Consider the following 58,110-nt stretch of genomic DNA (forward strand, 5'->3'; position numbering starts at 1 on the left):
GAGGCTGAACTTCCTTTAGTTATGATCACAGAAACTTGTTCCAAATGAGTGCAGCTATTGCCATAGATGCGTCTTATTGCTAGTTAGCTAGCCTAGCTATCTTAGCTTATCTTACGTGAAAACAACATGTTTACTGTTTGGCGCTTTAGTCTCACCTGTTTTCAAAAGGGCAAAGCCCGTCTTTAACGTCTTGATATAAATACCGATGCCATAAAAGATTTGTGGTGTGATACCTTTTTAATTCTTAGTGATTTTTCGGGGAAAATCTATTTTTTTTCAGCTGTTGGAGTGAAACCAAGCCAGAAGCTCAGCCAGTCTGAGGAAACTTTCACTTGTACATGCACGGTGACAACACTGGGGGGCAGCACAGTGCAGGCTGCGTGCAGGCGGCGTGTGCGGCTCCTGTCTTTCTCCCCAGGCCTCACCTCAGACGGATAAACTCATTAAGCTCTGCTATTGTCCTGGAAAAACAGGATTCACAGAATAAAGGGAGATTTAGTTAACCGTTTATGTCTCTATCTTTCTGATAAAAAACGCATTTTAAATAAGTCTTTTTGTCACTGGACTTTCACCAAAGGAATTTAAGCACAAAATTTAACTAAAGCGATTGTTAAATGACATGTCTAAGATAAATCTTACATAGTATGTCAAAAATCCGTAAATGTGCCTTCACTGCGACAAGTGTAATGTGGGTCACATGCCGGCAGATGGCACTGTGAGGACAGTGGGAGGCTGTGAGACTTGACCTGGCGCGCAGGAGGAGGAGTTTAGGCGGAAAACAACGAGCAGAGAGAGAGAGAGAGAGAGAGAAGAGAGAGAGAGAGAGAGAGAGAGAGAGAAGAGAGAGAGGAGGGAGAGATATTACGGTGAACGCTGAGCGCTTGGCAATGGAGAGAGCAGGCTGTGTGGGGAGAGCGGTCTTTCCGGAGCCCAGAGAACATGGTGTCGATATCGAAAGACACAAGTTTACGCGCCAGTTCCGTTAGTATTGCTTTGAAACGCACGTAAACGTTAAAGTGGACGCCGCGGCTGAACGTCGGAAACAACGGCGCGCTTCTCTGGACACGATTATCAAGTAGGAAAAGAGAGAATAGGTGAGCAGGACATTTCTCTTCCCGACGTTTCAGTCTCTGAGGAGCCCAGTTAGCTAGCTCGGAGTCGAAACACTCTTAGAGACGCTGCAGCCGTTACCGCTGCTCACTGTTGTTGTGCTGTTATGTAACGAGTCGTCGGTTTAACTGCGTTTTTGTTCTCGAATGGCGTTTATTGTGTTTACTGCAGTGTCTGACTGGAGCTCAGTTTGTTTTGCACACCATGCCACCAGCCTGGATTATTTGACCGAGACAGAGCCTAACCTAATCGGCCCCTGTGCTGCTGGTTTGTTTAGCTAGCAACTTGACTTCACGGTAGGGAGCTTTGCTGTTTGCAGTGTGACCCTTCGCTTTGCACATGTGTTTAGATGTGACCAACGTGAGTCTGCCCGGTAGCAGCGTCCAGTCCTGAGAGCTTTACAGGAGTCCTGCAGGTCAGTGCTTAGCATGTTCAGGCTTGTCTCGGTGCACCTCGTGTTAGGCGTTAAACCAGAGTAGCTGACATTATCGATGTGTCTGTCCGGTGAGGCTCTACAGTGACAGGTAACCTTACATTATGGGGCCTGTGTGACAGTTTGTTAATAGGGGGAAACTTCCACTGTGTGTATACCTGCGACCTCAGTGACCCCTTCAGCATGTGGTCTCTTCAGCGTGGCAGCGCGGCAGAGCAACTAGGATCAACAGGCCGATTTTAGTGATAATGTTATAGGGGTGATGCCTGTTGCGTCGAGAGGTCTGAATTGTTTCGTTCAAAACCTTTACGACCTTCATGTAAATTTATATTAATGTTACACCGTTTGATACCGTTTTCTTAAATTCTAGCAGAGGCCCGTTTATACCACATGAAGTGCGGTAACACAGAATACTCAGATATGACTAGAAGACAAAAGGTCTTCAGCCACAATATTAAAACCCTTTGTTTTTTCACAGATATACAGTGAATTTTACCTAATCGATGCACACTTATTCCAGGTCCATGGGCCATATTCCATCTGTGTTGATGCACGGTTTCATTAAAGAGGTCATCACCCCTGGCCCTAGAATCCAGTTTACAGTCCTGGACTATTGTTGTAGTACTTGAGTCCCGTCTCGGTCTCAAGACTGTAAGTTTATGGTCTTTGTCTCAACATCATTTGCCCTGGGTGTCAGGGTAAGGTGGAGAAATTGTTCTCTAAACCAGTCAGTGCTTCCATTTGAGGTAAATGGAAACCAAGATTTTTCTGTCATTATAAAATATCAATAAATCAGTCTTTTTTCAAAATTTTAAATAAAATCTTGTGGTTGAGGATTTAATTGATCCTTTCCGTGATTGCTTAGCCATCTTTTGCTTTCAAAAATTAGTGTAATATTGGACGTATGCTGTGATGTTATAATAATTAATAATATTTTATGTTCTATTTTAGTTACTTGACCTAAATATAGAATAAAATATTGTAGTTATGAATAAATACATGCATCATCATTATCATGAAAGATAATTAATGTATAACGTACTATGAAAAAAATATCGTCCCCATTCTTTTTTTAGTATCCTGGGAAAAAAAAGGAAATCTGGTCTCAGTCTTGACTTTGGAATCGCCTCTAGTGGTCTCGATTCTGACAGTAGGTGGCCTGTAGGTTACATCAGCAGTTCATTTACTTACCTGTGCTTACAAAATCCTGGATCAGAAACTGGACTCATTTTCCAAAGGTGAAGACCTCTACTTTACTGCATTATTCATGTGCAACACAGCAAGATATGTAGTCTGTACACATGGACTCACTGCTCATTGATACTCTGGCTGCACAAAGAAATCAGGCTTGCTAAGCTGTGTTGGGGCAGAGCAATACTGTGTTACTAATTCTGATAAGGCTAGAATCAGGGAACATTGGTCATATGGTGGCCCCAGTTTCTAGTAAAAGATACTCTTAATTTCACAATTCACATATGAGCTGGTTGGTTGCAGATTTGAGTGGGAAGACCTTCTATGTTGTGGTTCTTTCAAATTATTTTACATTGCAGTTCACACAATACATAAGATTGTCTGCACAGTTTTTTCTCTTGATGTGATTTGTTCTTTAGGTGATTAAAGATTATATGTCAAATTAAGCGCATTTAATTTAATACCAATCAAACAAGTCTGCTTGATTTCTTTGCTTTTATCTGTGTAGGGAATTAACGTGCATGTTAGATTGATATGGCTACTGGATTCGCCATCTCAATATTATGCTGAAATTTTTTCACTGCCAACTCCAGGAAAAGCTAGATGCAGGAGTTGGGATGTAGAGAGACTCATGAATGAATGAATGAGTAGTGGAAGTGAACGTTGCTGGGCTCAGGACAGGAAGGTGATAGTGTGGTGTAAGGTGGGATGTTATGCTCCGTGAGGTGGCAATGATATTGGCTGCATGCTTCCTCAGAAGTAGTCTAGGTGTTACCATTTCTTGATTCTCTGTACCTCACTCCCTTCTTTATGTTAAGATCACAGATGTTCTTTAAAAGCAAACGTTCAGTGGGAAATCATAGTAAATTTTACCTTTATCCCAAATGTAGTCAAGTCAGACAAATCTGGTTTGATGTCTGATGTTTGCTTGTTTTAGTTTTACGCTGGAGCTGCGAGGCTTATGTAGCTAGTAAATATGGATGATTATACTCTACCAGTTTCATGGAGTCATGCAAACTGCAGGCCTAGATCATTATGCATTTAAATCAGATCATATTGAGTCCAGATAGACCTGTGTTTTTGCATTTCCCTACTTAACAGAACATTAAAAAAACGAAATATTGTGAAAATGTTTTTAATTGGAACGATTCTGATATGATGTCACATATTGGTATCACAGAAATGTTTAGATGTGGCCTATATTGCGAATGTTTGAGGACATGTTTGTTTTACTCCAGAAGAGCAGAACGTTTAGGTGACGCTAGACTAGAACGTCTGCATTTATTGATTTTATTTCATCTTTAACCATCCAAAAGTAAGTGTTTCATTTCTCTGTAATGCTAATCAAGGTGTATTTAATCCCAATGGACAAACATACAGACAAAATTCAGGCTACAAGACAGCTGCTAGGACTATTTTCTCTACTACTGTTTTTCTGTGTCTGTCACTGGTATCAGGACCAGGCAGTTTCATCTCCTTTTAAACTGTTCTGGTGAGGAAACTGTGATGACCAACTTTGCCTGGAACGTCACTGAGTCCTTAAGCTATTCTGGTGAGGAGACAGTGATGACCAATTTTGCCTTGCATGTCACTGAGTCCTTAGACCTCTGAAGCGCAGGGAGTGTAAGTGGAGGGAGGCAGGCTCTGTGAGATATGTTTGACTATACTGAAGAGAGTGTTTGACTGATGAGACCAGTAGCATCTGTGGCATGTCTGTGAGAGACAAAGGCATAGAGATTTAGTCGATATAGATCCCTGTGGAGTGAGAGAGTTTGTGTTTGTGTGTATGTGTGTTTGTGTGTGTGTGTGGCTGTCTCGTTCTGTGTCTGTGTGACATGTGGCAGTGAGGACGCTTCCAGCATAACAGAGCAGGCTGACTAGTAGCATACAAAAGAAACGGGGGGGGGGGTTCCTCATCTAATAAACCTCAGTCTGTATCAGTGTGCAGTTAATGAGCTGCAAGCATCAGTGTAAACTCCCCCACATCTATGGATGGATCATTCCATACCTTAGAGGGAAGAAGATAAGAGTCTACAGTAGAGTCAGGGAGGGATTTCTCTCTCTCTCTCTCTCTCTCTCTCTCTCTCTCTCTCGTGAATGCAATATGATTTTTATGCAAAATTTAAATTTTGGAAATGAAAGACTGCAGGCTTACTGATATTTTTACGTTTCAGCAGCTAAACAAAGGAATAAGAACACGAAAGCCGTTTGTTCGGTTTTCATTGTGAACATTGTATAGTGTAAATAGTAAAGGCCTGTCTTCCAGTCCAGCAAACTGGCCCTTCCTGTCGTAAGATCCACTGAAGTTTGAAATTTCTTGTCCTTAGATGATCAATATACAGGCATATATCATAAACAATGGTATCATTTCAGTGAATGTCACTTGTGTAATTTTAGTGAATGTTGTATAGTGTAAATAGTAAGGGTCTGTTTTCCTGACCAGGTTATTAAATAATTTCTGCTGGTGATTTGACATTGGCATTGCAGTGTAGTTCAAGACTAAGCTTAAGGTCCAGGAAACCCAGTATATACTTTGATGGACTGAGATTTGAAAGCTTGCTCTTAAATATAGAGCTGGGCAATGTGGTATTGTTTATTGTAATTATGAATTACCATAGTATTTTATAATAAAAGCAAATTGTGGATATAATCATGCTTAAAAACACTGACCAACTTCATTTGATTACAAAAAGAGTAACAAAAAGATTTGTCCTGTTTAACAAATTTAGTGCAGCACACTATGTGAATGTTTAGTAAATATGTTGAATATAAATATAAAAATTTTTATTAGTGTTTTTAAATGTGATACTTCTGACTGTTCCAACTAAATCAGATGTCAGAGAATAATAAATTATTGCGGCTTGTCGTGTATCATGAAGGTTTCCTGAAGTATCGTGATCTATTGCACAGCTCTACTCGGGTATCTTAATCGGGTATGTTAAGTAAACAGCTGAATAATTTTAGTGAATGTCATCTGTGTAAATTAGTAAGGGCCTTTTTCAAGACTCAGATTAAGCCTAAACCTAGAAAAGAAATTATTTCCTCATTATTCCTTATTATAATTTATTTAATATTTACAATTTATAGTCATAATTTGGACTGTGATTCAGTTTTAGATGTACTGCAACTTACTCCAGGAAAATGGCCCTGTAAGTCCTATAATGGACTGAAGTTTTTGTCCCAAGATATTTGTCAAGAAACAGGCATGTACAGTAGACAAATGCAGTGCAGTTTGGTGATTGGAAAGAGGATTAAAGGAAGATACAGGCTGTTGTAAGAAGATTTGCCACTAATGTAATAAATATGTCACTGAAGCCACCAATTAAAGAGATGATCAGTCAGACTCAGCAGATACTACTGCTTCCAGGAATCTAATAATTTATTTTTATTTTTTTTTCTTATTATTTTTTTCTTATTCTTTTTCAGGTTCCTCAGTATGAGTCGAGATGGATGGAGGAAGAAAGCAAGTGAAGGTGATGGTTGGGGAGGAAGGGTAAGGGAGAATCATTTCAGAGCGTAACTGAGTTTTCCTTTTTTGTTCAGTTCATCCTTGTTTATGCATGTTATGTTTTGCTGGAGTAGTCTAGACTTTTTTTATTTGTATTGCAGTGGTGAGTAATCGCAGTTCTCTTCCCTGGCAGCTCGCTGCCTTTCCTGTACTGTAATCTGTGGAGAGCAGCAAGTCTGTCTAGAAATTTTATTGATTAGAGTTGCTGTCTGTGCATGGTTCTTTTAGAGGCCAAAGCTTTGCTGCTGCAGCAGTGCGTAAATCTTTACTTCTCTAATGAAATGGCATATATTTTAGCTGGCATTTATTTGAAGCATCTTAGGAAGACAAAACCGTAAGGTTTTTGTATTTTCAGCAGTTTCTGAATGAATTGTATTTCTGATGTGGTTGAAAATATGAAATTAGTAAGTGCATACTACAAGCAGGTATATTTTAAACATGCCTTTCAGATTTGTTTTAAAATTGGCTACATTTAAATGTTGTCCATCTATTAATTGCTCGCGACCTCAATTATATCCACAGGAATTTCTGGATTTTGGTGTAGAGGTAGAAGCGGAGCATGCCTCTGTCTGTTGGGCTTTTCCCTCTTTTGTCTGTTTATTGGTTCAGACTCAACTCCTGAATCCCAGCGTTCTGTTCGTTGCCATGGAGACAGAGAGTCGCCGTGCCAGCAGGCTCGCACCTCCAGTCTCATTGAATGTCTGAGGCGTAATCAGGCGCTTGTCAGCCAGACACTGCCCAATTCGTTCTTTGTGTGTGTGCCTCTATGTTTCTACCAGCTTGTTTCAGGAGCTCTGACCTGCTCTATGATTTCTAGCTTTTATGTATGAAGGAGTGTTGGTTACTGTGTGTTGAGCTGTGTTTAAACTGTTGTTTTGCTTTTTTGTAAGTGCATGAATGAATGCTTGTGTGTTTTTGTGGGTGCAGGGGGGCTACATGGCTGCTAAGGTCTCTAAGCTGGAGAAGCAGTTTCAGAAGGATGCTCCCAGAGAAAAACAGAAACAGGGAGCATCATCCAGCATCTTCAGTGGAGTGTCTATCTATGTGAATGGATACACAGGTCAGAAAGAATTCTTTACTTCTTGTGTAGATAGTCCGTAGTGAGAATCGGCCGTTTCCGTTTTTATTAACATTTTCAGCTTTATTTGCTTTGTGTTTTATGTTGTACATTGTAATTTATTTATTTTTTTATTGGTTGCTTATCGGATTAATGGTGCACTTTTACATTGGAACATCTGTGGATTTTTTTTGTATTTCTTTATTTTAAAAAAAAATCTGTCTATTTTTAGATTTAAATTGAATTCTCTTTTGTTATAGATGTAAAATGAAGTATCATAAAGTTCCAATAAGAGAAAAAAACATAGAAAATCAAGCTCTTTTTTTAAGCGGGTATGATAACAGTGAAATGAGTAGTCTGTTTGCACATGTGCCTTGTCTATTCTCTGTGTAGACCCCAGTGCAGATGAATTACGCAGACTAATGATGCTACATGGTGGACAGTTCCATGTGTATTACTCACGTTCCAAAACTACACACATCATCGCCACCAACCTGCCCAACTGCAAAATACAGGAACTAAAAGGGGAGAAAGTAGTAAGACCAGAGTGGATTACTGACAGGTAAGTGTGTGCAAGAAAAGGTGCACTCAGGACACTTATAGACCCTGTATATGCATTTGAAATTGAACAGCGATGCTCAGAGGGACAAAAAAACGGCGGCCCTGCAGGACCATTTCTGTGAGGGGCATTAGACAGGAGATTTGTAATTGTCATTTATTCCAAGTATCAGGAAAGATTATGATGCTCAAGAGCTGTAAGTTTGATACCACTTCAAAACAGCATCCTGATTGATATTCATACTGTAAAAGAACAGAAGCAGAAAGGATAGTTCCTGCAATCATGCTAATGCCATTTGTAGGCTCAGTTTTAGATTTTACTGCTTTGAATGACCAGCTGTTCTCTGTTGGCAAGGATGTTGGATTTTGTAGCACATTTGTTGCCTGTATTGTGTTATAATTTTAGTATGTTTATTTTATGTAAGCTATTTGTCAATTCGGTTTTGTCCTACTGAAAGCAGGTTTAGTAGTTTGTATTTTACAAAAGCATAAATGGAATTGCAAAAAAATGTTAATTTGGTTTTCACCCAGGTGTGTCTTGAATTTTGGTTTTGGCAAAAAATTATGGTTTTGGTGTATCATGTCGTGTTCAGTGTTGTCCTCTAACTTTAAATGTGGTCACGTAAAAAAAATAGGTTGGATTTGTTGGGTATTTTATGGTGCAAGGGAGCAGCTGATGGATTAATGGAAGGAAGTTGGGCTAGTAACTTTTTTATAGCTATGTCTTTTGGTACCCCACCCAGACAGTGCTCAGATTTTTGGCGCACTGTCTAAAATACAGCCACATACTTTCTGATGCTTTTTCTTTCTTTTTTTTCAGCATCAAGGCAGGACGGCAACTTTCATACCTGCAATATCAGCTTTACGCGAAGCAGAAGGGCTTAAACTTTACCAATGTGCTTGCCTGGCCAGGCCAGGAAGCAGGTGGGCCTGGTCATGGCCAACCTGAACCCAAGCTGAACCTTCATCAACCAAGCAACCTCGAGCCCTTTCACTCTAACCCAACCATCATCATTAATCAGCCAGCACCCTCCAAACACACTGATAAAATGCATCATTGTGTGGACATTAAATTGTAAGTGGATTCCTTTGTGTAAACCCGTTGGCTACTTAAGTAGCCTTGTATCAGTACTCTTCGTCCATTTCATCAGCTCCACTATATAAGTCCATTTGTCGTTCTACAATGACAGACTCTGGACCATTTGTTTGTCTCCATAATTTGTTAGTGACCCTTCACTGTTTTTTTTTGTTTGTTTGTTTTTGTTTTTTCATTAAATGGTCAGGGCCCCCACAGGACTACCGTAAAGCAGTATTATTTGGGTGATGGGTCATGATGCAAAGGCGCTCTGTTAGTGCATGTTGCACTATGAGAATGATGCACCACACACATAATACCTGCTCCATGGTCCTGTGAATGCCCTGACCATTGAAGAACATACTGCTAAACTATGCAGGGTAACAGGTGGACTACAGTCTGAAATGGTAGAATCACAGAGTGCATCTACATAGTACTTGGACTAAAATGGACAGTGAGAGTAGATGCAAGGAAGTATATTCAATGAAGTGGATGTTTGATGTATAGTGTACTAATGTTTTGGCAGGCCCTTATGCCTTATACTTTACTATATAATATGTTTTGCCTCAAACAGGAATGGCTCATACACAGGTTTCTCGGCACACGAAGCCCCTAGTGTTAATGGGATTCATGAAGGGGGCACTGGTGATAATTCCCCTGTCATTTCCCTAAAAGGATCAAAGGACTATCTGCAAACCAATGGCCATGCTCATCTTCTGAATGGTGCCTTAAAACTGAAAGACTGTGTTCCTTGTTCAAAACGTGCACTTCAAGGAGCAGAGTCAAAGTGTATCCAGCCTCAACCCCCACAGTCAGAAGCTGAAGAAACTAGGGGACCGAGCTGCCTTTGTTCCGCTGGTCCTACATCAAATCCTGTAGCATCCACAGCCAGCACCTCATTGGTACTCAGTCCTCAAAGTGTCCATCATGAACAAAACTCTGAATCATCCATATTATTGGAAACCTCTTCAGCAGCTGTTACAGCTCTTCAGGAAAATGCAGGAAATTCAGAGAGGTCTCTCCTCCAAGATCAAGTTAGCAGAGTCAGACTGAATGGGAGTCACCATATTACTTCTAACTCCTCATTAAATGACTCCAACAGCCAGATGAGCAAGGGCTCAGAAACTGGGATAATCTCAGAGTTCTTTTCTCATTCACGGTTTCATCATATCTCCACATGGCGAAATGAGTTCTCTGAGTATGTTAACACCCTTCAGAGCCGCCGGCGGGCAGCACGGGGCACTGTCCTTTCTGGGAAGGAGAAGCTAAAGAAACTCAAAGCTAATCACTATCGAGGTAATATTACTTCTGTTAATTATGCCTTTTATGTGTTTTAATGGGGGTTTCTGTGTGGAGTTTGCAGTAAGTGCTAGTTAGTCATTTGGCTTATGATTTTTGTGAAATGAATAATTTTTTCTTTACAGGTTCCTCATCTATGCCTGCTCCTCGAGTACGTCAGTCTTGTATTCTGCATGTGGACATGGACTGCTTTTTTGTGTCGGTGGGGATCAGACACCGACCTGAACTTATAGGTGACTGTCACATTCACACATGCACAACTAGTTTGCAGTATGACCATGATATAATACACACATGCAAAATAAATCTCTTTACCTTTATTTAATTACAGTGTAATAGTACAGGAATGTACATTTTAACACCTTAAACACAGTGTGTTGATCATGAACATGCTGAGTGTTTAGTTTAACCTGTGACTACTTCTGCATTCAGTTAGCCCCAACTTATGCTTTTGTCATTTTAGGGAAACCGGTTGCTGTGACGAGTAATCGTGGCCGTGGGATTGTTGCTCAGCGGCCTGGTGCTAACCCTCAGCTGGAGATGCAGTACTTCCAGAAGAAGCGGAACCAGCACAGAGCAGGTGACTGCAAAATCAACCAGGCGGCCTAATGAGGCTTTATTTCTGTAAAAAAACAGTTATGTGATATATGTAGTCTGATCCAGTTCTGATCATTTCTTGTTTCTTGTTTTTTTTTTGTTTTGTAATCATGCGCTTTAATTTTAGAATTGTGCCATTTATGCCTGATTTTTTTTTTTTTTTTTTTTTTTTTTAAGTTCAGTATGAGAAGTTGTAACATCTGCAGCTTCAGCGTTTTAATGGTGTTTGAGCTAGCCATGTTTCATCTTAACACTGGCACAACAATTGTTAGCAAGCAGTTATGCTTTAAGTCTATTCTCTGCTGCTCACTACAAATGGCACATTGCCACAAGAAGCATTTTTAATAAATACACTACCGTCATGTTTTTCATTCAGAAGTTATGCCAGGAGATGGCATGTGTGTTAGTGAAACATAATATAATAATCTATTCATGACTATAAATGTTTATGAAATTAGGCCACAAAAGTAGCAAATTTACCCCAATAAGCACATGTTAAAAACAGTGTTTTTGCTGTAGCATATTAAAGTAAGGTATCCCAGATTAGGTAGGTCAGATTTAATCAGAGGCCATTATTAAATACACTGTAAAATGTAATTTTGGTCAGAGAAAACTAAAATAAACATATTCCAGAAAGTCACACATTCTAAAAAATGTACTGTAGTATTAATTGGAAGCTTGGAATACCTTACCTAAATTGTGCAGCTGATTTGCTACAAAAACCCAAAGATCTTATTGGATCAGATATCTGCCGATACTTGTAAATAAGTATAAATGTTGGATCTGGGGGCAAAAAAATCTGATCAGTTTGCCATTGCATTGTTGCTGAAGCATGTTGTATTTTCCATTCATACACGTAAATTTGTCTCACTGAAAGTACTAGTTACCACTGTGTTTGTGTTTGTGTATAAATAATGGCTCCTCAGGTACAGTGAGGTTACTATTCAAGTAGAAGTTTCCACAAAGGGCCTCATAATTCTTAATCATAAGAATGGCAATTAAGTCATAGCAGCACTTGCTTGTTTTGGACATCTTAAAATGACTGTTTTAGCAGAAATATTTTAATTCCAAAGTCATAGTTATGACCTCAGCACGGTGGGATGATTTGATTCCTCTCCTTAAAATACAGATATATGCAGGTTAAATACAGTGTTTTTTTTTTTTTTTTTTTTTTTTTTTTTTTTTTTTTTTTTTTCAGGTTTGCAGTATGCAGTACATTTCTTGGTTTATGTTGCATTTTGCTCTGAACATTTTGCTGTGTGCTCTCTTAGGGAGAACAGCCACTGATCTTGAGATGAGTTCTTCTCCAGAGGATGAGGAGGCCTGCAGTAATGGAGTGGAGCAGGCCCAGGCTGCTCTCTCCATGGCAGAGATCGCTTCCTGCAGCTATGAGGCCAGGTATTCAAAAATGTGGTTGAACAATCTTGAAGCTGTACACATGAGTGAGCAGTATGATAATAAAATACATTGGGTTCTGTGCTTCTTTAACTGCAAGTATCGTTAAAAAGACCAATTACAGAAAGTCTTTTACAAACACAGTTACAAAAACACAGTTACAAACCCCTCCCCGCCCTGCCTTCGGCAAAGCTGATCACACCTCTATTCTTCTCCTGCCCTCATAAAAACAACTTGAACAGGCAAACCAGTGCTCAGATCAGTCTATCAATGGAGTGAGGAGGCCATCTTCACACTTCAAGACTGCTTTGAATCCACAGACTGGATGATGTCTGTGCCAGCTGCATCATAGAACATCAGTGAATACACTGACTCCATCAGAAGCTACATCAGGAAATGCACTGAAGACATTGTACCTAAAATCAATGTCAGATCCTTTCCCAACCAGAAACCCTGGGTCAGTGCTGAGGTTCGAGCCAAACTAAGAGCTTGGGCTGCTGACTACAACCCTGGTGACACAAGAAGGCCAGATATGACCTTCAAAGGACCATCAAGCTGACCAAAAGGAGCTACAGGGACAGAGTGGAATCTAACTATCATGGCTCTGATATCAGACGTATGTGGAGTGGCCTGCGCACATTCACTGACTACAAAGTAGGTGTGATCTGTGATGGAGGCTCTTCCTCCTCACTTGCAGATGAACTCGATGCTCATTATGCTCGTTTTGAGGCAACTAACACCTCACCTGCTGAGAAAATCCCAGTAGATGAGGAGAGCTACACTCTAGCCATTCCCCTGTCTGATGTGGTAAGTTCCTTCAGGGCAGTTAACCCATGCAAGGCACCTGGTCCCAACATTGTCCACAGCCAGGTACTTAAAGCATGTGCCAACCAGCTGGCTGAAGTTTTCACTGACATCTTTAACCTCTCCTTAAGACTGTCAGTGATTCCCAAATGCTTTAAAGAAACCACAATTTTTCCAGTCCCCAAGAAATCGTCTGTCACCTGCTCGAATGTCTACCACCCTGTTGCACTGACATCTACAGTTATGAAGTGCTTCAAGCAGCTGGTCAAAGCTCACATCTGCTCAACACTTCCAGCCACCATGGACCCTCACCAATTTGCATATTGCTCCAGCAGATCCACAGACGACGCCATTGCACTAACGATACACACTGCTCTCACACACCTGGACAGAAAGAACACACGTGCGAATGCTGTTCATAGATTACAGCTCAGCATTCAACACAATCATCCCTGCCAAACTCATTACTAAGCTCACAGACTTGGGTTTGAACTCTCATCTGTGCAACTGGATACTGGACTTCCTGATGAGCAGATCCCAAGTGGTGAAAGTTGAGAACAGCTTCTCTTCCACACTGACTCTGAGCACAGGTGCTCCTCAGGGATGTGTGCTCAGTCCCCTCCTATACTCCCTGTATACACATGACTGTGTAGCCAAACGCACGCCTAACATCATCTTCAAGTTTGCTGATGACACCACCATCCTAGGCCTCATCACTGATGAAGATGAAACAGCTTACAGAGACAAGGTCAGCGCTCTGTCAGTGGTGCCATGACAACAATCTCTGTCTCAACATCAGCAAAACAAAGGAGATGATTGTGGATTACAGGAAACAGCAGAGGGGTGGTCGCTCTCCCCTATTCATCAATGGAGCCGAAGTGGAGAGAGTCAACAGTGTGAAGTTTCTCAGCATACACCTCACCGATGACCTCACCTGGACCCACCACACCAACACTATTGTGAGATCTGCCCATCAGCATCTCTTCTTCCTGTGTAGGCTCAGTGAGTTTGGTCTGTCTCCTCAGATCCTCACCAACTTCTACAGGTGCACCATAGAGAGCATCCTCTCGGGCTGCATCACTGTCTGGTACAGCAGCTGCACCACCTGCGACCGCAAGGCCCTTAGAGGAGTGGTGAGGATGGCAGAAGCCATCGTAGGCAACAAACTTACAGGACATGTACCAGTCCTGCTGCCTCAGGAAGATCAAAAAGATCCGGATGAGACAGAAGTCACCCAGCACATGGCCTGTTCACCATTCTGCCATCAGGCAACAGATTCCGCAGCATCCAGACTAGAACAACCCAATTAATGAACAGTTTCTATCCACAGGCTATCAGGCTTCTGAACAAGTTGTGAAGCTGTGGGTCCGTCCCCATTTACCATTTCACTCAGTCACTCTGTCAGTATTATCATATCATCTCTGCTATGGACAATAACACCTTAACACTAAGCTACTTTAAAGAACAACAACACAGTCACTCAGGTCCCTTTAAAATGTATACCATCTCTATGTCTTGTGTGTATTTTCTCTATTTTGTGTATATTTCACTATATTTTGCATATATTTCAAATTTAAATTTTTATATAATTTTTTTTATGTATTTATTTTTTATTTGAAGTCTTTTAACAACCACCACAGCATTATTGTTTGTAATGTATAATATCAGCATAAACTGTGAAGTAACAGGTAGCTTGGTTGTCAGCCCGTTATGGCATCTATTTCATTAATTCATATTTTTTACCACTTTCTTAAATAGTTCATTGTGCAGATGAATTAATAAAGAAATAAAAATCATTTTTTGAGAAAGTCAAGTATTGAAATGTTATAGAGAGCAGTTTATCATGAACTTTTAGTTAGTGTTGCATTAGAACTGCATAATGTACACTAAAACTGTTGGAAATACATGTGTGTAAGATATGCATGTGTCTTTGTTACAGGCAGGCTGGTGTGAGGAATGGCATGTTTTTTGGTCAGGCTAAACAATTGTGCCCTGAGCTGCAGTCAGTTCCCTATGACTTCCATGCATACAAAGAGGTGGCACTGGCCATGTATGAAACTCTAACCAGGTGCAGGCTGCTAGCCCAATCCATGTTAATCTCTATTCAGAAAAATGATAACTGTGTGCATGTCAGTTTACTAAATGCTCTTTGTTTTTTGCAGCTATACATATAACATCGAGGCTCTGAGTTGTGATGAGGCTTTAGTGGATGCTACGGCCCTCCTCGCAGAGCTGGGGGTAACACCTGATGAGCTGGCGAGTGCTATCCGTGCTGATGTTAGGGAAAAAACAGGCTGTTCTGCCTCCGTTGGAATGGGTAATTGACTTCGACCATTTACACTTGCGAGAATTAACCCCTTGAACCCCTTGAAAGGTGTATTACGTAGTAAAAAGTCTTAGGATGTATTACTCAGTAACTGTTTATGGTATTTGTTCACACTGCAGAAACAGTTGTTCTTAATAAGACTGTTAAATAATGCTGTGTCTTCTGTCTTTTTACTTTTTTCATTTGAAACATACTTAATACCTCTCATCAGGCTCCAACATCCTCTTGGCAAGAATGGCAACCCGCAAGGCAAAGCCTAATGGTCAATATTTTCTCAGACCAGAGGAAGTGGATGACTTCATCAGAGACCAATCTGTTACTAGTCTTCCAGGTAAGTATTAAAACAAGTGCATCCTGAACACCTAAAGCCTCTTTATAATGCACATGTGCTGTACATAGTAGGCATCTACTGAGTTTTATAAATCTGCGTGTATGTAGGTGTGGGACGCTCTATGAGCGGTAAGCTCGCCTCTCTAGGTGTGAGTACTTGTGGGGACCTACAGCAGGTATCCATGATGCGCCTTCAGAAAGAATTTGGGCCGCGGACAGGGCAGACACTCTTCCGCTTCTGCAGAGGGCTGGATGATAGACCTGTTCGCAGCGAGAAGGAGAGAAAGTCTGTGTCTGCAGAGATGAACTACAACATCCGCTTCACACAGGTTCGTGCCTCTCAGACATGTGATTCTGCCTACAAATTTCTCTTTTCAACCTTTTGCTGCTTCACATTCAGTACATTTAATGTATCCATGTACATTTTGGCACAAGCTTATGTTTGTTCTATGTCTTGGTCTTCAATTTCTTAAACATTTAGATGAAGTGACCCTTATTAGTCCCACAGTGGGGAAATTTCCTGAGCACACACACACTAGGGGGCAGTTACCACAATTGCCCTATCTGCAGCGCACAGGGTTGGGAATTGGGATTTGTTGTCCTCAGTCATGTACTGTCGGCTCAGGGGCTCGAACCGGCAACCTTCCAGTCACGGCAGGTTCCCTAACCTCCAGGCCGTGACTGCCACAGATGTACACAGTCTTTAATAGTTACTAATCCCATGCTCTGCTATTTGCCTGTTTTAGGTTGAGGAGGCAGAGACTTTTCTGACTAACCTTTCTATGGAGGTGCAAAAGAGGCTGCTGGGGTCAGGGCTTAGAGGTCGCCGCATAACGCTGAAAGTGATGATGCGCAAAGCAGGTGCTCCAGTGGAACCTGCCAAATATGGGGGACATGGCATCTGTGACAACCTAGCCAGGTAACACACATCTTCTGCACACTGAAAATTGGGGCCCCCCAAAAATCTGATAACTGGTTGTACTACCCTTGGCAGTGACGATGGCAATCAAATGTTTGTGATAACATGTGATGATTTTTGGCCAACAATTCTTTGTGGAATTGTTTTAATTTGGCTATATTGTTTTTGAGCATGAACTGCACATTAAAGGTCTTGCTACAGCATATCGACAGGATTAAGGGCAGGACTTTGACTTAACCACTCTTGTCTCTTGTTGTTAATTGTTTCTAATTTTGATTCTTTTGAGCCATTCATAGGTGGTTTTATGTGTGTACCTGGGATCATTGTCCTGCTACATAGGCCAAAAGTGCTTGAGCTGTTATCCTTCAGGATTTTCTGATAGGGAAAAGAATTTATGGTTCCATGAATTATGTTGTTGTTCAGGTCCTGCGGAAGCAAAACAGCCCAAACCATCATACTACAATGAACATGTTTGTTTGTTGGTATGATGTTCCTATGTTGGAATGTGGTGTTAGCTTTACACCAGATGTAACAGGACCCATGTCTTCCAGAAAGGTCCACCTTTGATTCATCAGTGTACAGAATATTATCCCAAAGGTCTTGGAGGTCATTTAGATATGTTTTGGCTAATGTGAGATGAGCCTTTGTGTTCTTTTTGGTCAGAGTCCCAGAGCCTTAGGAATGGCTACATAACCTTTTCCAGACTTTCACTGACTTCATTTCGTTTCTGTATTTGAATCTCTTTAGAACGTGGCATCATGTGCTGCTTTTCAAGACTTTCTAGCTGCTTCATATTGCCACACAGGTTCTGTTTAAATGTTATTTAAATTCAGTCTGACAGTAATCATGCCTGGGTGTGGCTAGTGAAAACTGAATTCAATTGAAGTTGGTTAACTGGTTGATTTGGTAGCTAAGGGGCATTTACTTTTTCATGCAGGGCTGTATAGCATTTTTCCTTCAATGTATGAAATTATTTTTAAAAAAACATTTTGTTTACTTGGATCAGCTTTGTCAAATATATTAAAAGTAGTTTGATCTGAAACATTCAAGTCTGACAAATATGCAAAAATCTAATAAATTCAGACAAGAGTAAACATTTTTCACAGCACCGTAGATGTGCACTGAGGTAAAAAGCATTACCTCTTGTAAGGGAAAGTTGGTTCCATTAAGTAACAGTAGTGTTTAGCTAGATAGCTTGTTTTGCTTGTCATTATTTGTACTCAGGCTGTTAAAACAGCACAGAGTAGAGGATTTCGGCTGGGTTTTAGAGGGGTTGTACCCTTGTTTTGCAGCAGATTTCACTGCAGTCCAACACCAAAAGTTTAACAAGTTGTCTTCAGATGTGTATTCATGCCATGCAATCATGTCTGGTCCCACGAGACTAGGATGCAGAAAGAGTTGTTGATTGTTGATCATTTGCCAACCTTGGTGTTCAGGCCATGCAGTTGCATTAGATGACATAATTAACAGAATGTTCATTGTCAGTGATGCATTGTCACATCTTCACAGTGCACATTGTGATACTGTGATGCAAAACTGTAACAGTGCGTTACACTCCTTTATTTTTCACAATATTGGCCTTTAAATGCTGGTATATTATTGTGAGCTGTGAATATTCTTTACAGTCCTAGACATTCCAGATGAACAATTTTTGGATACTTTGATTAATCAAAATATTCACATCCAGGTGCAAATATTTTTTGGCCAAATAATGCAGGCCACTCTTTGACTGTTTTATATGAATTGAATCAAGTGTAACTGAAATTAATCAAATATAACTGAATTAAAAATATACTCTCCCTACGGGGAGATTGTTTTCAATGGATAATTGAAATTTGAAGTTTCTCTAGTGTCTTTTATGGCAGTGCATATTGCACCAGGCAAGTGCTGAAATATAAACTCAGTATAATAAAATACAGTCTTCTGTGAAAATGCGTTGTGAATGTTTGTTTTTTTGCTACCATCCCTTCCTACAGATCTGTGTTGCTGGCTCAGCCCACAGACAGCGGCCAGCTCATAGCAGCAGAAGTCATTAAGCTGTTCCATGCCATGAAACTGACTGTCACAGACATGCGAGGGGTGGGATTGCAGGTGCATCTGCTGGAAAGCTCACAGTCAGACACTGGCCCATCTCGTTTTCGCTCTATCAGGGATTTGTTCATGAGTAGACAGCCCACACAAAACCACAGCAAAGAAGATCGGAGAAGAGGTCAGGGTGCTGTGTGGACCAGTCAGATTTGTGTATTTTCAGGCCTGACCTTAAATGCTCAGCAATGTTTTTTTCTTTTTCTTTCTTTTTTTGTCAGATGACTTTCCTAGCATGTCTTCCAAACAAGAGATTTCCTCTCCTTCAGTATTGCTTGCCACTTTTTCTGATTCAATGCCTGGTACAAGTAAAGGGGAGCTCTCCACCCCCAGCCATTCCCGATCACACCTCAACCTCAGCATAGAGGTACCGTCTCCTTCTCAGGTTAGAAAGCTTGTTTTGTTGTTGAAGTTTATCTTGTTAATTGTTTGAGTTGTGTAGTTCAGGCACCAGAGACTTTGTAGTAAAGTTTTGATCAACTCTGCGTTCTTTAGGTGGACCGCTCTGTTCTGGAGGCTTTACCAGTGGAGCTGAGAGAACAGGTGGAGCTGTCATGGAGCCACAGAGAGGAGAAACCAAGTACCTCGTCACATCCATCCACACCCCACCGAACCCCTTCATCTGCTCCCTCAGGGCCAGCAGGTACCCTGCTGGTACACCTTCCAGATCAGCCTGGACAAACTGGCAGCACAGGCATTGTACTGGAGCTACCTGACTTCTCCCAGGTTTGTTGGAGCCTTGTTGTACAGTCATATACAAATGCTAACCACCCCTGGTCAACATACATTTTGTTGATATTCTAAATTAAAATAACACATCCTACAGGGACACAAATGTAAATAAGTAAATAAGTAAATAATTTGAATGTGTTTGTTTAAAAAAATAACATTTAGATGGTTCATAAGCTTTACAAATACCACAATTTTGTTTTATTCTTTCTCCAATACATTCAACAAATAAACAGGAATACTATGCTAAAATGAGTGTGTTCTCCGTAGAGGATGTATGTATATTTATTTTTCATTTCAACAAAACATGGAATTTGACCAAGAGAGAACCCACATTAAAACAGGGAATCTTCTCTGGTGAAGCCACTTTTGTTTGCAATAAAAGAATTTTATTTTTTGACCTTTTTCTTGTCCAGGTTGACCCTGAAGTGTTCGCAGCACTCCCCAGGGAATTACAGGAGGAGCTACGCTCTGCGTACAGATGCAGGGAAAATACTCAGGCTCAGAGCAATACGGGTAAGTAAAAGGATGGACAAGGATAGCTATACTGATGACATTGCATTCTGTAAGTGCTGGAAAAATCTCACTTAATGTCCATCCTATTTTATGTTTGTAGAGGAGCAGAAAAACCCCCTGCTTCAGCTGAAGCAGCCTGTGATGGGCAGGGTGAAGCGGCACTACAAGAGGAGGAATGCTAGTCCAGTGAAAAAAGGCGCTAGTCCTTTAAAACGACTCCTCCCAGGAAACAGCCCTGCAAAATCCAGTCCCTCCAAAACCATCCCACTATCACTCAAATGTAAAGATGCCCCCCCAGGTTTGAAGGTAGGTCTGTTGTTTGCATTTTGCCCTTTTTTTGTACTACTTACAGCTCATGTAAGCTTCCGTGTCTAAATTTCCAAACCTGTTGAGTAATGGAGATTGCTGGATGCTTTTAGACATGTTGTCTTACATGTGTTGTTTTTTTTCCTTGATGTGAAAAAAATTGCCAACATGTTAGTTGGTCAGAGAAATACATTTTCACTGTTTGTAGACCTGACACCAGCTAGAGTAGTTAGTGTAGTTAACAATGAGGCCAGGCTACTTTTGTCTTCTCAAACAGGTCGTTCTCAAAGCGTCCTTGGCAACGCAGTCACATAAAGACATTCATTTTTTTAGAGTAGCAAACTGTAATACAGTATACGTACTTAGTTGCAAGTACAATTGAACTTGTCACTTGCCCTTGTCTTCCTATGATAAAACATAACACATACTGAAACAGTCATTTCAGTATTTGAGTAATGGAAAATTGGATAGTTAAGCAAATGCTTAAGTACCTTTGCTCTTCCCTAACTGATTGTTGGTGCATTCATCTGAGCTGACAGTGAGACTGAATAGTTCTATTTTTCATAATATTCATGTGAATTCCTGGTGACAGATTGAAAATGGGCCACCCTCTTCCTCTTTGAGCCATCAAATGCCAGAAGTGTTGTCCAAATTCACCCCTCGCTCTGCCCCAGCCCTAGCTGGAGCTTGTGAATTCAGTGACATCAGAGCCCTGCTGCGGGAATGGGTTACCACCATCTCAGGTAATTCTACGTAGCGGTTTAAACCTAGTCACTTCATGTGACTAGTATCTGGATGCGTCTTGGGTGTTCGCTTGCATGTTTATGTGGATTGGCAATACTCAAGACTAGTGATCCATACCACTGGACAGCTTGGGCCAAGTGTAATGTGGCTCTTGTAGTATGAGGAAATGAAGAACACTTGTTTGAACTGTGAGATGGTCTTGGTGCTATGTCTGCAGATCCTATGGAAGAGGACATTCTGCAGGTTGTGAAGTATTGCACAGAGCTAGTCGAGGACAAAGACCTGGAGAAACTCGACCTGGTTATCAAATACATGAAGAGGTAGAGTGCCTCCTGTTAAATAAATTATTATTTGTACTTGTAGTTTATACACACACACACACACACACACACACACACACACACACACACACACACACACACAGTGCTCACAAAAAGTTAGGGATATTTGGCTTTCGGGTTGACAACGACGTCTCATGCTGTTCACAAGTCAAATTATTGTCTGCTGAGGCATGGCATCCCACTCTTCTTGAAGGGCGGCCCTCAGGTCATTGAGGTTCTGGGGTACAGGGTTACGAGCCTCTACACGGCGACTCAATTGATCCCACAGGTTGTCTATGGGATTCAGGTCTGGAGAAAGTGCAGGCCACTCCGTTTGAGGTACTCCAGTCTCCAACAGCCATTCCCTAATGATGCAACCTCGATGAGCTGGAGCATTGTCGTCCATGAAGATGAAATTAGGCCTGTGTTATTCATGCAGAGGCACAATGACTGGATTAATGATGTTATTCAAGTAGTATGGGCTTGTCGCTGTACCATTCACAAAGTGTAGGGCAGTTCTGTGTTGACTAGACACACCTGCCCACACTGTAACACCACCATCACCACCTTGCCGTTAAGCTCCTTGTTAGAAAACAGCAAGTTGTGCAAAAAGTACTGAAACATTGAACAGCTGGATATGTACATTCAGAATTTCAGAAAAGGTCACATTAAGTTCACCTGTAAAGGTCATAGTGCATTTTAGGTTCATCCTGAAATTTCACCTGAAAGCCAAATATCCCTACCTTTTTGTGAGGGGTGTGTGTGCATGTGTGTATCTCTCTCTCTCTGTCTGTCTGTCTCTCTCTCTCTCTCTCTCTCTCTCTCTCTCTCTCTCTCTCTCTCTCTCTCTCTCTCTCTCTCATTCATTCATTCATTCATTCATTCATTCATTCATATATATATATATATATATATATATATATATATATATATATATATATATATATATATATATATATATATATATATATATATATATATAAATATAAATGAGAAAGTGCCTCCAAGTAGTATTCAATCCCCTGCAGATTTTGCACATTCAACAAGTTGCAACTAAGTTAGAGCCTTCAAACTTTGAGCAAGAGTAGCATTTATTAACAGATGCCCAAGTATTACAAACAAAAAATGTAAGTTGCTCAATTAAATTATAATACATTAATAATTAATGCAAAATTAAGATCAATTATGATTCAACCCCTAAGTTTAATATTTTGTGGAATAACCCTTGTTTGCAATTACAAGGATTAATCTTTTTTTTTTTTTTTTTTAATATATATATATATATAAATAATATAAGACCTGATCAGGCCGGCACAGGTCTCCGGAGTAATCTTGGCCCAGTCCTCCATGCAGATTTTCTCCAAGTTTTCTAGGTTCTTTGGGCATCTCTTGTGGACTTTGATCTTGAGCTCCTTCCACAAGTTTTCAATTGGGTTATGGTCAGGAGACTGACTAGACCAGTGCAACACCTTGATCTTTTCCCTCTTAAACCAGTACTTGGCCATGTGCTTGGGGTCGTTGTCCTGTCGGAAGATGAAATTACAACCCATCTTAAGATCCTTGCTGGAGGAGGCTGTGCCATCCATCTTCCCGTGGATCCGGACCAGATGGCCAGGCCTCTTGGCTGAGAAGCAGCCTCACAGCATGATGCTGCCACCACCATACTTGTCTGTAGGGATGGTATTCTTGGGTTTGTATGCAGTGCTATCCTATCGCCAAACACCCCAGGTGTGGTGGGCACCAAAGACCTCGATCTTGGTCTCATCAGACCAAAGAACCTTGAACCAGTCTGCCTCAGAGTCCTCCAAGTGATCATGAGCAAACTTTAGACTTGATGTGATACTTTGAAAGTAAAGGTAACTTACAGGCTCACCTAGAACGGAGACCATTGCAGTGGATTATGTTACTTAGAGTATTTAAACCAATGTCCCTACTGCCATGAGGTCTTCCCAGAGCTCCCTCCTTGTTGTCCTTGGGTCAGCCTTGACCGTTCTGACATACCTGGCCTCGGGACAGGAGACTTTGAAAGGCTGTCCAGGGCGTGGAAGGTTAAGGGTAGATCCATAAGCCTTCCATTTCCAGATGAAGCTCCCAGTGCTGGAGACAGGTAGGCCCAACTCCTTGGAAAAGGATTTGTAACCTTTGCCAGCCTTGTGACCCTCCACGAGTTTGTCTCTGATGGCCTTGGAATGCTCCTTAGTCTTTCCCATTTTGACCATGTATGAGTGCTGTTCACTTGATTGGGGAGGGGCTTTTATAGACAGAAAAGGCAGGAAAAAACAGATAATTAATCCAAGCATGTGAAGCTCATTTGTTCTTAATACCTTCTTAATACTTGAGGGAACCAAACAGAATTCTGGTGGTTTGAGGGGTTGAATAATAATTGACCCTCTGGTAAACTTTGCAATTTTTTAAAAACTGAATAAACAGAGGAATAACATTATTTTTGCTGCAGTGTATTTCACATGGCCTTCCGCCCAATGACTGCTGGGATAGGATCCAGCAGCCCCCCCCCCCACGACCCTGAGGGAGAAGTGGCTTGGAGAATGATTTGAATGAATGAATGAATAATTAATTAATCAATCATTTAATTAATTTCACATGTCCAGGCCCATCTATAGTCCAAATTTCACAATGCTAAGTTAACTCCAAATGTGTAAACCTGCAAAATATGTAGGGGGTTGAATACAACTTGGAGGGTGTTTGTGTGTGTGTATGTATGTGTGTGTGTGTGTATATGTGTGTGTATATGTGTGTGTATATGTGTGTGTATATGTGTGTGTATATGTGTGTGTGTGTGTATGTATGTATGTATGTATGTATGTATATATATATATATATATATATATATATATATATATATATATATATATATATATATATATATATATATATACACACATACATACATACATACATACATACATACATACATACATACATACACACACGCCAACCCAAATGTTAAGAAAAGCCATTTTTTCTTTTCAACAAAAATCAACCACCATGACGGCCCTGAAATTTAATTCCCAGTATGTCTCAGTGTGTGCTGATGTCCTAGTATAGGCTAAAAATTATGAACGAAAACGCAGACTTACTTCACTCTGCTTTAAGCTTTAGCTCAGCTATAACCACTTTCCTCCCATCTCCGCCAGAAAACTCTTCCTCAGAAATAGAGCAGCTTATTGTAAAATGTTTCTCATCGTCGGCTGTTTTACGAAGCTGAAGTCGCTTCTTATTCTCCAGCTTCTTGTTCGAATTTTTCCTCCTTAAATTCTTACTGAGGCGCTGATTGTTAATGCGGCACCATTGAAGGTGGAACTGGGAACGTTTGAAAGAGGAGCGACTTCTGCTTCACAACTTTTTAGTGTTTGACAGTCTCTCATTGCAGATTTAACATTTCAGGAAACCAACTAAGGTGCTTATAAATGCGAATAAGTCCATTCGTCTCCAATTGTTTGTCATCTCTCCCTCTGTCTTGTCGTTTGCTACTAGCCAGGAGAGACCCCTGACTCTCTACGACATGACCAAATCCAGAGTTATAAAATCACTAAAGAAAACAGGCAGGACGGCTGTAACGTGCTGCGTGGACATCCATTATCACAGGATCTTATTTCACCGTAACTGCGCATTTTATCGCAGATGAGTGGCAGCAGCGTCTAGTGCTCCAAACAAAGGCTGTGAATGAGAGTCTTCCAGTTCACTTGCCACATCACTTCCATTTGTTTTATTAATAAAAGATATTGGAAGTAAATTCATTGGGGACTATTTTAAATACTTTGCTTTAAAAGTACGAAGTCGTCACACAGTGAGAAAAAAGCGGTACTGTATAGAAGAAAAGATGCAGCGACAATCGTTTTATAATCGCATCGTGGCCCTCTGAATTGTAATCGAATCGTGTGGTGCCAAGAGATTCTCACCCTGTGTGTTAGTTAATATAATATATTATATTATAATATAATATAATCACACACGTTCTCTTTTTTGTATTAAATTTTCCAGGTTGATGCAGCAATCAGTGGAGTCTGTATGGAGCATGGCCTTCGATTTTATTGTGGACAATGTGCAAGTGGTGGTGCAACAGACCTATGGCAGCACCCTGAAAATCACATAGAGGAATTTTGAGAGGTATATTATTACCTCTGTCACTGTGACATCAGCTCAATGCTGCCCTCTCATCATGAGACAACAGAAAAAAGACTGAAGATGCTTCAACACTAGCAGTTGCTTCTGTCTGCTGACCTGTTACTGTAGCATGGTTACATTGGTTTCTCGGACCAAGCCTTTCTCAAAGGACTCAAGGAAGATCTGCAACCATGTGTTTTATTGTGACAGCAGTTGATTAATTTGTAGCAAGACACAATTGTATCACAATTTTATTATAGAAGCAGTTTGAGATTACAACTGGACAAGTTTATTTGATCATTTTGAGCAGCCACAATCTTAAATGCTACCAGCAGAATTTGAAACAGCTCAACAGAATTTGAAAAGTGTAAAAATCATGATGTCAACGTGCTAGTTCAGAGGGAATGAATGCTTTGCTCTATTGACTAAAGAAAAGGTCTTTAATACCAGTATAGTTTGTGCTATACTGGATTCCTGTTATCATGGCTTCTAAAATACCTTATCCAAGGTAATCAATGTTGAGATCTGGGGAAAATGGGAACCTCCTTTTAACACTCATTGTTCTTTTTGTTTTTAGATGTTTTCTTTGACCTTTTTCCTCTCTCCACTTACCTGATCTAAGAGTGCCATTTTTACCCCAGGAATATATGGCAAACATGGTAGCAAAGTAAGGAGTGATCTGGAATTTGTCATCTATAGATGAGCGCTGAAGCTTGGCAGTAAACCTGAAATCCTAGCATTTTTGTAACTCTCAAGTGCCAGATTTTGTAAGTATAGCATGTAGATAACTGTTGTTAATGTCTATGTAGGTGGCAACGTTTCTAAAGATTTTTTATGTGTGCAAAATGTTTACATGGTTTTTTTGTGTTGTCTTCTCTTCTGGGTGTGTGCGGATGAGGAGAGAGTGTGAGAGATGAAGAATAATATAATTGTAATTAAACAGTAGCCAAAGTCCTCTGCTATTTGAAGACCACCTTATCATGTGTCTATACAAGTAAACCATGTTTATTGACCAACTTGGAATTATGAATGCCTGGATTTGTCACCAGTCTCCAGATCAGTTCATAATTAAAGCAGATTTGGTTGTACGTGTTCACATGAACGTACGGTCACTAAACTATCCTGATATGATGGATTTTATTAAGCTGCTCATGAAAGAGCTCATAGATTGATTTATTCTGCCATGACCGTACACTAGGGAAGGCCTGGACATATATTTGGTCAGCAACATCCGTCTCAAATTACTGACCTGTGCCTGAAGACCTGAAGCTGTGACACCATTTGTATGTTTTCTAAACTTGCTAATAAACTGCTCTTGTTCAAAATTTGGAGACTAATTTATACAATGTTTGTTTTTTCTTGTACTGTATTGTCTACTGACTTCTCATGTTTTAAAACATTTTCCATTGGAAATTTAAATAAAGTATTTGTTATGCATAATTGTCTAGTAGATGCTATAAGACGGGGAGAAAAACTGGACATTCTGTCTCATTCATTCATAAGCTGTGAGGAAAGGCAGATCCACACTGAATCAATCAGTACGGGTTCTGACCTTTTTAAATCAGTTTTATTTAAGTAGTAATTGTTTTCAGACTAATTGAGGAAAATGTATTGTAGTAATGAAATGAGTAGAATGTTCTTCTGAGTTGAGTGAAAAATGGCAGTTACAGTGCAACATTTTGAAGTCCATATGTTACTGATTTTCGCTGCCGAACTCAGTTTTCCTCTTTTGCGTGCATTAGAAGACTTCGATTTATTTTCGGTATTGGTATCGGGATATTTGCTGTGCTGTTACTTGATAATTTAAATTACTCTAATAAGCCGTGAGGAAGTAGTGGACTGTGTGCTGGGTTTCGTCTGACCTGCGCATGCGCGGAAGAGCTAGTGTGCGTCACCGTGCCGCCTTACAGAAAGCCGCGCCGGTAAGTTAAACTGATGTTAACTGTCTGGTAGCAATACGATTTTTTTTTCCCTGATATACGTGATATCTTGTCGACAGAACCTTTGCCATTTTAAATACACTGCATATGTCGACATGAATGGTAGGTGAGTCAACAGTTCGTCTGTCCGTCTTATTTCATATAGCTAAACCTCCCTGGGGGCTAGGTAAGCTAACGTTAGCTCACGTTGCTAAGTGTTGCTTCGTAGCTTAAGTTCAGTTAGCTAACGCTACATAGCTAGCTAAGGTAGTTCAGTTGAAAGTGATTTCTGTTTTGGTGTAATTGTCTCAGAGGTAGCGCAGGGCCTGGATATTGACGTTAAGCTTTCTTTCCGCTCAGAAGCTCTGTCTGTCTTGCTCGTGGCTGAGGCGGTTTTTGGTCAAAGCGGCCTCCCAGTTAACGGTAGACCCAGTCAGGTAGTTAACGTTAGCTTATTATGGCCACCACGCCGGTGCTGCTATTGCGCGTATAACGATTGTAGCTCACTCTCAAAGCGAGTTACTCAGTGTTACTCGGAGCTGTTAATTTGTTAGCTGGTTGGTTTTGGTTACTGATTGGCGTTGCACAGAGTCCTGGCTTGCTAGCTAGCGCCGTTATATTAAAGCTGCGGAGAGACCTGCCAAGGCAGCTAACGCCCCGTGCATTGTTGTAGCTGGTTTAACCCAACTGTGTGATCTGCTGCGTGTTTTAATGAGAAGTAGGTTAGATCACTGACTTTGTTAGATGTGACATCTGAGTTAACTACGCACAATGTTTGTATTATGCGTCGTTCATTAATGACTAGATATTTGGCTACATTGGCACTGTTTATCTCCCATTGTAGATGCTTGGTTTCCATGGACACGCCTAAGCCGGAGAGCTTTGCTGTAGTGCTCTTTTGTGGACCCTTGTTCATTGTGGTGCAAGCGTCCCCAAACCTCTCATACATAAATAATCGTACAGCACACATGGTTAGTTTTGCCATTTAGATCAACATGGATTAAATTCCTCGTTGACATCTGGCAGCAGCTGAACACTTGAGCGCCACAAACTCGACCAAAACAAGTGAACTTTGTCATTGGGTTGAGTCTGATGTTGATTTCCTTGATTCTCATCAGGAACGGTTAACACTTTATCCAAATTACCAATCCTGCACCACCCCAAACCGGATTTCATGTTTACTTAAACATGAATTCAGTGTGTACACATATAAAGGTTCTTGGGGAGCCCTTATAGCATGTAAACTGTTTACACAACAAGGGCATAATTTAATTGTATGTGTCTTTTTTATCACTCAGTGAGAGGAAATGGCCAGTCAGTCAATGGAGATTGTAGCAAAGGTGCTGGAGCAGCAGGTGCTGCATTCAGCACGGCTGGTTGAGGAGCAGCTGGATGCCGAGCTTGAGAAGCTAGAGCAAATGGATGAGGATGATCTGGAGCGTCTCAAGGAAAGGAGGCTGGAGGCCCTCAAGAAGGCCCAGAAGCAGAAGCAGGTGGGCACTTGTAGTCCTTAGACATAAAGAAATGCCAATGTACTGTAAGTAGGCCATACATGGACACAAAGTGAATTGGAGTGAACTGTGTGCAGCTCTTATAAAGCACAGAGTTGTGCAAAGATATTTGTCCAAATTACTGATTAGCATACCAGTTCACTGCAGTAGTCAGTGAGCTTTGTAAACAAGATTATAGAAAAGCTTGATGATATGTCTTTCATTAGGAGTGGATCTCTAAAGGCCATGGTGAATACAGAGAGATCCCAAGTGAGAAAGACTTCTTTGCAGAGGTCAAAGAAAGCAAAAATGTGGTTTGCCATTTCTACAGGGACTCCACTTTCAGGTGTGTAAGCTAACATTTTTGTATTAATATATTTTGTAATAAGGTCCTTTTGTAATTTTTTTAAACAAATGTGCTTTGTAGAATTTCCACCTTAAGTTGAATCTAGTCTAGTTGTGCCTGACTAGATATCATGTATTGTTTGTTTATTTTTTTTTATAGAAAACACATCTGATTTTAGCTCAGCTTTTTCCATGCAAAATGCAGCTTAGTCCGTCATATATCATCCAAAATGCTTTCATGTTTTATGTAATTCCTATACAGTTAAAGTCATAATGTTCTCCTTAAAATCAAAAATTGCTTTTGCACTTGTTCATTTTAAGTTGAAAGTGTATCTTTTGTGTTGTTTCAAAAAAGTTAAATCAGTCATTTTTAAATCTCTTAAGATGCAAAATTTTGGACAAGCATTTGAATGTCTTGGCAAAGAAACATCTGGAGACAAAGTTCATCAAGCTGAATGTGGAGAAGGCTCCATTCCTTACAGAGAGACTTAGGATTAAAGTCATCCCAACGTTGGCACTGGTGAAAGATGGGAAAACTAAGGACTATGTAGTAGGCTTCACTGATCTAGGTAACACAGATGAATTCTCCACTGAAATGTTGGAGTGGAGACTGGGCTGTTCGGGCATTATCAACTACAGGTAGGTTTTAAAAATATATATATCTATCTCTGATGCACACCTGGATTTTGTGACTGTATTTAAAATCTAAATATATTTCTCTCTTGTGTTTGTCTAGTGGGAATCTTTTGGAGCCACCTACAGTTGGGCAGAAACCAGGGTCAAAGTTTACCAAGGTGGAGAAAAAAACGATCAGAGGGAAAGGCTATGACTCGGACTCTGAATCTGATGATGATTAAAGAAGACAAACGTTTCCTTTTTTCTCAGGGCTTCCTACAAAAAGTACTAAGTCTTGTAGAACCAATTTGGGTTACTTGTTTTTCTTTTTGGTTTTTAATTTCATATTTAACACATTTTTTTTCCTTTGACAAGCTAATTAAATAATACTGCATATTCCTTTATGTACATTATTATGTATACAAAGGCACCTGGATTCATTGAGAGATTTTTACTATTGAATGAGTCTTACTGGTTTTGATTAGCACTGTCATGCAATAAATTAAAATGTGTATGACTGATAGAATTAAAACTCTCACTTGAGCAGTGGCCTATAGCTTTCTTGGAGCTATTAGCATAGGTGGTTTTCCTAGCACGCATAAGTTGTGCATTTTGGATAAAACAGTATGTTCAGTCATTCTAGGGGAAAATGGCCTTCGTACTGCTTTAAAATGGCTGTGCTGATGCCAGATTAATGGTGCAGTAGATCCAAATGATACCATGTTACCTAAAAATCAAGCTGGGTTGTATCTTGTAATAAACCTGATATCTGTTCTTATCTATAAAGTAATTATGTGGTTTCCTTTGTCTGATGTGGGTATTATTTATGTAGGGTGAATGTCTTTTAGTAAGGTCACAGAAATTTTAAATCATGGTGTGAACATTGGAAATTTTTTTTTTTTTTTAATTCTGATTGTTTTAATGTTCAGCTCAAGGGAAGTCTGATCATCTAATGCAATGGTCACCAGCCCTTGTCCACTTACCAGCACCTGCCAACCACCACCTCCTTTACCTAACACTAATACATCTAATCCAGCCAATCAAGAAAGTTAATTAGCTGGACTAGATGTGGCAGAGTAGCTGGAATGCTCTGTACATTGTTGTCTTCCTAACTTTTGCACACCTGGTCCAGGACATGAGCATTTTTTTAATTACCTGAATGAAATGTATCAGGTGTGCAAATAAAAGTACAAAAATGTGCATAGTGTAGGGTCACCAGGTTTGGAAACTCCTGATGTACAAGAGTTGGTGGCCACTGATCTAACAAGTGCCAAGGAAGCAAAATTTCTGGAAATTACCTTGATCTGTGTGAATAGAAGTACACCACTTATTTTCTTCCTTTTCTAACGGAAAACTTATTAAAAAGAACTAAAAACAGAATTCAGTGTGAAGCTGGTTTTACTCTCCTCTAATTATACTTGATAGTAGGAACCGGTTTACTCAAACCTTTTGTTAATGCTGTTCAGTAGATTCAGTGATTATGCAGACCGTCTCAAAATTGAGGTTACTACAAGGCATGGGTGTTCAAACTCATCCATGAAGGGCCAGTGTGGCTGCAGGTTTTTATTCAAAAGCACAATCTCACTTTACTGTTCAAAGAATGGGACCACCTGATTAAAAAAAAGTTGAATCTGGCATGCTTCAGCTTGACTGGAATTAAACCTGCAGCCATTCTAGCGCTCTTGAGGATAAGACACCTTGGATTTAAGAAATTTGCATGCAGAACGTAGTGTATTAATTGTATTGCCACCCTTAATCTTGGGCAGTGTAAAATCTACAAACTAGGTTGAAAAAATATTTTTGGGGAAAAATAACATTCATGATTCACTTATGAAATATTTAATGAACATCAAACACATAAGACACAAGTATGAACAAGAGCAGCTACGATTCAATGGCTTTCTGTTCCACAGGCTTTTGAGGACGTCTCACCATAAGTTCCCCTCTACTGTTCAGATAGGAATCTGCCATCTCTTCTTCTGATGGTAGTCCATGAGGGAGCTTCAAGGGTTCAATTCTAAACACAGAAAAATATATTTAGCAGGATCATGGATGCGTGATCTGCCATTTCGCACTGTTAAATCTCTTACCTAACAAATTTGATCAACTAATTATTTGCTGTTTGGAAGCATCTGAAAATTCAAACCATGTTACATTACATTACATTAACGGCATTTGGCTGACGCTCTTATCCAGAGCAACTTACAATTTGATCATTTTACACAATTTTGCCTGACTGCATGTCTTTGAACTGTGGGAGGAAACCGGAGAACCAGGAGGAAACCCACGCAGACACGGGGAGAACATGCAAACTCCACACAGAGAGGACCCCGGTCGCCCGGGCGGGGAATCGAACCCAGGCCCTCCTTGCTGTGAGGCGACAGCGCTACCCACCACGCCACCGTGCCGCCACATTAGATTGTTAGATTGCTGCTCTTTTCTTCCAGTCCTTGAGGGTCATATTGTTTTCCCTCTTCTGAAGTATCTGGTTTAACTATTAAGCTATTTACTGAGCTCTTCCTCAAATGAACTGTTACACTACAGAAAGAAAAGAAACTGATGTGGCCTCCATAACTAGAAATAAACAGAGATCAATTCAGCACCCTATGCTAGATATTCTAGACAGAAATGTAGGCATTAAAGCCAGTAAACATCCAATGGAGAACATTTAAAAAAAAAAAACTCACTTAACAAGATGCTTAATGATTTTCAGTTGGTTATTCACCGATGGTGTGTTCTTATGTACTCTGGGCTCATGTGCCTGTCAAATAGAAAAAAAAAATTGATTAGCTGGAACAATTCAGCAGTTTCAAATACAGAATGATGAATATTTTTATTCTTCAGCAAAGGACTTCAGCTCACCTTCATTAATCCCAGACTCTTCACCACCTTCTTTTCCCAGTAAGGTCGTCTCATTGTACTCTTGACCCGTGTGACTATGTGTAGTTTATGTGGCTGCTCTGGATTGCCACCATACTTTTCATGCTCCTTCAAACGCTCTTCAAATACCTGTATTGTAGAGGGAGATCAGATATGCTGAACAGAGCAGAATAATATTACGGAATTATAATACTTCTGTTGCTTTGGCTCAGCTCTTTAATTTTGAAATATGAGCGAAACATACAAAAAAATGACACAGAGTGACTTCTTGTATAGTATACATTACATATACTGATATACACAGTAAAAACAAAACCCAAACAAACAAGCCCCTGCCACTGCTCAAATACCTACAGACTGCACAGTATATTGCATTTCCCCAGACTTTAATCACATTTTTTTGAAGTCTCTTTTTTATTTTAAGCTAATCAATGCAGGTTTTGATTATACATTGAAAATACAGTGAACATAATAAAGACAACCAAAATACAATCAAGCCACACTAGAAAATAGTGCTTTATACACCATATGTCAAAATGTTTATAGACATCTGCCCATCCATTTTCTGAATTAAGGGGTATTATTAGGGATTAGGTCCCTGCTGCAGTAAATGCTTCTACTCTTCTGGCTTTACACTAGATGTTGGAATGTGAGGATTTTGTTGTGTTCAGCGCCCTGCGATGGACTGGCGACCTGTCCAGGGTGTATCCTGCCTTCCACCCGATGACCGCTGGGATAGGCTCCAGCACCCCCCTACGACCCTGACGGAGAAGCAGCTTGGAAAATGGATGGATGGATGGATGTTGTGTTCAGCCAAAAGAGTTCTAGCGAGGTCAGATACTGATGCTTAAAGATTAGTTCTGCACCACAAGCACCAGTCCAGCTTTACACGTCTCCCGCTGATGTTTGGCATTGGGCATGGCAACGTTAAGCTCCAAAGTCTTCCATTCTATTGGCAATACAATATATATGGACTTCTATAATGCCAGTGCCAGAAATGGATGCACCTTGAAAAGATGTGTTATTTAAAACCCAATAATTTTTTAACTTCTAATTTTGGATAATAAAATGGCTGTATTTGAGTTAAGTTACAGATGGCGTTTTTGACGTATAAAAGTATAAGCAGGTAAGTGTATCTACAATGAATCATTTCACATCAAACCACTGTTGTATTGTTTTGTAAAAACTAGATTGAATTCCCTTTTAAAGCAGCTGAATTCGCTACTCCGTATGGAACGGATACTTAAGTGCTCGCATTACGGAGGTGGTTTGTAAAGATCAGGACTGCCAAATGCCACTGGGGAGGTGGTACTGCTAACTGTGTCCTCTAGCATTCATTACATTTATTTATTTGTTTGTTTGATTGATTTACATACCTCTGGAGGAATGCGAGATTTTGTAAACTTGCTGCGACAAACCATGAACAGCGGCCAGGAGGAAGCAGCTTCTGGCAGATTCTGCAACGACAATTCAATCAGTACTTAAAGTTCACGACTTACTTGGCATATCAGGAAATCGACGGTTTGTTACTGAGACTCGAATAATAAACGAAGCTGAAAGTCTTGATACACCTGTCCGTTCAGCCTAAACGGAGCAGGATTTACTAAATGTATCTGCTGCTCTACTTAAGGTAGAGCGGAGAGTCCAGTTAAGAACGCTGGGTTTGTACTAACATAGCCAATATCTCGGAGGTGAAGGGGGTAGCTGTGCTCCTACCTGAACCCAGACAGGGGCTGACCGCTGTACGGCTCGGCACAGCAGCGCTGTCATGGCCGAGTCTCCGCTGCGGCGCTACAGCCAAGGTTACTGAACACACACACAGCTGCGGAGACGGGCTAAAGGGGCGGTCAGTCCGCTCTCCTGCACGAAAACCTTAACTTCACAGTAATCTCTGAGCCGACATGTTTCTATAAAACACGTTGTTTCAACAAAACCCGTTAAGTTTACAAAATTCCCGGGACACACTCACACACGCCAGCGCGCGTCGAGGAGGCGGAAATCAGTCCTTCGGAATAATAACGTGGGGTATCTGTTCTTTGTTTCCTATACTTACTTTGGTTCCTATACTTGCAACTATTACTAATATACTATATCTGTGTCTCTAACTCTGGTCTATATTTGCCTTTATGAAATTATATTAATTATGCGCCGGACTGTCAATTTTATTTCATGGTTATTTTTAATCCAGACGCTTTTCTGTTCAATTTCCACGGGGACATATTAGTGCAAACACCGCATGAACGTAGGTTTTGGTTCCACAACATGAGCTGCTTCTCAGGGTTTATTTCCGATGTAAGATAAAGTGATCTGAAAATGTGACCGGAAAACTGTCTTTTTTTTCTTATTGTCGTTTTACTAAAGGATTGAGGAGGCGACTGTGTATCTGTGCCGTGTGGGTCTGAAGCTGAGCTTCTGTAGAGCTGGGCTGTAAATGCGTCATGTCCCTGAACTGCCTCCCTGGTATGGAAACATCAGCAATCTCTGTACTCAAGAGAGCTGTGGAGCTCGATCAGAGTTCACGCTTTCAGGAATCTCTTGTGTGCTACCAGGAGGGCATTCAGTTACTACTAGATGTGCTGAAAGGTAACAAAACATGCTTTGTTCAAATAGTGGGTGTTTACACTATATGTTTAAACGTTTCTTCTGAAATCAGGATTATTAATAGTGAACTAACTGTCCCCTTTCTGCTGCCGTAACAGCTTCTGTTTTTCTGGGAGGACTTTACACTAGATGTTAGAGCATTGCTCTGCAAATGCATCACATTCAGCCACAAGAGCACTAGTGAGGTCAGGTACTGATATTGGATTATTATTCCTGGATCACAAACACCGCTCCAACTCATCCCAGAGTATTGGATGGAGCTTTATCCCCCAGAGAATGCAGTTCCACTGCTCCTTTTTTGGACATATAGTGCGCATGGGTTATGTCACTATCTCATGCTGTGTATAGTGCGCATGGGTTATGTCACTATCTCATGCTGTGTATCCCTCATGGATGTCCAGCACAGTTTGGTGATTTATTTATGTAAACACACCTAGTCCAACTCATCTGTTAGTTCCCAGGTGTAGTAGATGTGTTTTATCAGAGATATCTTCAAACTAGTCTGGACATCAGCCCTCCAAGCCTGAGATTGGAGAAACCTGCCTTAAACTCATCTGTGGCTGCTTGAGTGCACCAAATTATAGTGCCTGTGCTTTTTATTTAAGATTCTACAAGCTGTATTTGTGCAATTGAATGTCACTGTGTGGATGTTGAAATACTTTTGGACATGCAGTGTACTTCAGATAAACACATGACCTTTTATGGACTAAATACAAACCCAAGTCTGGTCCATACAGCAATGGAATTCTAATCACCTGCGATGACTTGCCTTTCCTCAGCAGTTAAAGATGACTCAAAAAAAGTTCACTACAGAGAGAAGATCAAAGGTTACATGGATCGAGCTGAGCAGATCAAAGATCACCTGAACAAAGTCAAAGAAGGTAAAAAGAAATGTGCAGATGCAGGGAAGTTGACACAGAAGCTGTGAGAGTACCATATTCTGTTATATTCTGTGCAGTTAAATGTACTCTTGGCTGTGCTTTTCTTTGTTTCACATTCATTTCACTGCTCACTTGTAGATGCTCATGCTATTTTCTTTATTTTATTCTCTTCATCCAGAGGGCAAATACCATGAGCAAATTAAAATTACAGAAGATGCCACTGGTTTCAGCTATGAGACTCTTTTCAAGCCATACATCAAGGAAGGGCTTGCTGAAGTCTGGGTTGAGGATCCATACATACGTCATGTGCACCAGGTAAGAATGTCTGTGTGATCATGACATGAACAGAAAACCTCTCAAGTATTTGAACTTAAAATAGGAAATGAGAGGCAGCCTTGATCTACTTTGCAGTCATTTAAAAAAGTAGGATTTTGCAAATGAGTGTCTTTGATTTTTGCCTCGCAGCTGTATAACTTCCTGCGTTTCTGTGAGATGCTACTGAAAGCGAAATGTAATGTTAAGAAGATTCATCTCCTGACCTCACAAGATGAAGTACGTGCTTTGCATGAACACACTACATGTTTGGTATTGTCATAATGAAGACTTGTACACAAATTACAGATATCCATTCTTCTTCTCCCTGTAGGATAGCTCCTCTCAGCAAGTCAGTGCACTAGCAGAAATAAAGCAGTCTTTGCAAACTCAGAATGTCTGTCTGGACATTAAGTACTCCTCCACTATTCATGATAGGGAGATCAGGTAATAATCACTGTATTAAAGATTGTGTTCATGTCATATAAGAGCCGCCTGCTATATTGTTGACCTACGTTCACCAGATTGGTTTGTGTCACTGACAGAAAATCATAATATTAACTTGTAAGTTGTATTTTGTTATTATTATAATGTATGCTAAGTATTGTTATTATGTAAATATATTTATATACCTGTAATTGTTATATATTATAATAAGTAGCTTTGGTTAGTTTTTATGTGGTTCAAATGACAAACAGTGGAATCTGTCTTCCATGAACCCCCAGTTTTTATTTTAAGACAGTGTACCTATGATATTACCTGTATAGCATTTCAGAAATAAATTCTGTATTATTGACTGGCTGGAAAGAGATAACTGCTAGCACATAGTAATATTATTAGTCAAAATCGAATCGTATTTAAACATCACAATAAGAAAATATTTTATATCATATATTAATACTTCATATCTTTTGTCTGAGGTGACTGCTCTCCATTATTTGCTGTTAAACTAGGTCATCAACATGGCGGCCATGACAACAAAGTCACGTGACTGAAATGCATAGGCTGTATTAAACATTAGAGTTTATGAAGCGTCAAATTTATGCAGCAGGTTTGTTCACTCAGGTTCGATAATGGTTGGATCATTAAGATTGGCAGGGGGCTTGATTACTTCAAGAAACCTAAGGTAAATATTTGAGACTAAAATCTGTTCCTAATTTCTGTTTTCGTTTTGTGTATAGTGGATCTAGATATTTAAAGACTTACCCCTACGCTTTCATGTGAATGAACATTTAAACTGTTTTTTTTTCTCTCTCTCCATAGGGCCGCTTCTCCATTGGCTACTGTGACTATGACTTAAGACAGTGTCATGAGACTACAGTAGATGTTTTTCACACAAAACACACAAAAAATATGTGACCAAAAACAGTGCCCTCATTCTGTACTGCATCACGTTTAATTATTTAAACATTTGTCCATACATGCCTTTTTTCTGAGGGTGTTCTGAAACTTTTCCTTACTCTGGGACCTACTGGTTACACACATACATACAAACATAAGAACAGAACATAAGAATAGAAGTTTATATTTTGCACTTTAAAAAGTGCCTAATATTTTGATGTGCTTGTTACAGCTCAATATCAGCTGATTTGTTTTTGATAATTTTTTTTAATCATGGAAACTGTTTTAGAATCAATAATTATTTGAAATATTTATAATTTCTCATCTTTCTCAACATATGCAGAGCAAGAGTTTCGATAAATGTATTTATTTACCTCTTAATGTCTTTATTGCTTGTATGAATGGGAAAATTTGCACTGAGTGGGTTTTTATAAGGAATAATGTAATTTTATTATGTAATAAAATACAAATAACATGTTCTTGAGTCATTGTATGAAAAAACTTCCATTGGAGTCCACAACATTTAATACCATATGTAAAAGATAAAAATAAAAAAGAAAGGCAGACATACACATTCACACACACACACACTCACACCTAGGAGCAATTTTGCATGTCCAATTAGGCCGACTGCATGTTTCTAGATGTCCTTGTGGGGTGGGGGGGACCCACACAGACAAGGGGAGAACATGCAATCTCCACAGCCAGGGAATCAAATCCAGGTCCTTCTTGCTGTGAGCCAACCCACTGTGACACCGTGGCGTACTCCTCATAAACATTTACTGAAAAATGAAGAAAAAAATGGAATACTCTTAATACTCAGATGGCCAAAAGAATGTGGACACCTGATCATCACAACCATTTGAGCTTGTTGCACATCCCATTTCAAAATCATAGGTATTAATATAGATCCCTCCCTCGCAGTTAGAACAGCCTCCAATCTTCTAGGAAGCCTTTTATAAGATATTGGAGTGTATCTGTAGAAATTTATGCCCACTCAGTCATGCTGGAAGAGAAGGCCTAGCTTGCTATCAACATTGCAATTCATTCCAAAGGTGTTCAGTGCGGTTGAGGTCAGGGCTTTGTGCAGGTCACAGTACTTCCTAAGCACCAAACCATGTCTTTATGAGCCTCACTTTCTGCACAGGGGCCCATTCATGAGTCATGCTGGAACAGAAAAGAGCCTTCCCCAAACAGTTGCTACAAATCTGGACACAAATAATTGTCCAAAATGTCTTTATTTGCTGTACAGCATCACCATCACCCTTCACCGAAACTAAGGGGCCAAGCCCAAACCTTGAAAAACAGTGCCAGACTATTATTTCTCCCCCATCAAACTCTGCCTTTGGCACTATGCACTCATGTAAACAGCATTCTCCTGGCATCTGCCAAAACCAGATTTGTCCATCAGACTGCCAGAGAGTAAAGCGTGATTAATTATTCCAAAGAAAATGTTTCTACTGCTCCAGAATCCAGGGGTGTCATACTTTGCACCCCTCCAGCTCATGCTTCGCACACATTTTATGAAACACATTTTATGATGCTGATCTTAATGTTGCTTCCAGCAGTTTGGAAGTCTTAGTGAGTATTACAACATAGGCAAATTTACACACTAGTCAGTTATGCGCTCGGCAGCCTTGCTCTGTTAGTTTGCGTGGTCCACGTTTTGGCTGAGCTGTTGTCCATTGACGTTTCCTTTTCACAATATAAGCACTTATAGTTGACCTGGGCAGATCTAGCAGGGCAGACATTTCACAGACTGACTTCTGGCAAAAGTGGCCTTTGATGGTGCGACGTTTAAAATTAGCTCTCCAGCGTGGCCCGTTCTAGTCCCAGTACTAGTCTATGAAGATTACATGGCCATGTGCCGGATTTTCTACTCCTTTTAGAAGTGGGTGTGGCTAAAACACCCGAGTCACATATTTAAGAGGGTTGTGGTGCTTTTGGTCACATTGTACGTGTCTGTTCCACATTAATACCAAATACATCAACTGAATATAAAAACATACATTTTTAGAACTTTTTAAAGTTTTTCTTTCCACCCATTCATAGCAATTAATCATAAAAAGAAAAAGAAATGTCACATTGAGCGACATGATAAAAAGATATGTGACGCGACTTAAGCCTCGAGGGAAGCTAAGTTCAAAAGCTCGTGAATTTGCTTCTCATTCATCATTTATTTGTTGTTTTCTCCGTCTTTGACAGGGTTCAACAGTCATAAGATTTCCACCCTGTATCACAAAATAGGACTTACATTTATTATCTCTTTCTATCTATCTATCTATGCAGCCAGCCACGTTCATCAGAGCCTTGTAATTTATTGCTGAAAGGTTGAAATGTTAAAAAGCGGAGCCAGTTTAGCCTCAAAAATCCCCCCCCCCGTCACTTTCACTTCCATCACGTCTCCAGTGCGACGGAACTGTCTTTGTTATTCGACACGACATATTCAATCTGTTTGCCGTGGAGGGGAATCTGTTTTGATAAACGCAGCCGACGCCGGAGGATGAAAAAGCGAAAAAAGCTGTTTCTCACGCTTATCGCTTCCGCCATCTAGTGGTCAGTAGAGTAAGCTCCTCTCCGCTGTGGCTCGAACAGGGGGCGACGGGAACGTCACCGCACCGTGTTGGGAGGAAAGCAGCGGTTTGCTGTTACTGGCTGCTTCTCAGCACCTGGCAGAGCCGCACTCAGTGCCCGAGATAAAGTCGTGCCAAGGCGCAGAGAGAGACTTTGAACCAGTGACCGATAAACTTTGTCTAGTAGCCGTGGTGCTTTCGGAGTCGTCAGAGGTGAGTAACATGAACACAGCCACAACTCGGGCTGCCTGCTGAGGTCCGATTTAGTCTCTGGTTCAGGCTTCGACTGCGGTCCTAACTCAGCAGTACCGGTGTGTGTGGTAGCTGTGGGTCAGCGTAGTGAAGCGCGCTGTCTCATTTGGACGGGGCTACTGTTCCTTATACATCAGCAGTTATTACTGCTGAAAGTTGGAGCTGAAAGTGACCTGACAGTGAGAGATACGGAGCCAGATGGGTAAACCTTCAGTCTGTGGGCTTTAATTAGAGCATCCATCTTAATAGAATAAAACATAATGTGCTGATATACCAGAACGGTGAAGATATTTTAACCCTCGCTTTAGAATAAAAATAATAAAAAAAACGCCTTTTTCAATGAAATAACCGCCTGTATGCCCAGCGGGAGGGGATTAAATCTATAATCGCCCTTAATCTCGATATGCGCTCCTCATCTCATTTTTTTTCTCGAGAAGAGGAAAAAAAAGAAAAGAAAAATGGAGCGAGTCTCTAAATAACAAATTAATCATCTTTTATGCAGTGGAGCAGATTGTAAAGATGGCTGATTGCTAACACCTAAATGCCATGATGTTCAATATAGTTACATTTATTTTAGTCATTAATAAACAAGCAAAGAAATACGTGGTTACAGTATCGGTTACCTGCTAACACCATGAGTGACCAAAAACATCATAAATACACAGCTACAAATGGAGATCCTGCCAATGTGACCACACAGTCACGTCTTTAGCCTGTGTTGTGTCAGCAGAGTAGCCTACTTAAGGAAAGTATGTGTTAATAAAGAGGAGGAGGGTGGCTCCTTATTAACAGAGCAGATTAAAATAGATCATTGCTGGTTGTGAGCTTTCATGAGTCCCTACATCAGTGTAAGATGTAGTAAAATGGCAGCTTGGATTAGACCTAAAGTCCAGACACATAATGTAGGGTAGCTGAAAGTCACCCAGATGTCGTGTTGACTTTTTGTTCAGTAGGAGGAGGAAAGGAGGGGGATTTGCGGACAACTCCTGATCCTGGCACAGATTTGTGCTGTGTATCTGGGGCAAAGCTGCTCTGTGCTTTGTGCTGTGCTGGATATAAAGTGTTCCATCCGGAGCCAGATAATAGGAGACAGAGATGAACGAATGAGTAAGTGAATGGCATTTTGTTGTGAGAGGGTTAATGCACAGCTAATGGATTAACTGTTGCCATGCTAGGCTTTGTATTTTACTACAAGCAGCTTGAGCTCTTGGAATAGTTTGCACAATATCCAGAATGCAGTCATATGTTCAGTGCAGTTGTGTTTGCTTATCCAGTTGTGTGCTGTATCCTGCATTTTTCTTGGATTTTTTATGACGTTTGTGTGGGATTGTGTACTAGAAATAGTCATCATTCATTTCTCCATGACTTTCCCAGCCTCTCTTTATGTCTAGAATTAAACAGGCTGTTTTGATTGGCTCTGTATTGTACCTCATTCAAAGGCAATCTGGGCTGAAACACTCCTTATAACGTATGTGTAGGTGGAGCTAAACCTCTGAAGGCTGAAGAGAATATGTAAATGAGTTGGTTTTTGTGACATTGCAAAAACCATGAATTCAAAAGAGGCTGTTTTGCAGCTTAATTTCCATATGTGGAAAGTATGGACTAAATAAATGATAAATGATATGTTTGTATGTTTTGAAAATAATGGTGAGCATACTATATAAATAAAAGAGAGACAATGAACAGTGCACTACCGTGTTCTGTCTTAAGTAGGTTACACACACACACACACACACACACACACACACACACACATATACATACATATATATATATATATATATGTATGTACATATGTGTGTGTGTGTGTGTGTGTGTGTGTGTGTGTGTGTGTGTGTGTGTGTGATTTCAGTGCTGTTGTACCTCCTATAGAATGGCACATGTCTGTAAGTAGATGTCAGCTGAGAACTGGATTAATTTTTCAGGCTGTAAGGATATTTATATAGCATAAAGGCTGATTGAGGCTCAGTTCACGCAGGAAACCCTGATCTAACCCCAACATAAACTCCCTCCATTCCACACATCCAGCTCAGTCTGCAGTAGTAACCAGATTTTAATGATGTAATGATCTTAATGAATTTGTAATAAGAATCTTCTGTTATTTTTGGTCATTTTTTACTTTTCCCTTGTAATGTCAATGGCAATTAAACTCATTTGTTAATTTAGATTCGCAGGGAGGCACAACGTCCTTTTAGATGTTGACCAAAGCTAAGGTGTTTTACATAGACGTGAAAATGTTATCAGTACTGAACGATAGCAGACAGACTCTTTGCATACAAAAACAGAAGAGTGTCAATGAAACTGCATAACACTTCTCGTTATTCAGTTACCATAACAGTGATATTTCCATTACGCTTTCATTAGGAGTTACGTGCATTTTGGCAAAGTCCAAGTAATCACAAACACAATATCATTAAAGCAGAATTTAGGCTAAAAATGTCCCTCAGGTTGAGGCTAAACTTAGCCAAAAGATTACGACATTGAAGAACTCTTTGTGTTCCTTCAGAAGAAGGTTTTCTACTCTGAAAATAACTGGCAATGCAAATTTCATCTGTCAGAGGAGCGGCTTAGAAAATGGATGGATGGATTGATGCTTCGCAGAGATTAACAATGCTTTCTGCAGGTATTCCTGCATATCCTACACAGACAGTCTGAGTGCCATGTGGTGTGGTGTGTTAGGGTGATGTGTAAAAGATGCCATTGCCCAGCCAGCACAGTGCAACCTCTGTGTTCATTCCTGCGCTCCAAATCAGTTTAGCATTTCATAAGAAGCTTACGCGTGCTGCCTGGTGTGTGTCAATAATGTAATAGAGGGTGTGAGTATGTATGTGTGGCACCCAGGACTCAATTGTCAAAATATCAAAAAAAAAAAAATTCTACTATTGGCCTTTTACTTCATTGCCTGGCACTTTTCTTTTGCCCTCTTTCTCTCTGATTCTGTCAATCTCCCAGCACTGTTCTATAATGAAGACAATGCTTCAGTGACAAAACTCATTTAAAAAGAAAAACTCAACGTGAGAGACAGGGGAGAGAGACATTTTCTCGGGCAGGGTAAGTGAAGTGTTTTTTGTTTTTTTTATCTTGCAGTTAAAATGATTTTTGTTCCTTTGCTCATGTAAGCAATTATGCAGAGCTATGGTTCTTAACTCTGCTCTAACACACCCATGTCAACCCAGGAAAGGTTTGTTAATGAGTTGATAAGTTGAAGTGGATGTGTTAGAGCAGGGTAAATATTAAAATGTAAAAGACCAGGATCGAGGAACATGGAGACAGAGGGACACTCACATATATTTAATTATGTTGCTCTTACATAAACTGGTTCATATACTGCTGACACAAGGCATGTTATGTCTATGGATTCATGCTGTTGGCACCAAATTCTAATTCTACTATCCATGTGCTTCAGCAGAAATCAAGTTTCATCACACCAAACTACATTTTTCCAGTTTTCTACTGTCTAGTTTTGGTGAGCCTATGCCCACTGCAGCCTCACTTTTCTGTTCTTGGCTGACAGAAGTGGAACCTGACATGGTCATCTGCTATTGTAGCCCATCCACCTCAATGTGGAACATCTTGTTCATTCTGAGATGCTTTTTTGCTCACCACAGTTGTATAGAGGGGTTATCTCAGTTACTGTAGCCTAGTCAGCTCAAACCAGACTGGCCATTTTCAATTTACTGTCTCATAAACAAGGTGTTTCCATCCAAAGAACTGCTGCTCACTGGACATTTTGTCTTTATTATGCGGTTCTGGGTAAATTCCAGAGACTGTTGCGGGTGAAAATCACAGGAGATCACTAGTTATAGAAATACTTAAACCAGCCGATCTGGCACTGGGAATCAAGCCACAGTCAAAATCACTGAGATCACGTTTTACTCCCATATCCCCATGCTGGCCTATATCTGCATGATTTTAGACACTGTAGTTTAATATGTAGTTAAGTTCTTTAAAGATGTAGGGATGTAATACATACAGCTTTAGCACAAGGTGAATGCAAAGACTTAATTCAAATGATGATTATGTAAAGCAATGCTCTGTCAAGGATGAAATGATAATGTAATCAGAGATTTTTGGATAGTAATGCAGCAGTACCAATTGGTCCATTTAAATTTGCATCTCACTGACCATGGAGTGAAAGGCCATGTCAGTGATCAGCCTGTCTGATCCTCACATCAGTCTGCACATTTTACATAGACACACATACACATACATGTTCAAATGTTCATATACACAACTGGAGGTTATGTTACAAGAGCCTTCTTTATATGTTATTCTTGGAGAGCTGACCCACTTTTTCTGAACTAAGAGAGCTGATTTATGCCATATACACTGGAAAATATAAAAAAAAATGATTGAAGAAAAGCTCGTTTCACATAGTGTATGGCTACTTATGGCAGAGCTTAGACAGGGTAACCACAGTGTACGGCCACTGTTTACATGTGAAAACAGTGCAGTTCAGGCCTGGTGGACTTTGCATGCTGTTCTCCACCATTACACGCTGCTGTTATCAAGGTGTGGTCAGTGATAAGAAAGTACAGCTGTCAGAGGAAAGGTCTTTGATGTACATGAGATAGAGAAGACATGCAGTTCCCACCACCTGGGAAAAAACACATCTGCTAAACTGACCATTTTGGGCTACACATGTGAACAAAAACAAAGAGGACGGTGTGTGTGACAACACACATATAACTGAGTTGATGACATGGTAAAATAATCACAGTGTTTTACAGTTATAAATAGAGACATCTTTAAAATCATTCAAAAAGCTTGGCTTTAGCCACACTGTACCATAATAGCAGAAGCAGCACAGTCATAACAATCTGAACTAGATAGAAGACGGGAATAACACTAATGAGAAAGAACCTTTGAGCCCTGTTTGCTTATGGGAAAGCTCTGCTTCGTCTTATCAGGCAGCCTTGTAAAAGCCATAAGCATTTAACAATGCTATAGGTCGACTTCTTATTCTTGTTCTCTTGGTCTTCATCTCCTGTCTGTGTCTCACATCTTGTCTTACTCAACTCTCTAATTTTATCCTTTTTTAATTTTGTTAGCAGTGAAGAAGAGTGCTATGGAGGCCACAGGGGACCAGGAGGGAGGGAACAGTGAAGACTTAACAGGTCAGAACGTCCCTGGAATGTTTCCTGATCAGCTCAGTATAATGTCTAATAATATTTATTGTTTAAATGTCCTTACTAAATGTATTTCTGCTTTATTTCTCTTTTGGATTAGTTATTATTGGAAACATGCTAAGGTCAATAATACATATTTTAAAATATTTTTTCAAGAGTAAATGAAATCTGAAATGACCTACAATGGACCCGAAATTGAATGGATTTAATTGTGACTTTCATTAAAAGCTATTAAATCAAATAAAAGTTAGTAGTGAGTGTCTCATTATAGTGGGTTAATGTTCCATTTGATATGCTTGTGCCAGTTGTACATGGTATGCTCGATCTCACAAAACAGCTAAAATTAGAACTACAAAAGTATTGCTAAATGTTGTCCAATTATATGTAATATTTTCTAATTGTGAATAATTATCTAATCAAGCATGTTTATATTGCCCAAGACTGCATTCCACATAATCTGAGGAGAATCAGTATGACGTTAACAGGGCTACGCAATACTTAATGATACACACATGCTATGTGTTACCCCAGTGTTTGTTCAATTAACCAACCAACAAAACCAACAAAATTAGGATATCAATCTTGGAATGCAGTATCAAAAGACAAGAACAGACCTTGTCATGAGAACAGTATGTATTATTTGTAAATATTTTACTTTTAAAAATGTAAACAAGGGCGGTCAGGTGCTTCATTGAACATTTTTCAGAAAGTTATTAAATGATCATTAATACACTGCAGTTATTTATTTATAACAATATCTGTGCAAAGAATCCACCCTTGAGTTTTGTTCCCCACTTTACAACTATGATGCATTCCTGGTATTTTATTGTAACATTACATTGGTGTTGTCTTTAGGGAAGAAGAAGCCTAAGTTGCAGATCTTGAAGTCGAGGCTATTTGGGAAGATGAAGAGGAAGGAAAACGAAGGAGTGATGAAGCAGAGTCAGTCAGCTAGTGACATCATGGAAGGCATTCGGAACCTCGAAGACAACTATAAGTGAGAAACATTACCTGTTCTGATTATGATTGCATTTTTATTCAGTATGTTTTATGTCCTTTGCATTTTTAAAGTTTGATATGGTCAACTCTAATTTATTATTTTTGACTGCCTAAAATTTTTGACATTTCCCCTTAGATGTTCCCAGAGCATGCTGGGATCCAGAGCATTGTCACACGACAGTATCTTTCTGTCAGACCAGTGCCAGCCAGACCCTGAGCCACAAAGGGTTCTCTCTCAGGAGAACATCCACGGAAAAATACGAGCATTGCAGGTCAGTATATTTACACACTCAGACTTTGGATTCTCTTTCTAAGTGTGTTTCATAGCTGCATGCTGAGAGAAAATGCTACAAAAGGTTTTTCTAACAAGAAATAGAAAACTACAAGAAACTGTGGACTGTATGATCATTGTTATGTTTGATTAGATGAAGCTACAGCAGCAGAACATACATCTCGGCCCACCTCCTCTGGTGTTGCCCATTAAACGCTCTGAAGATCCTGGTGGAAGCTCAGAAGATGATGGACTTCCTCACAGCCCTCCTGAAATCTTGGGAATACCCAAGAACATGCCATACAAGGTGACCTGTTATAATTTCCACCACAGAATACATTCTCTAAAAGACCCACCCAGTCTTTTTCATATTTATATCCCCATATTTTTTCCTTGAACATCTTTCATTACAAATCTTGTAAAGCCTTCAATATGACATATAGGTACTGTATATTGCTGCACTCTCCATCTCCATCTCTTGCACCTTCAGAGTGTGTTACTTATGTTACTGTCATACCATAGTTTATGTGACTAAACCCCTCCCTCCCCATTACCCTTGTAGTTTCTCATTCCTCCCAGGAACCACAGCTCATTAAGTTTAGGTGGGACAGGAAGTGAAGAAGAAGAACAGGTACCATCACTTTTTGTCTCAGCTCTCTTATTCTTCTGACTCCATTGTATACTTACTGCTCCTACAGTCTCAGGTGGTGCAACCATGAAGGTTCACATAATTCTGAAAATATTTACCTGTCATAATTATTCATAATACTACTATTCCTAGATCTTTATAATCAAGGATGCAGACCTGTGACAAACATAAATCCAACAATTTGAAAGTTTATTCATCTTGACTTTTAAATTATCAATTTGTTGGCATTAAAAATCTAAAAATTTTTTCTACATTTCTGTGTAATTGAGATATAAACAAATCCATTCTGCGTGTTTTTTACCAACTCAGATTCCTTTACAGTGGTGGTGAGAAGAACCAAGCATTGTGATGTCTACAACCCAAATATAGCCATTTTATTTACAATCCAATACCAACAATGTCTTTTTGAATTTTTGAATTTTTATATCATCACTATCCAAAGAAAAATGTTTTATCCACAGTTTTTATTTCACTATGTTATATGTGAATGGCAGCTGTTCTCTGCATTGTTTGTTTAGAATAAAATCTCTTTACATTAACTTACATTAAAAGCAAAAAAAAGTTTTTACTGTCTCCGGTACAGTTCCTTTTTTTGGAGATATTTGGTTTTATAATAATAATAATTCTAAGATTGTGGTAAATCTAAAAAATATGGGTTTTTCCTGAATACTTTTTCCTTACATCTCCCTACATGTACTTTCCAGCATGAACCAATTTGAAAAAGTATGCTGTAAGCCTAAATCTCAGAACTGTGGTAATACAATGTCTCAGACTTGAAGCAGCATGTTTGCACGTGTTTTGAGTAATAACTTTCTGTGATGCTGCTTTTAGAGGCATTAAATTCTTCTGACAGCTGATTCCTATCACAACCACAATCAACAATTCTGACTGTGTAATTTTCTCTATAATGGAACATTTCGAATCAAACCACTTTGAATAACTTTGTTCATATCTTAATGATTTCATTATGTTGAAATTTTGAAAAGTATTGAAAAGGTGCAGTTCCCGTTTAAGTAAATCACTCAGTCATATTGTCAGAGGAATTGCATCCATGCCTGCCTGATTCTTCCTCCACCTCTGTATTTTCTGGCAATAGCAGCTGGGCAGACAGCCAAAGTTCTGATGCATTCTTAAATGAATCAAATGAAATTTTGTCCTATGTTTGTAATCCAGTCCCCCATGGAGCCTTCAGCCCAGCCAGTTTTGCCTCGGCCTATCAGCCCCACACCAGCTCCTGTCTCTACCTCTGTGCCTGGCCCTGGGGTGGACTTCAGCACCCCTGCCCAGTTTATCCCCTGCCTAGACAACTCTGCTGCCCGGCACCGGATGTCCGTTAAGCCTCGTAATCAGAGAGCCAGTACTAAGAGCAGAAGACTGCCCACCTCAGTGAGTCAGGCTGGTTTACTTTTCTTAATTCTTCCACAAAGCTGTTAAGCTTCATTACTTGCCATGGCAAAAGCACTTACATGTAGAGCCATGTCATTAAATTAATTTTCTGGTTCAAATATTCTTTTGATCTCAGGATTACAACAAATGTTTAGTTTAATTATAGTTAAGTAAAACAACATCTTCTCACTGGGCAGGCTGGATGCAGACCTCGCTCAGAGAGTATGAACAACTTGGAACGGCCTCTCACTGAAAGTGAAGAAGAAGAAGGAGCTGCTGTTACCAAGGAGATGACCCGCGTCCGTTCCTACTCCTCACAGATTATTAGGCCAGGGGAGGTGCTTAGTGCTCCTCCAATCAAAAGCCTTCTTTCTGCCTCTCCTCTAAAATCTTTGGTGGGTACTGCAGATGGTTACCCCAGCCCTGCTATGAGTCTGTCAGAAGGAAGCGTCTCACCCACTAACACTTCCCTCCAGCACCCTGTCCTGAAGCAGCAGACACCAACCAGAGAAGCAGCATCCAGCCAGAGGCCTGAGGCTATCACTGCTAACTCAGCTGTGCCAACCAGCAAGAAGCGGAGTGCAGACTTGAGAGAGAGTCCATTTAGCTCCAAACTAAAGAGTACCCAAGAAAGCACAGTGTCAACTGTAAGCTCAGCTGAAGATCATCCTGCAGACAAGCCTCTGGTGTTCCCACAGGCCTCAGCTGGTGAAGTGACTCCAAGGCAACCATCACTGAGAAAAAACACAACTCCATTAGATGACAAGGTTGTGGAAAGGAATCTACGGCAAATCTCTACAATACCACCACCCAGTCATGATGAGGTCCAACTACAGAAGGAGTCTGTAAATTGGCAAAGGCCCATCTCTGGGTCTTTCCATTTTTCGGTCTCTTCAGCCAAAAGTCATGAGAGGCAGAGAACTGGAAGTTTCACTGGAGGGGTGGCTCAAGCAGGGGCTAAGAGAGAGCCTGCACCCCCACCTATTTCTTCAATAAACCTCAAAACACAGGATCACCTCAGGAGTGTACAGGTAAGGACAGCAGGAAAGGACCCATTTTGTATCACAGAATCACAAAGAAATGAGAGAGCTGCCAGCAGTCCAGCGGTACCAACCAAGCTGAGAGATCCAACCGCAACTGTCTCTACTGGCCAAGAACAAGGAGACAGTCGAGGAAGTGAAACACAAGAGACAGGAGTAGAGGCTACAGAGGAGGAGGTTCAGGAGGGAGTCGAGGAGGCAGATGAGGCAGGTGAAGACCTGAAAGGCAATGAAGTTAATGAGGAGGGAAAAGAGGAAGAAGAAAGGAATGCATTTGGGGTGAAGCTGCGCACTACATCTCTTTCTCTAAAGTTACGTGCAGACAAGACCCAGTCAGAGTTCAGAGTGAAGGAGCACAGTGCTGAGGTCAGCACGCTGAACCCATACTGGATGATGGAATCTACAGCCCCTATAGCCGAAGGCCAAAAAGACAGCAGCATGGGACCTATAACAGGAAACATGGCTGCCACAGAGTCCAAAAAGTCTCCAATCCATAAGACTGAGGCCCTCATCTCTGCCCAGGTCTCTAGCTATCCACCTCAGAGTGCCAGCAGAGAAAAAGAGAAAACTACTCCCATTAGACTGGATGGTAAGTATTCTTTTTTTAAATCATTTCAAACATAGGTGTCCAGCTGAAAGCACAAACTAAAGAGACCACGTGTTCAGAACAGAGACATTATCAAAAGCTTCTCCAAGATAAAGAGATGTATTTTCTTAGTTATGTTAGAAAGCAGTCTGAGTCAGAGATTTCAAAAAGCCATTGGTCCCATCAGATCTGTGTCCTTCAGTTTCCAAATTAAACTTTGCCCCGCTCACTGTTTACAGTCTCACCGTTAGGCTTTACTCAACAAAACAAACAAAATGAAGATAGTGGAGAGTTTACTTCAAATGAACTTTCTGTGCTTCTACTGTGTAATGACAGACCATCTTCCTGCAGTGACATATGTTTTATTAGTCTGCCCTCCTTTCAGCATTGCTTTTAAGATAATCAGAAAGGACAAGGAAGTTATATCACCATTAACTATTAAATAATATGCCTTCAAACCTGATAAAGACTCACTGTTTCTTAAAAGGAAATGTAGACCCAAGATCACGCTCATAGCTGGTCATTTTAATTACCAATAATATTAGAGATGCACCAGTCACATTTTATTATTGCCAATCATAGTTTCTTTACAGCCAAATTGGTGGGTGGCTGATTTTCCTTTGGTGGATGGACAATTTTAGTAGCCCTTTTTCAAACCTGAAACTCACACTGTGTGGACTAAAATAAACATACGTTCTATGAGCCAAAGATGCCATATAATATTATTTGCTCTGTAATGGGCCAAACTGACAATTAAAATTCTTTACCAAAAATTATTTGTCTATTTAAAGAGGTAACAAACAAACAATAAATAAATAAAAAGCAATAGGCATATGGCTATTTAGCACAATGAGTCATTTATAATAATGCCATGACATGTTGGTATAGGTGTAGCAGCAGCAGTCAAATATGCACAGTGTATAAAATGGTTCTTCAGGGGTTCATTAGTAAAGACAATAATTCTATTTAGAACAATGAATTATATGTAGAACCATTTCATGCTTAAATGGTTCTTTTCATGGTGAAATGGTTCTTCAGACTAATGGAGAATGTGATGTATGTTTTACCATATAACACCAAAAGAGTTCTTCAATAGTTACAAGCTTGACGTCATAACAGTAGCAGAATCCTGCTTTGATTCTGTAGATTGCAGATCACATGTCTGGAGCCAAATTTTCTAATTCCAATCTCACATTGTTAATTACTATTTGAAATTTTGTAATACACAATTTACAGCAAAATGTTTAGTTATAAAATTTCTTGTGCACTAAAGGTATGCCTAACTGACATTTATTGCAGATTTGGGAACCCCAGCTCAGCCCTCATCTTCACTTATTAAAGGCACTAAGCTTGTACATTCGCTTCCTAAAGAGAGCACACCAGTGTCCTTGACCCCTAAAGAGGTCACACAAGTGTGCTCAGTTGAGAACATCCCTATTCCTACATCTGTAAAACAACCACAGGAGAATTCATCTGAGCTGTCCTGGATGAGCATGGCCCGAGAAAAGACTAGGAGCCTCCAGCAGCTGTTTACAAGCAGACTGCCTGATTTTTCTAGCCTGCAGACAACCACACGATCAACGAATATAGCTGCTACGACACCACAAACTCTGACGTCAACTTTACACCCCAGTGCAGGACCTGCAATGCCCATACATCAACTATCAGCTACACAACCCTCTGTAAGACAACAACATGTTACTTCTACTCAACCATCAGCCACACAAGCATCTGTAAGGGCAGCACATGCTAATCAGACCCCAGGCATGCAGTTTTCCTTCAGACCAGCTGAGCCAACCACAGGTCATTCAGGAGTTGTAGATTTTCCATTAAAGCGAACTCTTTCAACCACCAGTCAAGCACAAAGAACACAGCTCAGTGCTAGATCAGGACAACTGCCTGCAGCTAGTTCAGCAACCACTCATTCTGCTACAAAACCAGTGCAATCAACAGCAATGTACACATCTACCACCCATTTCAGCACTCGCACAGCAAAACAGTCAATTTCCCAGCCATTAAACCAGACACAATCTCAGGTAACACAATCTACCACACAGTCTAACCTACGTGCAACTCAAAACACTTCCCTTCATCTGTCATCAAGCACAAAATTTGCACCTCATCAGATGCCTCAAGAATCAGTTTCTCTATTCTCACAGCCCAGCCCTCAAATGGGTGGAGGTGTATCCTCCACACCTTTAGGAAAAGCAAATCGGACACCATTGCCCCAGTGGAAAGGCCCAATAGAAGGTACAACACAAGGTGCAGGAGGCCTGGGGAGCAAAGCTTTACTTACTGAAAGATGGGAGAACCAAACACTTGATACAAGCCAGGTGAAGCTCTTGTTTTGTTGTCTTTGTTGAAGTATAATGCATATCAGTGCTGTCATATCAAAACTTGAAAGATAATTGTTCCATTTTTTTTTTGTTTTTAACACAATTTGAATATCAACTTGTTACACAAAACAGAAATATGAGGTTTTGTTATAACAGCGATGGTACGCTACTTTTTTCATAGCAGGACCAGCTTTTCCACATGGTTCATGACCTTTATATCCTTTATGATACGTTAATAGGTAGAAGACCAAACATCTACACCAGAGTTCCAAAACCATCCTCAGTCTCTGACTGCATTTAGAGCCATGTCCAGTCACAGTAAGTTAACAGGTACAGACATAAAGCATGTGTGTTTGTTTGTGGGAAGACAAAATAAGCAACTGTTTACATGGCATGAATTCAGCATTTGTATGTTTATACCTGACTTTACATATACCTCAGAATCAGCAGCTTCCTCTGGTTCCATGCGACTGGACAAAGAGGACAAGTGGCAGAAGAAAACAGTGCCATCTTCATCACCACCTTCATCATCATCGCCACCTCTCCAGCCCATCAGTGATAGTGGACAACCTTCCTGGATGGAGTTGGCAAAGAGGAAATCTCTGGCATGGAGTGACAAGACTATGGACTGAGACTCATATAGGAGAACATAGTAGATAATTATGTTTCAAGAAGTGCTTTGAGTTGGCTAGCAAAAAAGAGATGTATGTTTGTGTGGGTGGACAGATGGAAGATGGAGGATGAAAGAGTCAGCACAGGTGTAGGTATATACACTGCTCAAAAAAATAAAGGGAACACTTAAACAACACAATATAACTCCAAGTAAATCAAACTTCTGTGAAGTCAAACTGTCCACTTAGGAAGCAACACTGATTTACAATCAATTTCACAGCTGTTGTGCAAATGGAATAGACAACAGGTGGAAATTATTGGCAATTAGCAAGACACACACAATAAAGGAGTGGTTCTGCAGGTGGGGACCACAGACCACTTCTCAGTACCTTTCTGCTTTCTGGCTGATGTTTTGGTCACTTTTGAATGTTGGTGGTGCTTTCACACTCGTGGTAAGATGAGACGGAGTGTACAACCCACACAAGTGGCTCAGGTAGTGCAGCTCATCCAGGATGGCACATCAACGCGAGCTGTGGCAAGGTTTGCTGTGTCTGTCAGCGTAGTGTCCAGAGGCTGGAGGCACTACCAGGAGACAGGCCAGTACACCAGGAGACGTGGAGGAGGCCGTAGGAGGGCAACAACCCAGCAGCAGGACCGCTACCTCCGCCTTTGTGCAAGGAGGAACAGGAGGAGCACTGCCAGACCCCTGCAAAATGACCTCCAGCAGGTCAAATGAGCATGTGTCTGCACAAACGGTTAGCCAGCCGCACAGCCCTCCATGTGCTCGCCAGAGGCAGCCTGACTGCCATTAGGTACTGAGATGAGATCCTCAGACCCCTTGTGAGACCATATGCTGGTGCGGTTGGCCCTGGGTTCCTCCTAATGCAGGACAATGCTAGACCTCATGTGGCTGGAGTGTGTCAGCAGTTCCTGCAAGATGAAGGCATTGAAGCTATGGAGTGGCCCGCCCGTTCCCCAGACCTGAATCTGATTGAGCACATCTGGGACATCATGTCTCGCTCCATCCACCAACGCCACGTTGCACCACAGACTGTCCAGGAGTTGGTGGATGCTTTAGTCCAGGTCTGGGAGGAGATCCCTCAGGAGACCATCCACCACCTCATCAGAAGCATGCCCAGGCATTGTAGGGAGGTCATACAGGCACGTGGAGGCCACACACAATACTGAGCCTCATTTTGACTTGTTTTAAGGACATTACATCAAAGTTGGATCAGCCTGTCGTGTGTTTTTCCACTTTAATTTTGTGTGTGACTCCAAATCCAGGCCTCCACTGGTTAATAAATTTGATTTCCATTGATGATTTTTGTGTTATTTTGTTGTCAGCACATTCACCTTTGTACAGAACAAAGTATTCAATGAGAATATTTCATTCATTCAGATCTAGGATGTGTTATTTGAGTGTTCCCTTTATTTTATTGAGCAGTGTATATGTAAAGGGCCTTATATTGTCCTTCCTCCTCCAATCCAACGCCCGTGCAAACAGCCCTTTCCTTCTATATTATAGGTTATGTTCTCAGGTTTACCACATCACAAAGTTGTTTTATTACAGAAACATTTCTGGCATAATGATTCAGTAGAAACTGAATTCAAACATAAACAGTTTGTATCTATTTATAATTCAGATTTATCTAAGCAATATTGTGGATTATAAAATGGTAAGTAGCTATGTACACACACACAGACACACACACACACACACATATATATATATATATATATATATATATATATATATATATATATATATAATTATTAGGAACACCTCCTTGTATGTACACTCATTGTCCATTTTATCAGCTTCACATATGAGCACTTTGTAGTTTCTATTTCTAACTTTGCTAGCTAGTCCCCTTTCACCCTGTTCTTCAATGGTCAGGAATCCCGCAGGACCACCACAGAACAGGTATTATTTGGGTGGTAGGTCTTTCTCGGCACTGCAGTGACACTAACGTGGTGGTGCTGTGTTAGTGTGTGTTATGCTGGTACAAGTGGATCAGAGCAGTGCTGCTGTGCTACAGTGGTCCTGTGGGGTTCCTGACCAGATGAGAGAAACAGCTGGTCTACAGTCTGTAGATCTATAACGTGCATCTATATTCTATATGATAAGTGGAGCTAAGTGTAGATACAAGAAGTTCCTAATAAACTGGTCAGTGTGTGTATGTGTATATATTATGGCCCAAGTTAAACGCTTAAAGCTCACTTCATCAAAGTATATATTCATTTCCTTTGGCCCACCAGTCATGTTTGATTTCTCATTTTTATGCATCCTTACATATACAAATACAGTACTGTGTGAAAGTTTTAGGCATGTAAGCAAATTTTTTAACAATTTACCTCAGCAGTGAGTTTATCACAACATACATTAGAATAAAATCATATTCATAATTCAAATAAACATAAAAGCAATAAAAAGTGACAAGAATTTCTTGGGTCCATATTTTTACTTGACACCTTCACAGCCACCACAGAGACTTGTTAACATCATCAATTACATCATGGGCACAATTTAATGAAGCACTGATTGGTCAAACCAGGAGTTGCTGTATATATATATATATATATTTATATATATAAATACAAACAGCCAGGTCCATAAATATTTTATCCTGAAAATTTTATTGTAGCTGTCACTGCATATCAAATGTCCAAATGCAGACTTTCAGCTTTAATTTGGTGGTATTTACATCCAAATTGGGTGAACAGTGTAGGAATTCAGGGCCAGGTGTGTAAATCCCTCATTATTTCAAATGGCATTTGCATTTGCAATGTATATCTGTTAACTCTTACTGTGACGTGCAAAGAGTTATCTCTACCAGTAAAATAAGATCTTAAAAATTAAAACAAACCCATCAGTAAGATAAGTATTAGGTGTGGCCAAATCAACTATTTGGTACATTCTTACAAAAGAACGCTGTAAAGCTTTTAAAGCATAGTGAAGTGGCATGGGAATGATTGGCTGCCAGTGGAACTGGTTCCTTTGTATTTATTGATTTTAATTGTTGACAAAAGCAGCAGGATGAATTCCAAAGTGTATAGGGCTATATTGTCTGCTCAGACTCAGTCAAATGCTTCAAAAATCATTGGATGGCAATGATTGTGAAAGCAACCCAAGACTTTTTAAGGCAACAAAGGGGAATGTTTTGCAATTGTTAGTCACCTGACCTGTATGTAACTGAGGCTGCACTTTACTGGATGAAGTCAAAACGTAAGACAATGTGCTGCAAAAACAGCACTGGAAAACAAAAACAGGAACTGAAGAGAGCTGTAGTAAAGGCCTGTGGTAGATAATCAGCAGAAAAAAAGTCCAGCATCTGGTGAGATTTATGGGTTCCAGATTTCAGGCAGACATGGACTACATAATATTTGCAACCAAATATTAAACCTGATAATTTAATTTACGTTTGTTAGTTTGTCCGATTAGTTGTAAGACCCTAAATATAGGGAGCTACTATGTATTTGCTGTTAAATGGTTGTTGAAAACTGTTCTTTCACTGTACACTATACACCTGATTTGGATGTAGTTACCCTCAAATTAAAGCTGAAGGTGCACTTATTCATTCACTTAGCACATATTCATTATTTAATTTAAACTTCAATATACCTGTTGTCAGAACAAAACCTTCATCATATCTCCAAAATGATAACTTTACAGAAGAAGGAAAAAAACTACTTTACTTTTAATGTAAGTCAATGGAACGAGACTTTTGGTCCATTCATCATGAAATGTACACACGATGTAAAGGGCAATAGGTACTTATAAATTCGGTCAGAACTGAAAAACAACAAAAATGGAGATACAAGGTTTTGTTCTGACAACAGCGATAGTTAAACAATACAGTCAATGTCCAAATGTTTATGGACCTGACACTAAATATATTAGAGGAGATGATGATAATTGGTTGGTCTTTGAATTGTATATTAAATGAAATGAAATACAAAATAACAAATCAATGACTTTGTATTACAGTATGTAAAATCTGTAAATAAAGTTCACATATGATAAAATATGAAAATAAGACTTTATTTAAAACAACTAAATGAGTGTGTGTGTGTGTGTGTGTGTGTGTGTGTGTGTGTGTGTGTGTGTGTGTGTGTGTGTGTGTGTGTGTGTGTGTTTGGGATGAGTACACAAGCACCTGTTTTAAGCGTGTTTAAAACAGTCCATCCTGTGTTCTGAGATTCTCCAGAGAGGACAACAAAACATTAGTCAGACTCAGAAAGGACAGCATGTTTCACCTGCTTTGTGTGTTTTTCACACCTAAAGCAGGAGGTAAAACCTCAAAAAAAAGAAAAAAGAAAGAAAGAAAAGGCATACAGCCCCATCAGTTTAGGCCAGCTAAGTGTGGATCTGCTGGCTTATTGAGAAAATGACAGGTTCTGTTATTTTGCAAATAATATAACCATCCTTGTTATATTACACTTGTTTAGTATGTGTCACATGTCCT

The 58,110-nt window shown here is 40.2% G+C and overlaps 5 protein-coding genes across 16 annotated transcripts; 4 read left to right on the forward strand and 1 right to left on the reverse strand.

Moving 5' to 3' along the window:
- Positions 1-824: 824 nt before the first annotated feature.
- On the forward strand, positions 825-26,756 carry rev1 (REV1 DNA directed polymerase). The gene is made up of 22 exons (XM_017704648.2): positions 825-1,094; positions 6,161-6,227; positions 7,170-7,302; positions 7,693-7,861; positions 8,678-8,932; positions 9,507-10,228; positions 10,357-10,464; positions 10,695-10,811; positions 12,100-12,226; positions 14,967-15,095; positions 15,190-15,344; positions 15,565-15,684; positions 15,792-16,012; positions 16,430-16,602; positions 18,579-18,811; positions 18,909-19,072; positions 19,183-19,413; positions 19,833-19,932; positions 20,033-20,238; positions 20,831-20,981; positions 21,200-21,302; positions 25,305-26,756. Exons 2-22 carry the CDS (start codon positions 6,171-6,173, stop codon positions 25,414-25,416), a joined length of 3,786 nt encoding a protein of 1,261 aa, XP_017560137.2. The 5' UTR covers positions 825-1,094; positions 6,161-6,170; the 3' UTR covers positions 25,417-26,756.
- A 514-nt stretch (positions 26,757-27,270) lies between these two features.
- On the forward strand, positions 27,271-31,176 carry txndc9 (thioredoxin domain containing 9). 3 transcript variants are annotated; one of them, XM_017704564.2, is made up of 5 exons: positions 27,271-27,349; positions 28,645-28,839; positions 29,064-29,182; positions 29,566-29,820; positions 29,918-31,176. In XM_017704564.2, the coding sequence occupies exons 2-5, from the start codon at positions 28,654-28,656 to the stop codon at positions 30,036-30,038; spliced, it is 681 nt and encodes a 226-aa protein (XP_017560053.1). In that variant the 5' UTR covers positions 27,271-27,349; positions 28,645-28,653; the 3' UTR covers positions 30,039-31,176. The 3 variants fall into 3 exon arrangements, with proteins under 3 accessions (XP_017560053.1, XP_017560055.1, XP_017560054.1); XM_017704566.2 differs by having other exon boundaries at positions 27,342-27,473; XM_017704565.2 differs by lacking the exon at positions 27,271-27,349 and adding an exon at positions 27,356-27,469.
- A 443-nt stretch (positions 31,177-31,619) lies between these two features.
- Positions 31,620-34,692, reverse strand: mrpl30 (mitochondrial ribosomal protein L30). Its single transcript, XM_017704567.2, has 5 exons — positions 34,393-34,692; positions 34,053-34,133; positions 32,659-32,805; positions 32,484-32,557; positions 31,620-31,813 (listed from the first exon to the last, which is right to left on the reverse strand). Exons 1-5 carry the CDS (start codon positions 34,444-34,446, stop codon positions 31,681-31,683), a joined length of 489 nt encoding a protein of 162 aa, XP_017560056.1. The 5' UTR covers positions 34,447-34,692; the 3' UTR covers positions 31,620-31,680.
- Positions 34,693-34,924: 232 nt separating this feature from the next.
- Positions 34,925-37,859, forward strand: mitd1 (MIT, microtubule interacting and transport, domain containing 1). Of its 3 annotated transcripts, none has more exons than XM_017704568.1 (7): positions 34,925-35,259; positions 36,057-36,158; positions 36,337-36,473; positions 36,624-36,710; positions 36,805-36,917; positions 37,536-37,596; positions 37,734-37,859. In XM_017704568.1, exons 1-7 carry the CDS (start codon positions 35,115-35,117, stop codon positions 37,827-37,829), a joined length of 741 nt encoding a protein of 246 aa, XP_017560057.1. In that variant the 5' UTR covers positions 34,925-35,114; the 3' UTR covers positions 37,830-37,859. The 3 variants fall into 3 exon arrangements, with proteins under 3 accessions (XP_017560057.1, XP_017560059.1, XP_037395073.1); XM_017704570.1 differs by having other exon boundaries at positions 36,060-36,158; XM_037539176.1 differs by lacking the exon at positions 34,925-35,259 and adding an exon at positions 35,266-35,467.
- A 2,556-nt stretch (positions 37,860-40,415) lies between these two features.
- cracdla (cracd like a) lies at positions 40,416-53,918 on the forward strand. Of its 8 annotated transcripts, XM_017704654.2 has the most exons (14): positions 40,416-40,597; positions 41,590-41,743; positions 43,589-43,687; positions 45,688-45,753; positions 46,621-46,762; positions 46,901-47,036; positions 47,190-47,342; positions 47,598-47,666; positions 48,858-49,070; positions 49,268-50,699; positions 51,996-52,732; positions 52,856-53,029; positions 53,272-53,362; positions 53,474-53,918. In XM_017704654.2, exons 4-14 carry the CDS (start codon positions 45,705-45,707, stop codon positions 53,662-53,664), a joined length of 3,387 nt encoding a protein of 1,128 aa, XP_017560143.1. In that variant the 5' UTR covers positions 40,416-40,597; positions 41,590-41,743; positions 43,589-43,687; positions 45,688-45,704; the 3' UTR covers positions 53,665-53,918. The 8 variants fall into 8 exon arrangements, with proteins under 8 accessions (XP_017560143.1, XP_037394931.1, XP_037394930.1 ...); XM_037539034.1 differs by having other exon boundaries at positions 41,587-41,743; positions 51,996-53,029; XM_037539033.1 differs by having other exon boundaries at positions 51,996-53,029.
- Positions 53,919-58,110: the final 4,192 nt, after the last annotated feature.

Source organism: Pygocentrus nattereri, chromosome 6 (genome assembly GCF_015220715.1).
Source record: "Pygocentrus nattereri isolate fPygNat1 chromosome 6, fPygNat1.pri, whole genome shotgun sequence".
NCBI classification, from domain to species: domain Eukaryota; kingdom Metazoa; phylum Chordata; class Actinopteri; order Characiformes; family Serrasalmidae; genus Pygocentrus; species Pygocentrus nattereri.

Coding starts and splice junctions, on each gene's coding strand:
- rev1 (XM_017704648.2), top strand. CDS start 6,171: ATGAGTCGAGATGGATGGAGGAAGAAAGCAAGTGAAGGTGATGGTTGG. Junction 6,228..7,169: donor GTGATGGTTGGGGAGGAAGG/GTAAGGGAGAAT, acceptor TTGTGGGTGCAG/GGGGGCTACATGGCTGCTAA. Junction 15,345..15,564: donor TTCTGCCTCCGTTGGAATGG/GTAATTGACTTC, acceptor ACCTCTCATCAG/GCTCCAACATCCTCTTGGCA.
- txndc9 (XM_017704564.2), top strand. CDS start 28,654: ATGGCCAGTCAGTCAATGGAGATTGTAGCAAAGGTGCTGGAGCAGCAG. Junction 28,840..29,063: donor AGGCCCAGAAGCAGAAGCAG/GTGGGCACTTGT, acceptor GTCTTTCATTAG/GAGTGGATCTCTAAAGGCCA. Junction 29,183..29,565: donor TACAGGGACTCCACTTTCAG/GTGTGTAAGCTA, acceptor AAATCTCTTAAG/ATGCAAAATTTTGGACAAGC.
- mrpl30 (XM_017704567.2), bottom strand. CDS start 34,446: ATGACAGCGCTGCTGTGCCGAGCCGTACAGCGGTCAGCCCCTGTCTGG. Junction 32,806..34,052: donor AATCTCGCATTCCTCCAGAG/GTATGTAAATCA, acceptor TCTACAATACAG/GTATTTGAAGAGCGTTTGAA. Junction 32,558..32,658: donor AGAGTCTGGGATTAATGAAG/GTGAGCTGAAGT, acceptor TCTATTTGACAG/GCACATGAGCCCAGAGTACA.
- mitd1 (XM_017704568.1), top strand. CDS start 35,115: ATGTCCCTGAACTGCCTCCCTGGTATGGAAACATCAGCAATCTCTGTA. Junction 36,711..36,804: donor TCCTGACCTCACAAGATGAA/GTACGTGCTTTG, acceptor TTCTCCCTGTAG/GATAGCTCCTCTCAGCAAGT. Junction 36,918..37,535: donor ATTCATGATAGGGAGATCAG/GTAATAATCACT, acceptor TTGTTCACTCAG/GTTCGATAATGGTTGGATCA.
- cracdla (XM_037539034.1), top strand. CDS start 45,705: ATGGAGGCCACAGGGGACCAGGAGGGAGGGAACAGTGAAGACTTAACA. Junction 45,754..46,620: donor GAACAGTGAAGACTTAACAG/GTCAGAACGTCC, acceptor TGTTGTCTTTAG/GGAAGAAGAAGCCTAAGTTG. Junction 46,763..46,900: donor AACCTCGAAGACAACTATAA/GTGAGAAACATT, acceptor ATTTCCCCTTAG/ATGTTCCCAGAGCATGCTGG.